The following is a 72,089-nucleotide window of genomic DNA, read 5'->3' as shown; positions in this document are numbered from 1 at the left end:
TGTTGGAGTGACGCTGATCCCGACTCGGCAATCTATTTAGATGGTCTGCTGCAGACCATTATAATAGAGCACTGATCAGATGGATTGGTGCTCTATTATATACACAGCATTGGTCTCAATTGGAGATCAGTGCTGTGTACATAGAAGTCCCCCAGGGGGCTTCTAATTACTGTATGTGAAAAAAAAGTGTTTTTAATCATAAAAAATCCCCTCCCCTAATAAAAGTTTAAATGACCCCCTTTTCCCATTTTATAAATAAAAATAAATAAATAAACAAACATATTTGACATAGCCGCGTGTAAACGGCGTAAGCGTAAAAAATCCCTAAGCGCAGTTTTGGTCGCATCAAATTCAGAAAAAGCGATCAAAAAGTTGCATATACGTAAGTAAGGTACCGATAGAAAGAACACATCATGGTGCAAAAAGTTACACCTCACACAGCCCCATAGACCAAAGGATAAAAGCGCTATAAGCCTGGGAATAGAGCGATTTTAAAGAACATTTAGTTTTTTTGAAAGGTTTTGATTTTTTACAAGCCATCAAATAATATAAAAGTTATACAAGTTACATATTGTTGTAATCGTAACAACCTGAGGAACATGCCTAACAAGTCAGTTTTACCATATGGCGCATGGCGTAAACACAAAACCACCCCAAATAAAAAATATTGCGTTTTATTTTCAATTTTACTGTGCATAAAATTTTGTTCTGGTTTATATATATATTTTATGCAAAATATAAGTCTGCCATTGCAAAGTGCAATTAGTTGCACAAAAAAATAAGGGCTCATGTAGGTCTGTAGGTGAAAAAATACAAGTGCTATGGCCTTTTAAACCCGAGAAGGAAAAAGCGAAAACGCAAAATCGAAAATATGCCCAGGAGGGAAGGGGTTAATACTCAACTTACGTTGTGTGAACCTAGCCTTATACTGCATTGAAGTGTCTAGGAGGCATAGCCTATTTGACACTTCAATGCATTGAAGACCCCAGGCCACACCTTTTTGACACTTCAATGCAGAATAAAAGAGCATTTTTGACAAGATTAAAGACACAGACAGCAAAAGAGACGGTAGTAGTATTATGGATTAGTAGTATCTTTTTATAAAGACCTCTGTGACACTGTTGGCAGTTTGGTAATGTTTTTTCAGGTAACAGATGCCCTTTAACCCCTAGACGACCCTGGACGCACAGTTACGTCATGGAAGTCTGTCACCAGATGACCCTGGACGTAACTGTATGTCCTGGATGTTTCTCCTGCTATGAAGCACGCTCCGTTAATGACAGGCTGCTGCGATTGCGCTGCAGCGTGTCATTAACTCCTTAAGCGCTGCGGTCGCAGCCTTTAAGTGTAAGTAAGTGTGAGTTCCCTGATACTTACCGATCGGGACCCCCGCAGTGCACAGGCAGGCTCAATGAGCAGATCGCCTATCACACTGATCAATGCTATGCCTATGGCATAGCAGTGATCAGTGTGAATAATCACACTAATGTATGTAGAAGTCCCGGACTTCAAATGTGTAAAAAAAAAAAAGTTAAAAACACCAATACACTACCCAAAAGCCCCTCCCCCAATAAATGTTTAAATCACCCCCCTTTCCCATTATATAAATAAAACATATAAAAATAAATAAATAAACAAACATATTATATACCGTAGCGTGCGTAATTGTCCAATCTATTAAAATATAACAAGCGTCACTGCGAACGGCTTACACAAAAAGAGGGGAAAAAGTGCACGGATTACTGATTTGATACATTATAAATAAAAAAAATTAATAAAAAGTGATCAAAACGTCCGATCTTCACAAATATGGTATTAATAAAAACTAGAGATCATGGAGGAAAAAATGCCACCCCATACAGCTCCGTAGGTGAAAAAATAAAAGCGCTATAAGCGTCACAATAGGCCCATTTTATTAATAACTAATTGCCAAAAAAAAGGATTTCATAAAAAAAAAATATATATATATATAACATTAGAGAATCTGTGTAACCTGCATATGGTTGTGTTCGAGCTGAGCTATAGAATAGTGGTATCATGTCGCTTTTACCATATAGTGCATTACGTAGACACAGGAACCCCCCAAACGTTACCATATTGCATTTTTTTTTACGATTTCACCTATTTATATCTTCATAAATAATAATTTTAGAATTCCGTCATACAGGTTATAGTACAACTATTCCTGTAAAAAACAAGCCCTTACATGGCTCTGTAGATAGAAAACTGAAAGTGATAGAGCTCTTAGAAGGGAAAAACGAAAACACTAAGATCAAAATTTGCGCGGTCCACTGGGTCATTTTGGGCCTGGTCCTCAAAGGGTTAAAGAAGCAGGCCAGAAAATGTTTGTTTGTATATATTGCACAGCATAGGTTATTGTTAGATAAAAGAATTTATCACAGTATTGCTGTGGTAAGCATGGATTGCCTGCTTTCATCTTGATTCCTCTCCGATAGAGTTTACTACTATAGCTATTATACTACTATATTTCTCTCTGATATACTGTAATTTACTGCCTATTTTTCATGTGATACATTTGGCTTGGCAGAGGCAAAAAGGGCAAAGTCTCCTTACTGCACTTGCTCTGTGCCCTAAATGCAGCAAATGATAGATCAGTGACACAGAACTTCTCTCCCTTAACTGACTCTTAGGCTATGTTTCTACTTCATAATAATATTGAGGAAGGCGGCCGTCTTGTAAGATAGATGGTGATCATGATAATCATCTTCAGCAGCATCTGTTCATGGTAAGGCATACAGAGAGCTGGGTTAGAATTGGAACGGTCTGAGAGATGCCAGGATAATAATAATAAATAATAATGTAATCATGTAGTTCACAGGTCACAGGAGAGACCATGTCCTGTTACATAGTAGCATTTCATTTCCTGATGGTCTGAATAGTGGTCAGGCGACCCAGCTGCAGTGATAAAATGTATAGATGCAGCTGAGCTGGGATGAAACAGATGACACTGCAGGATTACTGGGAGTGAGTGCTTTTATAATCATAAAGATCTCTTTGACTTTATGCCATTTGTGACTTTTGGTGTCATTGGCTTTTTTCCTTTGACATTTTTGAGACGAACAGAAGAAATTCCATTAAACTCTATGGGTGAGAAATGCAGACAAAAAAAAAATCCTCACTATGCAGCGTTTTGGAAAAATCTGCCACAGAGGGAAGGGAAAGGACCCCCCCCCCCCACACACACACACACACTAATAAGTATGGCATTTCATACAATTCAATTTGCCCACAGCTAACATCTGGCCATGGCGTTTTTCATTTATTTATTTATTTATTTTTAAAGTGTAGCCAGTGTGAAATCAGCCTTACCAAATAGTACAGCAAACATCTAGGAAATTTAGCTAAAGCAGCACCTGCTGATAATGACCAGTTGAAATCCTCAATCAAGAGTCTCCACTGATGCCCCCAAAAATGTAAATATGCAAAACAAGAGTCCGTGGAGTCTCGGTTGCGAGTCTCAAAACACTGGATAGCCACATATCTCTAGCCTGTTGCCACGGGGTGCCTCCATGATGGGGAGAGCACCACACCACCCTGATAGATAGCCCCTTAAGTCCCACTCGGTTGTGAATACATAAATGGAACATAAATATTTTTAACATATTTTACATGTAAAAACTGCACGGTCAATAACCACTGAAAAACTGCAACAATTCACAATGCAATGAGTGCGTCTTGATATTATGGCCGTGCAGCTTTGCCATGTGTGACCCAGCTAACAAAAACTCAAGCTTTCAAACACTTGTTATTTTAGTTTCTGGGGTGCCAGCTGCGGCCTCCTAGTTAAACGTAACCCAATGGCAGATCTGTACAGATTACGCTAAGTGGCTAATTAAACAGATTAAATAGATTGTTTATGTGAAGTGAACAACTCGTGACATTGTTGGCATTCAGCTCGTAATGAATTTTGCTCATTGCTTCCATGTAGTCTTTTATGATCCAAAGTTCATCTATCCCCCATGACCTGAGCGTTCTGCTCTCAGAACAAATGCTGTGTCGGAGCAGGCAGAATGCTGGGAAAGTACATCTTCTTCTCTCAGCTAACAGTTCATCACTATAATATCAAAGTGCATGTACTACAGTTTATAGCCAGTTAATTCCAAGGCAGCACACAGTGAGTTCGCTTTGAAATATCGCCTCAAGCGGATTATTTGAACTTTTACCGTTAGCTTCCCTTTGACAAAAAGACTAAACTTCTTATATAAGGCATTTGTAGGAATGTTCATACTGTGCTATTCTTAACCCTTTACAGGGTATTATATTTCATCTCCTTCCTCTGCTGTAATTTAACTCTTACTTGAAGTCAGTAATATAGAAAATCGATAAGGTGATGGAACAATGAGGCTCGCGGTTTGCATAAAATTGAATGCACATTTGTATGAATGGAATACATTTCCGTCTCAAAGATTACTGGGACGTAAAACAACCCTTAACAGCTGCGTATCTCAGAGTCTGTGACTAGAACTTATAATAGAGAGCACATTAGAATAAAGAAAGACTCTGAAATTGGTGTAGAGCAGATAGATGCCAGCAGTACATATAGCAGGGAGGTTATAGGAAGCTAGTGCGGCATATCATCACATTAAGGCACATAAGGCACATATCATCACATTAAGGCACATTAATGCACATTAATATGCATAATACCGATAATATACAACACCTCTCTATTCAGAGCCAAACCTCTTGTACCATACATGCAGAGCTAGCCATGAATATTAGCCAGGGAGTGACACTATATCACAAAGCCTGCAGATGTGTAGTACTATGAATGTTTGAGCACAGGATGTGAAGAAAAAAATAATCCTTTTACCTGGTGTACCAAAATCCAACATATTTTCAGTATTAGGCTACATTTACACTATGTATTTCAGAAATAATGTTTGCACAACAATGGTGTTGTTATAAAATACGGCCGTTGTTTTTTCCATAGTGTGAACATAGCCTTAAAGGGGTTGTCCAGCGAATATCTTTTTCTTTCAAATCAACTGGTTTCAGAAAGTTATATAAATTTGTATTTTACTTTTATTTAAAAATCTCAAGTTTTCCTATACTTATCAGCTGCTGTATGTCCTACAGGAAGTGATGTTTTCTTTCCAGTCTAAGGGCCCCTGTACACTGAGTAAAAGACATGTTCATTCTTTGAGCGGATAGGAGAGGCGCAAGAGAAATCTCAGTGAAGAAATAGGACAGGCAATTCGCCGCACAGACTCCACTCGAGTTCAGCCTCTTTTACTCAGTGTGCCAGGGCCCTAACACAGGGCTCTCATCTACCACCTTTGTCAGAGACAGGAACTGTGCAGAGCAGGAAAGGTTTTCTGTAGGGATTTGCTACTGCTCTGGACAGTTCCTGTCTTGGACAGAGATGGCAGCAGAGAGGACTGTGTTAGACTGAAAAGAAAATGCCACTTCCTGCAGGATATACAGCAGCTGGTAAGTGTGGGAAGATCTCAGATTTTTAAATAGAAGTAAATTACAAATCTATATAACTTTTTGAAACCAGTTGACTTTGAAGAAAAAGATTTTCCCCAGAGTACACCTTTAGGCTATGTTCACACCACGTAAAAGTACGCCTGTGAACACTGCCTATTGATCTATGGGATCCCGGCCGGAGCGTATACACATCGTATAACTGACATGTCGTAGGCCGTAGGAAACCCTGTCAGTTCACACAATGAGGCGAGCGGCTCCGGACGCTTGCTTCATTATGTGCTGTGGGAGGGTCTGATGCGGGCCGGAAACATCATCCGGCCGGTACTTAAGTACCATCCGGGATGATCTGGGCAGAGACCAGCAGAACTGTGACCTGGCTGGGCTCACGGAACGGCCAGTCGTTCACGTAATGTGAACATAGCCTTAAACTGTACATGCAGCATATCTCCTTACACTGCACCCTCACAGGCAGATTGACATACAACATGTCCGTCACTTTGTGAAGGGCCGCAGAAAATCTTACAGATGTAAGGTGGTGTAACCTCTTATCGTGTTAACCTATTACATACCATATTGATGTTTTACATCTATTTAAGCCAAGTTTTATTTGTCTATTTGTGGGTTCAGTCCACATTTTTAGCCTGTGCTCTTTAGGGACGCAGGATTTGGTGTTGCTGTTGTTCCCTATTTTGCAATGGTGAAAGGGATAGAGCAGTGAAAACCCTATTCACAATACTGATGGCATTGTGGTGTTTTAGCTGTGTGCTACAAAAGGTACTGTAGGGGAAAGGAGAGCCCTATATATTGGGTAATGTGAGAAGAGTGCAGGAGCAGGTACATCTCTGAGCTGCAGTGCCATACAGCAAAAAGCAGGTCAGGGGGATTGTTAAAGGGGAACTCCGGATAAGAAAAACCTGTTTTCTATTAAAAGTACATTAAAAGTTAAATATATGTGTCTATACAATGTATTACCGTATCTGTGCGGTTCTGCCACACTGGTAGCTGATCCAGGAAGTGAAAAAAAATGGCCCCTGTGGAAAACCACATTGTCTCCTGCTCCCACTGCTCTCCCACCTTAGGAGACAAATCTTCCATGTCTCTGTCTCACATTGTGTGTGTTTGCTGAGATCAGGCTGATGATGCAGACAGAGTGATTCACCATCTCTGACCGGCCAGAAGCAGGTGTTGCACTGATTTCTCTAATTGTGCAGAAGTGTGCAGTGAAATTAGGGCTGTGTTCACACATGTTGGAGTGTCATTGCAGTACTGCATCGTATTCACAAAAATGATGCAGTAACACAAGTAAATGATGCTAAACGGCAGAGAGGATCAGAGCTTTATTGTGGGGCTCAACTTCAAAGATAAAATATGCTTCATCATAGTATGTGTGTGGAAAAAAAAGAGCCTAAAGTTCTTTACTTTATTCCAATATCAGCGTTACAGGTAGAGAATACAGCTTGCTGTGTGGTGTTACAGATAGAGAATACAGCGTGCTGTGTGGTGTTACAGGTAAAGAATAAAGCTTGCTGTGTGGTGTTACAGATAGAGAATACAGCGTGCTGTGTGGTGTTACAGGTAGAGAATACAGTGTGCTGTGTGGTGTTACAGATAGAGAATACAGCGTGCTGTGTGGTGTTACAGGTAAAGAATAAAGCTTGCTGTGTGGTGTTACAGATAGAGAATACAGCGTGCTGTGTGGTGCTACAGGTAGAGAATACAGTGTGCTGTGTGGTGTTACAGGTAGAGAATACAGTGTGCTGTGTGGGGTTACAGGTAGAGAATACAGTGCTGTGTGGAGTTACAGGTAGAGAATACAGTGTGCTGTGTGGTGTTACAGGTAGAGAGTACAGTGTGCTGTGTGTTGTTACAGGTAGAGAATACAGCGTGCTGTGTAGTGTTACAGGTAGAGAATACTGCGTGCTGTGTGGTGTTACAGGTAGAGAATACAGCGTGCTGTGTGGTGTCACAAGTAGAGAATACAGTGTGCTGTGTGGTGTTACAGGTAGAGAATACAGCGTGCTGTGTGGTGTTACAGGTAGAGAATACAGCGTGCTGTGTGGTGTTACAGGTAGAGAATACAGCGTGCTGTGTGGTGTTACAGGTAGAGAATACAGCGTGCTGTGTGGTGTTACAGGTAGAGAATACAGCGTGCTGTGTGGTGTTACAGGTAGAGAATACAGCACTGTGTGATGTTACAGGTAGAGAATACAGCGTGCTGTGTGGTGTTACAGGTAGTGAATACAGCGTGCTGTGTGGTGTTACAGGTAGAGAATACAGCGTGCTGCGTGGTGTTACAGGTAGAGAATACAGCGCGCTGTGTGGTGTTACAGGTAGAGAATACAGTGTGCTGTGTGGTGTTACAGGTAGAGGATACAGTGTGCTGTGTGGTGTTACAGTTAGAGAATACAGCTTGCTGTGTGGTGTTACAGGTAGAGAATACAGTGCTGTGTGGTGTTACAGATAGAGAATACAGTGCGCTGTGTGGTGTTACAGATATAGAATACAGCGTGCTGTGTGGTGTTACAGGTAGAGAATACAGCGTGCTGTGTGGTGTTACAGGTAGAGAATACAGCGTGCTGTGTGGGGTTACAGGTAGAGAATACAGCGTGCTGTGTGGTGTTACAGGTAGAGAATACAGCGTGCTGTGTGGTGTTACAGGTAGAGAATACAGCGTGCTGTGTGGTGTTACAGGTAAAGAATACAGCGTTCTGTGTGGTGTTACAGGTAGAGAATACAGTGCTGTGTGGTGTTACAGGTAGAGAATACAGCATGCTGTGTGGTTTTACAGGTAGAGAATACAGCACTGTGTGATGTTACAGGTAGAGAATACAGCGTGCTGTGTGGTGTTACAGGTAGTGAATACAGCGTGCTGTGTGGTGTTACAGGTAGAGAATACAGCGTGCTGCGTGGTGTTACAGGTAGAGAATACAGCGCGCTGTGTGGTGTTACAGGTAGAGAATACAGTGTGCTGTGTGGTGTTACAGGTAGAGGATACAGTGTGCTGTGTGGTGTTAGAGTTAGAGAATACAGCTTGCTGTGTGGTGTTACAGGTAGAGAATACAGTGCTGTGTGGTGTTACAGATAGAGAATACAGTGCGCTGTGTGGTTTTACAGATAGAGAATACAGTGTGCTGTGTGGTGTTACAGGTAGAGAATACAGCGTGCTGTGTAGTGTTACAGGTAGAGAATACAGTGCTGTGTGGTGTTACAGGTAGAGAATACAGCATGCTGTGTGGTGTTACAGGAATAGAATACAGCGTGCTGTGTGGTGTTACAGGTAGATAATACAGTGTGCTGTGTGGTGTTACAGGTAGAGAATACAGTGTGCTGTGTGGTGTTACAGGTAGGTGCAGGTACAGGTGCAATGTGTGAACACAGCCTAGATGTTCTGCAACAGCTTTGGGCAGGCAATGTCATGAATGTTTGAAAGCTGAGCTGTGATTGGTTGCTATGACCCCCCCCCCCCCCCATGTTCATAACCAGGACTACAGTATTTACTTCCTGTCCCCACTGTATACCCACCCAGTATGGCCCTGTATATAGGAGACTATAGCTTTGAATACTACTTCCTGCACATGATACTGACTCGCTGACTGATACTGACTCATTTACATGGCCAAGGGGCTGTCTTATATAGAAAACACATTTTCATATACCCTCTTCAGGTTTCTCATTTCTTAGTCAGAATATAGAGCAAGTTAAAAAAAGCATCTCCATCCTGGAGCACCTGACTTGTCCTGCATTACATAGAAAACCCATTCATTTTAATAGATGCTATGTAATTTCCCTTGTGGTAGTGCTGCAGAGAAACTGAGCAAATACTGCTAGGTACCTCGACATGCAGGCGCTCCTGCCACCAGAAGATTAGGTAACTATGGATATGTCCACGCCGGGTGTTTTCCGTTTACAAGCATGGTCGTATCCATAGTTACCCGATCTTTCAGTGTCAGAAGCGCCTGCAGGCCAGTCGGTTCAGATTCATTATTATAGAATAATAATAATAGGCTACACAGGCATCAGAATTCTGTCGTACATTTCACTACTAAATCATACTAGAGGACACGGCACGACACGGTGATGTCATCTAAGCCCTGCATGTTATTCATTATGCAAGGGGGCGGACATTCAGCACAGTGAGGCGTAACAATTCACAGGGAACCCTAGGCCCCACCTCCATGACACTAACCCTGCCACAGTAAACACACTTTTCTATGAATATAACAACACAGACACAGGCTTCACTGGTTTTGCCAGCTCAGTATGTATTTAGGGGGTGACAGATTAGCATTAAAATAAATTTTATAAAATTGGATTGTATTTGCTAATATCAATTTGCTCACATTGCTGTAAATGAGATATCATGATTTCACTGGTCTTTAGTTGATCAACCATCAAGCTTGTCATATAAAACTCGCCAAAAGATGGCAGCATTGAGTCTGTGTTCTGCATTGTGGAACTACAGTATTTCTCTTGGATTTATCAATGAATATCTATACATTCCAGTGTAGTACAAACCTGATAAAACAGTGCAAAGATTATTCTTGAATTAGTCATTGTGGAGACAGTCACAGATAAGTAACACTTATTCTTCGCCTGTTGTTAAGCCAACAAACGAAAGGCTTGTTTACCCCGTCCTATTTGATGTCAGTGTTTCTTCTGTACTAACAAGCCCAAACAAGGTCTTAAATATTAGCCATGTTAATGTGAACATGTGCCTGTTAGAATTCCCAATAAATATTATTTTTGTTGTACAGATGTTATCTTGTTATCCAGCATACAAATGCTATAGGTTCAGCACACACCCATAGGCACTCACTATGTGCCCTATGGCATAGGTATTGTACTTTTATCTCATGACACGGGCAGGTACACTGTAGTACAGTACAGGGCTCTAGGGTGCCGTATGACGAATCTGCAGAACATATGTGCAAAAAGACATACCTAGATCTGAAGCCTAAAAAGGCATGATTTAAGAGGAAATCGAGGAGCAAAAAGTGCAAGAAGTCAAATGGAAAGAAAGAAAAGAGAAGTGCCTAGCTTCATTCTAGTGACTGGTGGGCATCTCAGCACACAGATCCCGACCAATCAAAACTTTAAAAAAATTTTTAAATCATTGTAATGCTTTATAGGGGTTGTTCAGACTTAAGCTGCGTTTATACAGAGAGATAATTCGCCCGAACGTATGATTAACGATTTTGAAGTAACAATTTTTTTCATCAGCGTTTAGACGGAACGATATATCATACGGAAAAATGGTTTTGCAATCGTTTTGCAAACGCTTAAGCCTATCTCGCACATAGGTTAAATCAATGAACGACTGTTTACACGGAACGATCTTTGAATTTTTTGCGAACGACGATTTAAGAACATTCAAAATGAACGTTTTCTAGCTTGTCGTTTGATCATTTGCTGCGTTTACACGGACGATTATCATTCGAATTCGATCGTCATCGTGCAAATTCGAACGATAATTGTTCCGTGTAAACGCAGCATTAGAGAAAACATGTTTTCTTTCTTCCAGAAACAGCACCTCACCTGTCCTCAGTTTGCGTGTGGTTTTTGCAATCCAGTCATTGAAATAAATGGAGCTGAATTGTTGTACCACACACAACTTGAGGAGAGTGGTAGTGATGTTTTTGCATGAAAGTAGCTGTGCTGGATAACCAACCCCTTTAAATCTTGTCCTAAGAAACAGTGAACAAGCTTGTCGCCAGGCACATAACATGGCTATACTGCTTTAAGACAGTGGGACCATTTGTTCTTCCTACATAAATTGCCGTAGAGAGATAAAGCTCTGAATCTTGCTGAATTGTGAATGCAGCTGTGGAGTATTGCACAAGCTGTAGCTCGGGTTTAGTACAAGATAAGCAATGCAGCATACTTACAATAACTTACTCAATTCTATTGAGATGGCAGCTAGAGATAGATGTCAATAGTAAGATAGCTTTGCAGGGTGGATATACACTTCATTCTGCATTTATGTTGTTTGTCTCTTGGCCTTGTGCTGAACATTTATGTAAGCAATCCTTTGTAAGATTATGTAATGTACTGTGTATAATGACTGTACAGCACAGATGCAGTTAGCTGTACTGAAGGACGGATCACAAGTTCTGCCTATGATTTACAAGCTTACGATACGTATACATTCTATACTTCAGATGCTTGAAAAGACTCACTGTTGACTGCTTAAAATTCCTGCCCTACAATACTGTAACCATTTACGTGAAACTGGTTTGCCGTAATAAAAAGACAACGTAACATGGGGAAGTCATGCAAATTACTTAAGTTTCACTAATGTTCTGAATAACACAGATTGCAGCCACGTGCACATTTCTCCCTAGGACTGGGTGTAAATATGCTATCGAAAGCAGTCTGAGAAACAGGTTAGTGTTATACAGTATAACAATATAGAAGGTAAAGGGTGGTGGCCCCATCTTGGGTCATGGAAACACCACAGGGGTTCTCGTCCATATTCACACCTGGCAGGTTTCTTGCATACATTTCTGAAACTGAAAAAAATATATATTTTACTTATATGCTGCAAGCCTTAGTCACAGGAATCTCTGCAGTAAACCTCATACACAGCGACTGGCTCCACCACTAGGGTGCGCTCTCACTTTCACTTTTTTTAAAATGTGGTTTTTAAAGCCAAAGCGAGGAATTGATCATGTATAGGAGACAGGAATGAGGAAAAGACTATCAATTCGACACTCCTGATTTTAACTATGAAACGGCAACAATAAAGCTGAACACTGAACAAAAAAATTTAAGAAAAAAAAGCAACACACATTTGTACCATTTTTTTTTTGGGGGGGGGGGGGAGGGGGGGGCAATAAGGAATATTATGGAAAAAAACATAAAGTGGTTGAAAAATGCCAGATATATGCTACTTTTTGGAAAATATCATATACAAAAACAGAACAGCGCATGTTTGCTTTTTTTTCTTTATGGCATTTTTTCCCCCTGGTTTGGGAAAGCGCCGAGGCTCTGTTTATACATAATATTTCCATCAGTCTTTTGATCAGTCGTTTTTCAAACAAAAACAGGAGTGGATTGAAAACACAAGAGTTGTGCGAATCTTTTCATTCTAATTTTGCCCTGTCAGTTCCACTCCTGATTTGGGGTGAAAAAAATGACTAAAATACTATGTGTGAACATTGCCTTAGATCGATCCTAACGTAGATGTAATAGAGCCACAATTTTGCCTCTGTATTACAGCCGTATTTAGCACTAGGCACCCGTGGTCTGATGCCTAGGGCAGCACCTTGCAGGGGGGCAACTCCAGGAAGCAGGGGGGGGGGGGGATTGTATGGTGGAAATGTTCTGGTCTGGAGCTATAACCTACCAATCTACCAATCCTATGGTGAGAATTCCCTCAGACAATATGCAGACAGATCTAATCATTCATTTAATGTGGAAATTTATGTTTTATGCTGCTAAAAACCATGAAAAACGCGATTCAGACAATGTTTCTCCATGTAGACAAATACATGTGGCCAAAACCACTGTCCCCCACGCTCCCCAAGATGGGGCGTCTACAGGTTTAGTGCCTAGGGCAGCAGCAGTTGTGATACGGCCCTGATTACGGCCACAAGTCCTGGCCTGGCGCAGGTTTGATGACGCCTGTGTGACAATGGTCTTATGTCAGTAATTTTTGCAAATCATAGAGAAAGGTGGAATCCTTTCCATTATAGTCCATCTCTGCTGTCAATTCTCTTGGTTTGGGCTGAAAAATGCCAGTCAACCCAACCAAACATTTTTCCCTTCCCATTTTCCTGGGTTTCTGAAGGCGGATCAGCTGACTGACAGCTTTTCTTCATTGTAGGTATAACTGTCTTCATGCTTTACTGTGGCGGTCTACAACCTGTGGCTTCCCAGCTGTTGCAAAACCACAACTCCCAGCATGCCCTGGGAGCCACAGGTCATAGCCATACTGAGATTTTATGCAAAGCATACAGGCCGGCCTTTTGGTAGCATCCATTACTCTTTATAGACATCGCTCATATCTACAGCAACCAGCATGCCAATGAGCGGCCATAGATCAGTGCTGGAGGAGACGATTTGGGACACTGTACACAGAATGGACCGCTCTATATGTATTTGGGTATAGGAATACAATATAAGCATTGCAGCAGCTGGTTCCTATGCATTACAATGCCGTCAGGCTGATTTGGATACATATATATATATATATATATATATATTTACACACACACAAATATATATATATATATATATATATATACACACACAATATATAAGCAGTTATATAACATCACAGCTCGGTGTCTAAATCACATGACGCGGTATACCAGAGCACGTTCGTCGTGTTTATCACAGAAACCACCATGTTTACTATAGGTAGAGCGCCGCGTCCTCAGTGACCTGTGCATTATATAACAGATACACAGCACCTCGTTCACTGCACCTCGTTCACACCGCACGTCAAGGACACGCGCAATGCATTCACGTTTAGTAAATATCAGCTAACTGAATGGCGTCTACGCCTTTTTACTACGCTGCGCCTCAACCAAGCCCCCTACTAGGATTAGAGGCGTGGCGCTGTGGTATAGATTGACAGATGGTAACAGCCAATGAAAGGGCAGCATGGCGCCCCAACGCCTCCTCGCCACTCCATAGTAGTAATGCAAACAGGGGCGTGGTTTGAGCGTAGCAGGCTAGGTTGAGGCTGGCCGCCGCTTGTGCTCCACGCAGTGTGTGTGTGGTGGTGGTGGTGCTGCTGCTGCTGCTGCTAGAGCGGTCACGTGTTGCTGAGAGGGAGACGGAGGCGGCGGGAGCTGCGCGAGGGGGGCGGGGGCTGCTGCGCTCCCGGGAACTCAGACACAGACACAGCTTGTTTTGGTTTATTTCGCAAGGAGAGGTGGGGGGAGAGAGGAAGCCTGGCAGAAACTCCGGCAACTCCTGGACACAGCTCTCCCCCTGAGTAGTCATCTCTCAGCAGCGCCCTCCTCCCTGCAGCAGCCACGGTCCGGCCGTGCACCCCGGAGTGAGGGAGGGGGACAACAAGTCTACAGTTGGCAGCCGGGGTTGTCGGATCCGGCGGGGGTGGGAGTGCGGCTACCTGCCCTCCTCTTCCCATCAGATGCCACTCTCTGCAACGCGATGGGACTGAATGGGGACACACACAGACAGTGATCCCCTCCCAGCAGTCACATTGGAGGGGTGTCTGCTCGCTGCCGCCCGCTGGGAGGATTAAGCCGAGTTCACAGTGATCGCCCAGATACCGCAGTAACGCTCCCATCCATCCAGAGCTGCAGGCAAACTTACAGCCGGCTGTGCGGTCCCCATGCAGCCAGGATGAAGCTGCCCGGGTGTGGACAGGGCTCTATGCACACCATTACATTGCTGCTGCTGCCCGCCTCTGCTGCTAATGCTGCCCGCCTCTGCTGCTAATGCTGCCCGGTGGCTTTCTTGATCCAAGGAAAATACAACAACTCTGCAAAGTGGAGGCGATCATCGTGGTACTGCGGCTCTGCCCTCCGCACTGGTGCTGAATGAGCTGTGAATCTGCCCAGTGACTTTCTCTACAAGGACTACGCTCTTGTTTTTTTTTTTTTTTTTCCCTGTGTGTTTTTGTACTATTATTTATACTCTGGTACCATGGCCAGCCCCACAGATCCTCCACCTCATGAGAACTTCTCCGATGTCAAGAAGGTAGGCTACCTTAGGAAGCCTAAGAGCATGCACAAAAGATTCTTCGTGCTCCGAGCTGCCAGCGAGTCGGGTCTAGCCCGTCTGGAGTATTACGAGAATGAGAAAAAGTGGAGGCACAAATCTGGGGCCCCAAAAAGGTCCATTCCACTGGAAAGCTGCTTTAATATCAACAAGAGAGCGGATTCAAAGAACAAACATTTAGTCGCCCTGTACACGAAAGATGAGTGTTTTGCCATTGCTGCTGACTCTGAACAGGAACAGGAGGGATGGTACCAAGCTTTAGTGGACCTGCATAATCGGGGTAAAATGCATCACCATCATCACTACAGTGAAGGAGCTGCCAATGGTGTGCATGATGGAGTAAATGGAGAGGATGTGTATGGGGAAGTCAACCCCCCTGGACTGGCCTTCAAGGAAGTGTGGCAAGTGATTATGAAGCCCAAGGGTTTAGGGCAGCTTAAAAATCTTGTTGGAATCTACCGCCTGTGCCTGACCCACCGAACAATCAGCCTGGTGAAACTCAACTCTGACGCGGCAGCCGTAGTGTTGCAGCTCATGAACATCCGGCGATGCGGCCATTCGGAAAATTTCTTCTTCATCGAAGTTGGCCGCTCTGCGGTTACGGGTGCTGGTGAGTTCTGGATGCAGGTGGATGACTCTGTGGTGGCGCAGAACATGCATGAGACTATCCTCGAAGCGATGAAAGCATTGAGCGATGAATTTCGACCTCGTAGTAAGAGTCAATCCTCTTCTAATTGCTCCAACCCAATTTCTGTGCCTCTCAGGAGGCATCACCTTAACCATCCTCCTCCAAGCCAAGTGGGGCTGAACCGCAGAGCCCGTACAGAAAGCGTTACTGCCACGTCTCCAGCTGGAGGAACCAGTAAACATGGATCTTCATCCTCATTCAGGGTTCGAGCTTCAAGTGATGGAGAGGGTACAATGTCAAGGCCTGCCTCCATGGATGGCAGCCCGGTTAGCCCCAGTGCCAGCAGGGCCCAGTCGCATCGGCATAGGGGCAGCTCCAGGCTTCACCCACCCCTTAACCATAGCCGTTCCATTCCCATGCCAACAAGTCGTTGCTCACCTTCTGCTACAAGTCCCGTTAGTTTGTCCTCTAGCAGCACCAGTGGACATGGCTCCACATCCGACTGCTTGTGTCCTCGAAGATCCAGTGCCTCAGTTTCAGGTTCTCCTAGTGATGGCGGTTTTATTTCTTCTGATGAGTACGGCTCCAGTCCGTGTGATTTTAGAAGCTCCTTCCGGAGTGTGACGCCTGATTCTTTAGGGCACACGCCTCCAGCTCGAGAAGAGGACTTGAACAATTACATTAGCATGGGTAAAACCAACAATCTGATCCAGAGAAGCACACCGCAGAGGTACCAGTTAAGTAGGGCGGAGGAAAACTCCGACCTTGACAAAGTGTTCAGAAAGAGGACTCATTCCTCAGGTACTTCCCCACCCACTGTCTCCCATCAGAAGACCCCTTCGCAGTCATCAATAGAGGAATACACTGAGATGATGCCTTCCTATCCTCTGCGCCTCTCATCCTTTAGGCACTCTGCCTTTGTGCCCACGTACTCATATCCAGAAGAGTGCCTAGATCTCCACCTGGAAAATAACAGACCAAACCACAGTGATGATGGCTATATGCCTATGTCACCAGGTGTTGCTCCTGTGCCTACTAAAAATGGTGACTACATGCCCATGAGTCCGAAGAGTGTGTCAGCCCCCCAGCAGATTATTAACCCAAGACGACATACCCAAGTGGACTCCAATGGCTATATGATGATGTCTCCGAGTGGCAGCTGCTCCCCAGACAGCTGTAATTATAGCAAAATCTGGACAAATGGTACCAACCCAAAGTTGTCTATAGAAAGCAATGATGGCAAACTGGCTTGCAGTGACTATATAAATATGTCACCCGCTAGTGGGTCAACTACTAGCACTCCACCTGACTGCTATCTGAATTCTGTTGAAGAGCCATCCAAGCCTGTCTATTCTTACTTTTCTTTGCCAAGGTCCTTTAAGCATGCACACAGGAAGACTGATGATGGCCATCGCACCTCTGTAAGCTCAGCTCATCCCCTATTCACAGAGGAATCCTCTTCTTCTTCCACAAGTAGTGATAGTCTTGGGGGACAAGAAACGCAGCAGAGTCGGAAAAGTGAAATTTGCCTACAAGGAAGGAGCAGCAGATTGACCAGGCCCACACGATTGTCTTTGGAAAGCAGTAGTAAGGCCAGCACGTTGCCTAGGGCTCGGGAACCTGCTTTACCACCAGAGCCAAAGAGCCCTGGGGAGTACGTAAACATAGAGTTCAATGAAAAGCTATTCCCTGGGGGATTAATATCTTCGGTACATTCACCATCCTACGTGCAGAGTAGAGTGGTTCCTCAGAGAGAGAATTTATCTGAATATATGAACATGGACCTCAAGCATTGGAGGGCAAAAAATGCTTACACGTCATGTAAACCTGTCAGTACGGACATCTGTAGTAGTCGTCCCCCTGCTCGAGGCAAGCCCATTCAGAGGGACTATATGACCATGCAACTTGGTACCCTTTGTTCAGACTACACTCAATTGCCACCAGCTAGGACCACTCCCAAACCAATTTCTCCATCTTGTAATGGTAATTATGCAGAAATGACAATTGGTGGAGTCCCTGATAACCTGCCTGCTCCACCACCATCTGGTACTACAAGCCTAGCAGAAACCTCCTGCTCTCTCCTGGGCCAGGGCTCTGGCCCCAGCGCATTTACCCGTGTTAGCCTAAGCCCAAATCGCAACCAGAGTGCCAAAGTTGTCAGGGCAGGTGACCCACAGGGCAGGAGGCGACACAGCTCGGAGACCTTCTCTTCTACTCCTACCACAGCCCGAGTCAGTGCTGGACCTGTTTCTGGAGATGATGTAAAGAGACATAGTTCTGCTTCATTTGAGAATGTCTGGCTCAGGCCTGGAGAGTCTGCAAGGAGAGAGTCTCAGCAACCCTCAGAGCACCATCATAATGGCCTCAATTACATTGATTTGGATCTAGTTAAAGATTTGAGTGGCCTGGAACATTGCAACCCCCATCAGACTGGGATCACCCACCCCTCAGATGATCTGAGTGCTTATGCTAGCATCACTTTCCACAAGTTGGATGAACGCAGGAGCCGGGCAGAGACAGAAGGTAGGTTACACAATACCTCCCATAAAACTTCCAAAGCGTATTGAATATATTTGTATTCTATATACCATTTGCTAACACTCCAGGTGTCCATAGCTCTCATGTCACAAGTAGCAGTGAACCTGTAGTGAGTGTAAGTATATAGGTAAACCAAGCTGTCTCCTATAAATAGTTGCTTATCTGGTTTAGCTTATAGGGGTTGTTTTTGTTATCAGAGGTTGCACAATCCTGTATTTTTTGTGTCATTCTCACAGGTAGAACTTTGTAATGTGATCAGGAATGGGACATGTTATGCAAGCTTCACTGCTGTACATGCGGTGACAGAGGTCAATAAAGGTGGGGCACCATTGTCCAGTTCCTGCATTGACTGGTTTCTTTGATCTGCTAAATCTTTGTACCTGACTTTTTTTTTTTTTCTTCTTTATTTACTTGTTTACCCTTTGTTTGGTGTTTACCTTTCTAGTTCTCTTTGTAGCAGCGATAAAGTTGTGACTTTGTTGCATTATCTACGTGTTCTTGTGTCCTGTTGGTGAAACTTATCTGGTCTATAACGTGATGCTGTACAAAGTTACTTTACTGAAGCCACGTGTTGTATTGTGCCAGGGTGAGGCATGTGCAGCGCTGTGGGGTTGTCTTGTATGCTCTCTTGTAGCTTCTGCTTAGAGGTCAGGAATCTTGTTTACCTGTTGGAGCTATGTCACCCTCATGCCCTGGTATCTATAGGGTGTCAGAATGCTGTTGCAGATTGTAAATGTCAGTGTTGTGCCATGTGCTTCAACTTTGTAGCTTGTCAGGAAGTGGAGTGGATTGATGTAGTCAGGAGCAGGCATTTGAGCCTTCAGTGCTCCCTTTGTTATATGTCTTTGTGTCTGACGGAGACCACCATACGTGTGAGAAGTCAATACTAAAATATGAGTGTTCCCCTGGTTCTACATGAACCGCCACGTTTCGCTGTTTGATAACATGAAGTCTAGACTGCTCACTCTTGTGCACTTGAGACGTCCCTGAAGATCGTGCTTATTGATGCTTCAGGAGTTTATTAAAACCGAAATCCTGTTGGGCTTAGCCTGACATGATATCAGTCCTCATGGTGAAAACCCAATTAGAGGCAATCCCCACTCCTAATGTGATTGTTTTATTCTCTGCAGTCTTCAATTATTCGCTGTAATTAATTGACACTTTTTACACCATAGGATTAGAATATCCGCATATTGTAAAACGTCAAACTATGAACTGTGTGTCATCCACCAGAGCAGGGCATGGTTGTTGCTCAACTTTTAAAGTGACAGTGTGTGTGTGACTGGGGGTAGTATTAGTGTCCCTGAAGATACATGTAATGGGGAGGATGATGATGGTGATGTAATCCTGCACTTTTCTTTAGTGGACCAGCAGAGCTTCATGAATGAACAAATTAGAGCGTGGGAATCTGTCATTTCATGGGCTCATTGCTTCCATTCCGCCCTCTCTTCCTTCTTATTAGCACACATCCGCTTAACCCCCAAGCCTCTCCATAACCATTTGGCAGCAGCATGCTCTTCTGTGTGTCAACTTGTTTACTCTTCCTTCTCCTGAATCTGCTCACAGTGTGCTCCTTGTTTTTGTATGTCTTAAGTCATTACATTGTCTTGAGTGGCCATCATTTGCCATGACTTTCTTCACCCATTGTAAGCCTTTTTGGCTCCATCAAATTTATCTGACAAGACCCCCTCCCCTTCCCAATTGGATAAACAACACTCCACATCTGTTTCCATCTTATTGTGGCTCCTTGAGATGATCTTTTTTGCAGAATGCCAGAGACTGTGGCTATAAAGCCTCCTCTTTTAACTCTTTCACTGCCTTGTCCATGGGTAGCCTGATACCATTTGCTCCTATTAGTCCTCTGTCTATCATACACTATTTGTCACATAACAACAACTAAGCCCCCCCCACTGTTCACGTAGGACAGCATGGAAAAAACAGGCGTCCCATATAGCTGCATGTGCTGCGGCTGCCGGCAGGTGTGGGCTTTTACAGCGTGCACGCAGGAGACACCCTGTCTGCTTTTTGTGTCTGATATGGAGGGAATTGATGTTTACTGGTGTACGGTCTGGGCTGAAGTCCTGCATCAGCAAAGCATGGTAGACTGCTTTGAACTGTGCCTCTTGTTTCTATTATGATGGCTTTTTCTTGCTTTGTTGTATTATTTTTTTTTTTTTACCTAAGGATGATTTTACATTAAAATGTAAAGACTTTGTGACGTGTTTGTCGTCTGTGTCCTTAGCGGTTACACAGACTCGTGTTTGTGCTCACTTTAAACAAAGAGAGGCACGTTCTGGTCGCACTAGATAGGACCTGGCTTTGAACATTGTCATCCAGCAAACATCGCTCTTAGAGTTTGGACTTGCTGTTAATGTGTCAATATTTTTCGCAAGTGAAATGCCCTTTATAACTATCGATAACTTATCTTGGCAAATTCTACTCACGTTGCATTCTTTGTTGGGTAAACAAATCTACTGCGGCATAAAATAATGTTTAGCGTGGCATCAGATTCTTCCTATCAGTAGAAGTAACAGGGCTCAATGAGCTAAGGTCATGTAAGGTAATATGATCTGATGGAGTACATTGCTAGGAGAGTACAGTAAGTGCTGCATTAAGTTTGAAAATTGATCTCTCCCCTTTAAGTGAAAACTTTAGACAGAAGCAGTGTTCAGAGAGAGAGTCCCTTTAATAATTTAGAATCGGAAGTTAATGTGATGTAAAAGAGTATATTATATACATTGGTGTTGGCTAGGTTTGAGCCAAGTGATTGATGTGATGAAGTGCAGACGCTTGTCTGTGTATTACAGTAATGGCTAATATAAAAACGTCTAATTATTAGACAGTGTGAACTAAGACTAGACAGCCAATGACTGCACCAGACATAACAGTGACCTGGTGTTTGAAAATTTGGTGCATTTATGACCTGTCTAGTCGTAAGTCTAGCCCATATTTTCGTTGGTTTATTTGAAGGCCACACACATTTATGTCATTGTGGGAGAGAATATTAGGGCATGTCGGGTTTCAACCTAACTGGCCCCTTTGTTTTCTGGGTCATAAGTGATCTCTGACAGAGCCTTTCTACCCATTATCAGGCTACATGGATGCTCAACTGAAAAGTGTGTGTGTTGTGGGGGTGGGGGCTATCTTATGTATGGTCATCTTTCACAGTAATGAATAGTGAGAGCTACACACGTGCATGGTTATTTTCTAATTCTTCTCCACCTAGTTGCAGCTGTGGCTGGCACCAGGCAGGTTGTGGGACCCCAAGTCCCACCCCAGCGGTGGGATCCCATCTTCTAGGGATTAATGGTATATCCTGCGGATTTACCATGAATGTTCAGGTTCTAAAGATAACTTTCTAACAGCACTATCAGAACTCTTTTGTCCAGGGTGGCACTCTTTTCCACACCATCTTACACCATAAAGAATCATAAAAACATTAAATCAATAGTAGCTCCAGGACAGATTATCTATATCTAGTGTTTTACAATGAGTGGCGTGTATACAAGCTTCTGGTAAAAATGAGTTAAAGGGTCATAGTTCTTGGACACAATTTTAGTTAATGGAGAGCTGAAAAGAGTGAATATTATCTAGAAATGGTGGATATTGGTCATTATGGCCAATGTATGTGACTTCATTCCTGCTAGAAAGAGGGTTGGTAGTTGTGCTCGAATGGATTCGATCACTGTGATCGCTCACACCTGGAGGTTATTACAGATGTCCTCGGTCAGATCATGGCATTCATTGTGATAAGTTAGTCCATATGTTCAGCTTTTGTTGCTTTTTTTGTTTGCTGCTTGCTGCATTTTTTTTTGTCCTCGTAAATTGACGGATAGCAGTGGGATGAGATATGCGTGCAGTACGCGGCCATGGTATTTGCTCAGTTGTTTGTGGCTTTTGACATGGAAGTGGCTGCAAAGATGCTGATCTGTTGTTTTCTCTCCACTGGTGAATGTTGGATTGATCAAAACCTGTCACATGCTGTTTTTCTTCTTGTTTTTTGTAGTTTGCTATCATCTTTTTTTTTTTTTTTAAGCCTCTGTTCACAGGCCAGGCTCTCTTCTCTTTCCAAACCAGCAAAAGGCTAAAGAAGTGATTGACTGCTGAGAATGGTATATCAGTTTCCCATGTTCAGGCCAATCTACCAGAGTATTTTTTTACTTAATTAAACCACAGGAATGCCATTCCATTCCCAGACCTCTGTTATATTGTTAAAGCAACAGTGCTATGAATTTGTTCACATCTTCTTCAGACGAAGGACTTTTGCTTTTAATTGTAGATGTCATTGATATGTGATTTTGTTTAATAACTTCATTCAGCGCAATCCCCTAAAGGTCTGTTTAAAAAGGGTATTCTAAACATAAAAAATGATTACCTAGCAATGGGATAGCGAGTCAGACCCCACTGATCATTTTGTTATCCCCCAACCGATAACTTTGGAATGTTAATGTTGGGAATACCCATTTTAAAGGAATAATCTCTTGTACACAACCACTTTCCATATGCTTTGCTATTAGGGTCTTATAGAAGTAGGTCTTCCTCTTGGGCAAGCACAAGTTTCACAGACTTTATCAGAACTAGTTATTAATTTACATCTTTTTCTAGTCTGGGTTTAGAAGTTCATTGGGCGGTCCCAAGCAGTGATGTGCAGTTGTCAATCACGGAGTAGGACCACCCCTTCTAATTGTAATAAATTATTTCGTCTTTTGTATGACCTTTTTGTGCTGCTTTGTGCATCTGTAATACCTCTCATACACACAATGCATATTGTGAGGAGGGATATGGCCGCTGAGGTCATAAAGGAATACAATCCTCACTGGAAACCCAGTTTGCTACTGTTTATCTAGTTGAGCTTCGTTACTACATAACCTTTTATAGGTTGTGCCAGACTGTGTGTATCCTCTGAATTATTAATGCTTTTCTGCTGTCTGGAATCATGAATGGATTAACTTCATACTATTATGGAGAAAAAAAAATCCCTCTTAGGAGCCTAAAAAAAAAGCTAGCGTATGTCTCTACATTGACAGGTGTGAAAGCAGACAATGAGGTCACTGGTTGTGCCCCCATACATCACAGATGGGAAAAAAGCATCACAGCAAATGTTTTCTTTTTTTTTAGTTAGTAAGAGGTTAATACAAACATCAACAAAAAACAATCCAATGATTACATGGAGGGAGGATTAAACAACAATACTATACATGCACACTGTTCTGTAGGATTGTATGCACGGACCTATATGTGTTTTTAGTCACTGTTTAGTCTAGGCATATTGCAGGAGAGAAATAAAGACTTTTTAAATTTTGGACAGTATAAGCCTAGACTAGACAATCTATAAATGCACCAGATTTATAGCAGAGGCTCAGGTTCTATCGGGCACATCCTTACGGCACGTGCACACAGAGCAAAAGAGGTGAAATTTCAAACTGAGTCTGCGCCAAAGACGTCGCTTGAAATTCTGCCTGTCTCATTGCTTCAGTGGAATTTCTTATGTGCCTATGCTGTCTGCTCAAAGAGCCTTTTTTGCTCTGTGTGAACGGGACCTAAGGGTGTGTTCCCACTAAAGACTAGGGGAGGAATTTGATGCGGAGTCCGTGCTTACTTTCCTGCGGATTCCGCTTAAAATTCTATGCATAAAATATGAACAGAGTGATGTCCCATTGCCTTCAATGGCATTTTCACTCTGTTGTTCACACTGCAGAATTTACCACTGTGGATTCGTTTTCCGCCCACAGAATTGACATATCAATTCTTCTGGTGCATTACGCAAGAGAAATCTTATAGAAGTCAATGGGGCTTGAATTCTGCTTGAATTTGGCTCAAATTCTGCTCAATTCTGCTCAATTTCTGCCAGAGCTGAATAGGTAAGGAATTTCAAGCAGAAAACTTTTATCACCTATTCTTGCTCTATTCCTTACTGGGAACATACCCTTAGACTATCTAAAGACCTTTTCTGTGACCCAGCAGAAGCAGCATGTCGCCGCCGGTCAGTGAGATGTGACTAGCCACGAATTAGCAATTTATTGTTTATCGACTGATCGCTGACTTCTACGTGCACTGATTATCAGCAGTGAATGTTCCTTCCATATAATCGGCCTGTGTAAAAGGATTTGAAGTTTGCACCATCTATTAGTTGGCTTCAGTTTTACACATAAATGCACTACCTTTTTATTGAGTGAACGTATGTAAAACACATTGAAAATGTGACATGAATGAGACCCGCCAGATAGCTGGCACTAGCGGTTTCATTTACTTCCCGTTATATTTTAACCATAGAAGTCGATAATTGTTACACTACTGTTATGCAGAAATAAAAGTTTCCCTTGACATCTTTGGGGTCTAAACACAGCACAATGTTGCGGCCATTTTCTTGTTGAAGAGCTGCATTATCTCCTATACTCTTATATGCTATGTCTCCCATACTCTTTTATATCCTATGTCTCCCATACTCTTATATCCTATGTCTCCCATACTCTTATATCCTATGTCTCCCATACTCTTATATCCTATGTCTCCCATACTCTTGCTTTATAGCCTGCACAGAAACCTTATAGAATCCTCTGATCTTTATAAGACGCAGTTGTCTTTGCTGTGCACCTATGTGTTATCCTGACATTTCAGCAGCGAAGTAACTGCAAATTAAAAATAGAGGGACACTCGAACCTTGGTTCCAAATAGACATGCTTGTAGGTGACATTTTGGAAAGTTATCTGCATGCTCCGGAGGGTTTAGGAAGTGTGTCAGAATAATGTGTGTTACCAGTGTGGAGGATGTGCTGCCTCATTATTGGAGGGAAATCCGGTGATGCATGCAGAGATGTCAGTGTGAAATGGGAAGACCTGGGGGTGTGGAGGAGTTCTCTCTCTGCTCTGATCAATACGGTGTTCCCTAGATCAAACGCCTCTGCTATTGTTATATGTGGGAATATACTGTTAGATCTGAGAGGTGCAGACTGACTCCCCTGACTCCACTACTCTCTGCTTACTTGTTTGATCTTTATCCGGCTCCTTTATAATCACTATAACATATAACCTCAAAAATTACAAAATAATAAATATGTATAATGTATGTTATTTATTGTTACTATTTTTTGTAATCTTTTTTTGTTCTGTGCATGATTTCGGATTATAGGAAACAATAGCCTGGACATGACCTACTTACAATTTGTATTAAAGCATTTTCTGGGTATACTCTGTACGGGAGTATGGGAGAGAGAATGGGAGTAGGAGAATGGGAGCTGTGACTAGCACCTATTGTGAAGGGTGGATCCTGTGCTACCTGTATATTAGTCCTGCCTGTGATGATAGTGACATGACTATTGAAAAGTGATTGCTATATAATGGGAGCCCTTTATCCTGGGATAGGTAGGACCCCCATCTATCAGACATTTATGGCATGTGCTGTTAAGCTGTAAATGTAAAGATGGAAATATGTGTTTAATACATATGGTTGAAACGAAAATTAGAAAAAAAAAATCCCTGAAGTTGTTTGTGAGTATGTTAAATGTAAAAACATCAGTGAACAGTAGGTTATTTTCTGATAATACATTCCCTTTAAATAACACTTCACACTTGCAGCAAATCTTCTCGTCCCTTTCCCATGGGAACCTCCTGTAACCCGACCCCCTGAGCCAGCTTGTAATGTAGCTCATGCTGTTGGAGGACTGAAGAGGCTGCATGAAGTGACCTTTGGCGAAAGCGAGCAATCTGCTGCACAGTTGGCATTTGGAATCCGGCCTCCTCTAGACCCTTGCTACATGCGGAGAGGTGGGCATCTCCATTATCCTTCAGCAACGCAACCGAGTGATAGTGACAGGATTTGTTACTATGTGCGGGGAGGATGCCCAGCTCCGGTCCCCCGATGCTCTGTTGCATTGGGCCTAATGCTCTGTCTTACAGGCTTATAAGTAATCTTCTGCCTTGGGCAGGCTATTCCCTCCCTGATAAAGCATTGTTAATGTCTTTTGTAAGAGATTACGGTCTTTACCACACAGGAGAAGAGGGCATTTTCTCTGCTTGTGGAGTGGGATTGAATTTTCAGTGGAACGGAGGCAACACCGTTTAAATCTTGGTATAAGAAGAAATGGCAGTCTCATTTATTACAGTATATTTGCTTGCGGTATCTACATACTCCGCGATGTAAACCTGAGTAAAATATTAAAGGAGGAACATTTAGGCTAGAGCTACACGGTGATTTGCGGTTGCGCTATTTAAAAATTGATGACGTTGTACAATCAGGCAGTGTCACACAGTGGTTCCCTGTTGTGCTAACAGAAATTGTCATGTAGCCCTAGTCTTAGGCAGTACATTGCCATACATAGGGTTGTACTGCCGCTATGCCTGGTACTGCAGCTCACAACTGTTTAGTCCCAAACATGTCAACAGGACTGAGCTGTAGTACCAGGCACAGCCACATCTGTATGTATGGTGCTGTGCCACTTTATAGAAGGAAGAAGTAGTTGTTTGATGGGATCTTCTGTCTGTGCCATGGAGGGAACAAGAAGTCTTCTCTCCATACAGGATCTACATGGCCTAAAAATTTGTTAGACTCCATGGCTCTGTGTAGCTGTTTTTGGGATATTACATTTTGTGGTTCCATGTAGGCCTTTATATGCTGCACAGGTTGCATCACGTAGCTCTCCATATCCAGTAGATGGAAAATGCCTAGTGGGAAGTAAGGCCTTGGTGGTGAATGGAGCCCCGATTTGGTTGCATGTTTTTTTTTTTCTTATGACGTTACATATTGCCTACCATTTTCTTACTGAAACAGACAGGCATAGGCTGTTTTGTGTGATGCAGGCTGTAGCAGTGCCATGTTTTGCAGCATCCTTGGCTCTGTGTTTCCAGTAAATTTTAATACCCGAGTTCCAGCACATTAACAAAGGAGCCGGATGCAAATTGTTTCATTTAAAGTCATGTCTCTGGAAAATGCCCTCCGCTCCGTACATCTCTAATTTCTTGTGAGCCGGGAATGAGCGTTTCATTTGTTTACTCTATCTGCTGGGTAGCTCGGAGATGTATTGACGTGCAATTTTCTGATGAGATGTGACAGATCTAGGTCACTAACTCAGAAGATGTCTTCAGAGATTTATCCTTAAAGTAGCTGGGAGATGTTCTCTTTTTGTTATATTTTTCTCGACAGTGTTTTGCTATGATGAAAATCTGTGTTCTACCAACATTATGATTTTATGAAGGAAAAATGCAGGCAAGTGTTTTTTCTTTCAAATATCCGTACATGATGTGATTATGTAACATGAATAGCTGATGACGGCTTCTTGCCGGGTGCACTTCCATTTTCCTTCACCCTTTCTTTGCTTGCACTGCGACATGTCATGCACCTTTTACCTTATACATATCCTTTTATTAACAGGATGAAATATAAAACTGCTTATTGACTTGCACAGTGTTGAGTGTTTCTATTTTCCATTTCTGGCTGCATAAAAGATGGGAACCCTATATGGAAAACCAGAGCACTCGGAGTGAAATAACTATCCACTTATCATCTATGTCCAGATGTTTTGGCTATCTAATTCTATATGTTGGAAGGAGGCCTTTACAATTGAACTAGTCCGATTTGCTGCATGGCTGTGCATGTCTGTTCCTGCTATACATGTGCTAGGCTTCACTGGTTCACCCTGCTCTTCCCTCTGCTGACAGCTCGCTGCCAATTTGCATCCCACCTGCAGTTACCTAATTAGCACAATGTCTGTGATGCCAGAGAGAATCCCTCATCAGACGGCGGCTGCACCTACTGCCCCGCATAGGACAAGATTTCATCCGTCAATAATTCATCCACTGGGAGGATCGCTGAAGCTCTGCAGCCGTGCACCTTCACACACAACATCCCCTATGACTTGTTCCTTCTTTCCTACCATTGTGCTCCAAGTCTTAACAACAATCCAAGCCTTCCTCCTCTGGAACTCCTTATTTCACCATCCCCCAATTAGCTTTCACAATATTATGGAATAAAGAGAAGGTATCCTTACCTGCCACATGCCCTCAGGCCAAATGTGCTTAGAAGAGGCTCCAGTCTTCAAATACTGTCATCCTATTTACATGGAGCAGTACAAAACCATGTATAACACACAGCCACAAGAGTGGCTGTATATTTTGGAGTGTCCTTGTAAAATATATTTTCTTATATTAATTGTAAAAATATTGCATGCACTGTGTGTAGTGCCCTGCTGTTCAGGAAGATCATCCTTAGGTTTTTTCTCTCTTCTTTTGGGCAATATGGTGTTGCCAACAACCCATTGCTGGTTGACCCAGACATTCACTTTTTCTTTTTTTGACACTGTATTGAGCCCAAACCTACAGGGAAATGAAGATGGAGGTGCTTTTTGGGTTTACTATTAAAATACAAGTTTTGTCACACATAAAAGCATAGGTATATTCTTACCTTTTGTAGAGTTAAGCAAAGAATAAGCTCTACCTAATAGAGCACTTTATGGCCCATAAATAGTCTAAATTTACACTATTTAGTGGGGATCTTGAGCCTCAAGCCATGTTGCAGAGTTTCCTAGCATGCCTTGAGGAAATTAATCCAAAGCAAAAAAAAAAAAAAGGTGTCTTCAAAATTCAAACAACTCCAAAATTTGCAGTGCTATGTCATACACATAGTAAAAAGGACAGCCACCATTTGTACCCCACAAAGATGCGTTTTACAGTATAGATAAAAAGCTCCATAAATTTCAATCTTGGTTTGGACATTCAACCATTGAGCACTAGTTGCGCTCATCTCTTTTGAGCACTTAAATTTTTTTATTCCTTCAGATTAAATTGTCTTCCTTTTTAAGTTGTAAATTCTCAATTTGGTAATTAAACATGTCCCACACCATTTAACTTATTTTTCAGCTAAACGGATAGTAATGGCTGGTCATATAGTATATTGTCGCTAATAACATCCCTCCATCCATTTAGAGCATTGCCATACAGAATACGACATAAGCCTGTTTTGCTCTGGTTGTGCTATCTGTGTATCCTTTTACTGCACTGGGTCTCTGCAGTCAGCATTGGTTAAGCTCTAGGGCCGCTAAAGGGCGACTTAATACGCGGCCCCTAGTGCTGTCACTGTGGGCAAGATCATCGTGGTCAAGCGAGATCTGTTTGTCTCATGATGGCAGGATGACTGCAGCTGACTTTTCAGTGATGTCATCGGGAGAAAACTTTCTTTAGTTTACAGTTCTGGCTTGTAAATACCAAGTAACTTTCCGGAATGTGAGTAAAATATGATTATGGCCATAAATGTCTATTAGTTGTTATGCTCGAAATAATATGTTTGTAGTATACGAGTGCAGATAGTTATGTTGGCTTTCCGACGTCACGTAATTTCAGGTGCCATAAAGTGCAGTTGCCTGTGATATTCAGTACATTAGGTTGATGTAGTGCCGCTGCGAGCAGGTTAATCTTCCAGCAGAAAGGTGCAGCTCTGGCATGTTATCTTCAGGCCTTTGAACTTCTGGTTAGGAATGTGCTTCAATACGGAAGAGCGAGTGGCTGTTTTTGGCGCTGCTGAGCCCGCGGGGCTTGAAACTCAGCAGAGGAATGTTATTGTGTCTTCAAAGCTTGTTTCACACAGGCCTTTGTTGGGCCGGATCTCTGGGGCAGAGGCTTGCTATTATCAGGCGCACACAAAGCCCCTCCAGCCTTCCCATTCTGATCTAATTGGGTGGCAATGTCTATTCATCCTCGGGGCTTCAGGGCTTTATTCAGTGGGACATTGCATTGGAATCTGGTTTTAGTGAATCTTATCTGAATAGCTGCAAATATTTTGGAGTTTGGGTTTTAAATGGATCATACTTTATTTTACATACATGTAGACCTGTAGACCTGAAAATAAAGTGTGAGCGCCTTTCCCGCTTCACGTGGAGATTTTGTGAGAAAACCCATCAATGAGCAGGCCCAGCCAACCCCATGCTTGTATATGAGCCTATGGTACTGAAGATCTGGTGCGCTCCTAGAAGGAGAAGCGTTACTATAAAAGTTATGCAAAGGCAGCTGTGAAATGTTTTAAAAGGACGTCGCTGAAGATGTGAATATAAAACTATAAGAGCAGTAGTGAGTAACTGCACAAATGGCATCCAGCCAACTCGCCATAGATGCGTTCCAGCATCTATTGTCCTGCTGTTCTAGTATTCAGAGTATGTAGTAGCTGTGCTGGGATTTTGCCTCCTAGCAATGTGAATGCATACACAGCTTGTCTTCTCATAATTCTGGTAAAGACAACTTGGGGAATTAATTCTGGACTCCATAAGATTGAATTGCAAATAGTTAGATTACACACGCACACACATATATATATATATATATATATATATATATATATATATATATATATATTCTTCAGAGACATGGCATTACTTGCTGGAGTTTAATTCTTGTTTCTTTGGCTTCTATGTCCATTCCATGTCTGTTACTGTATCAGCTGTTCACACTCTATAATTTAGGCTTCATTAACACATCATTATATTTTAGTACTTTATAAAAGTACATTTTTAACCTAGATATAATCTCTTATTCTAATTCTTGTATTTTTCGATTGTAATTTTATTTTTTACATAATTTTTGTACATATTTTATGGAGGCTGCTATCTTGCCTGTGCTTTGCCTCTCTCTGCTGCACTTGCCACTTTTCTTTCAAGTGGATGGGGCTTAGCAGGAGGGGGCATGCGAAAAGTAAATTCCCCCTGGTGTGGTAGAAAACTGCAGTTACCAATTTTTCTGCAGTGTGAGCATACCCTAAAAATTCCGCTTTGTACAGGTAACAGTGCAGCTGAAAGGCTTTAGTTGCATAATGTGTATGTGATTTTTGGAGCAATTTGGAGATTGGATTAGTTGGTACTTGTATTACTTTATACATAGAGTGTGTCCTTGGATAAAGAGCCTTCTCAGAACCTTAGATAAACCTTGAATGCTGCATTGTTAGAATTGTATAGATGAGTGTATAGGAAGAGTACTGTTAATCGCAGAGTGGGAGAGAAGGGAGCCACCTATTTGATACCTCTCCCCACATCTACCGCTCTATCCCCTCCGTGTCCCTACTCTCACTGCCACTACCTTTTGCTGCCATCAGAACACTCAGCATGAGTGCAGCAACCGGTTCCCTTTAAGGCTTGGGTGTTTGTGTGGTCTTGTTACAGACGGGGTTAACTTTTGAAAGTTTTAGGATTCCTAAGGTTCTGGCATGACTTGTGTATCTTGTTTAAACAACCTCACTTTTTTTTTTTCTTAAATTCTCATTCAGTTCAAAAACATGAAATCTTTTACTACCCTCCACCCTTTCTAAACAGTCTGACCTTGAATTCCTAGACTGTATTACAAATTTTCTGTGATTCGTGTCCTCAATTCATCTTGACTCTAAACCTTGGCAGAAAGCAGTCTGGTCGCAGGCCAGTTTAGACACACAAGGCTGAGATTAGGTTAGGGATATTGTAATGATATTAATGGTGTATCAACCTGCCTCGTGGGCCGTGCGAGGCCCTAGGAAACAGGTCTTATATTTACAGACACCTAATCCTTCCCAGCTAAATACATTTTTTTTCTTCTAGCCAAGTAAACAGGCGTGTTGGTGATTTGTGTCCAACTTCAGTATTTTAAAACTACATATAATGTTGAGAAACTACATAACCAGTTTCTGTTACTAATCTTAGGGTATGTTGAGGAATCTCAAGCAGAATCTGCGCTTAATTTTACATGTATTCCACTTTAAAGTCTGCCTGTAAAATATGTACAGAGCAATGTCCCATTATGTTTAATGGGATTACGCATGAAATGTTCAGCCGCGGATCCGCTTACCACCCAAAGATTTTCTCTGCTGTAGAAATGGGGGCTTGGAATTTCTGCTTTCCACGCAAATTTTGCTTCAACTTTGCTTAATTTCCTTGTCTATTTTGCCAGAGCTGAAGAAGAGGAAATTTCAAGCAGAAAACTTTCCTCTTCAATTCCTCGCCTATTCCTCAGTGTGAACATACCCATATACTATTTTATTTTCAGTGTCTTATATCCCATTCACGTCCCAAAGTGGGTTTTTTTAGTAACTAATAACGTGGGACTGGAAGCGACTGACTCGTGTGGATTCGGCCGAGATTTAAGGTAAGCGCCATTTAGTATCCTGTGGATACCATTTATGCAGTTACCACAGGAGATGAGCAGATTTACAGCACAAATCATTGAATCTTAAGCCACGGTGTTCGATTCTGTTTGTCTAGAATACATGATTTTTCTTTCCAAGTGTTCAGATTCCCTGGAAAAGTCTTGCATGACTTTTTTTTCCAGGGAATTGGAGCGCTTACAAAGCGGAACTACTTTTTCTAGACAAAACGGATTCTGAGATTCGTTCTGTAAATTTGCTCATCTTTAGTTACCAATAAAGAGGCCCCAAGGCTCCGAATTATGCAATGAATGTGGAACTTGCAGTGGTATGAGCCTGTTATGAGCCAAATTCAGTCTGTATAAATAAATGGCTGGAGCTGCCCCCTTACAATGTTTTCAGCTATTTAGGAGCGCCTGCAATCCCTGACGCTTTCTCACCTACAAACTAGTTAAACAGCTGTTCATCTCTGAAGACTTTAAAAGATGTAGCTGAGGATCGCTGACCCATACGGAAGATGTAGGGACTGTACGGTGACGGTTAGTAGTGCTGCATAGGTGCCAACATCTCTGCTTTTTAGTAGTATTCAGGAGACCTAATAAGGGTTATAATAGTCACTTACATGTACTTGTAATTAGCCATCAATCCGTGCGTCTGTAGGTTAATAGTATGGGCCCTATTCCACCGAACGATTATCGTTTGCATAATCGTTAACGATTAACGATCTCAAATAACCGCTATTGCGAAAGACATGAAAACGTTCATTTATTTCCATGGAACGATAATCGTTACTTATGATCGTAATTGCGATAATTTTTTCTTCGCTATTTATTTGCTATTGCGTTCGTATCTATTGCGGACTACTGAACGATGTCTTATTCAATGCGAACGATTTGCGAACGAGCAACGATAAAAATAGGTCCAGGTCTTATAAAGCGATCGATTTCTCGTTCGGTTCTTAATCGTTAACTGCATTTCAACCGAACGATTATCGTTTAGATTCGAACGATTTAACGATAATCTGAACGATAATCGTCCGGTGGAATAGGGTCCTAACCTATAGACAGAAGCAGGCAGCCTGTGTCTTTGTGTGACGGAGACAAACAACCATAGACCGCCACATGGCTGATCTATAAAGCATAACTCCTCCAGATAATCTCCATATCCCACTCATCCACGGGAAGCTGAGATATGGAGAGTCGCATGCCACGTTTATTTTCTTCCCCAGTACTATGGAATGCAGTAGGGCAGAACTGAATGAGAAAGAATGGTAACAAATGTGAATAATAGAGATGAATAATTTTGCATTCAAATGCAAATTGGGCACAACGGCGGCGCTTCTCCGTGAAGGACGGTAAGCTTTTTGCAGAATATGTATTTAAGCGCGTCTTCAGATTGGGCAATCTTAGAACATGACTATTTTATCCCCTATTGCCTAGTAACTTGTGATCAAAATTGAGCATAATGTAATACAGTTGAACTGTACTGGAATTTAGACTGTAAACATCTTTCTGGAGAGCACATGTTTGGCTCTGTGTGTAGCCACGATGGCTGTGAGCTGGAAACCCCAAGAGGGCTTTACTTTCAAAATGTGTCCTCAAACGTGAGGTCACGCAGCTGATGGAAGCTCTGTGCGATCGGAAAACGATACGCAGGGAAAGAAGGGAGCAGCAAAGAATTTAATGGCTTTGGGCCACGGCTCACAGCTATCCGATAGCTCGCTCTCCGCCCCCACAAAGCTGGAGGTTTTAGCATAAACTGGATCTTCTGGAGAAAGGTCCTGCGAATGCCTGCTGAGGCAAACCTGCTCTGTCAATAGGGGTTCTCAGTCAGCCTTATAGCGCTTCTTGTTTATAAATAATAGAGCATAATAATAATCTCAGGGTTGTACATTGGTATACACTAATGCCTGTTTACTCCCTGTAGATGTGCTGTGTATTAGCCTTGAGAGCTGTCAATATCCCAGCAGCTGATACTTGATATTTATAGTCATATTGTGCTGCGCTACTGCATTAAACTTTTTTTTTCTTTATTCAGTCTTATTCACATAGTATATGCAAACACTCAATGTATACTCTGGTCCACCAAGCTGTAACTCTCCAGATGTTGCAAAATGAAAACTCCCATCATGCACTAACAGCCTTTGGCATGATGGAAGTTGTAGGTTGCAACGGCTGAAATTCTGCAGGTTGGGTAACACAGATGTATAGATTTGCCAGGGATCCACAAACTGTTTAGATGAAAATATCCTCATGATGGTTTTACTTACATGTAGCTCTCTCTCTCTCTCTCTCTCTATCTATCTCTCTCTATCTATCTCTATATATATATATATATATATATATATATATATATATATATATATAAGGGCTGGGCGATATTGGCCTAAATCAATATCGCGGTTTATCGCACATGTAAAAAAGAACTGAACAGCAACCCATGGTTAGTCTATTATCATTATTACTATTTGTCATTATTAGGGGTCTCAGCAGATCCCTAGATGTGTATATACAGGTATACAGCCTCTACAGGATGTGTATACACAGGGGGTCATATAGGAATACATGTGCATAACTATATGGGGGGTGGATAGGTGTATATGACTTTAAGGGGGGGGGATGGATTGGGGTGCATTACTATACAGGAGGTACATAGGGATAGAAGTGTATGACTATATGGGGGTGGATCTGGGTGTATTACTATACAGGAGGTACATAGGGATGGGGGTACAGAACTATACATGGGAGTACATAGGGATAGGGGTGTATGACTATACAGGGGGCACATAGGGATAGGGGTGTATGACTATACAGGGGGCACATAGGGGGAGGGGCAGATAGGGGTGTATGACTATACAGGGGGCACATAGGGATAGGGGTGTATGACTATACAGGGGGCGGGGCAGATAGGGGTGTATGACTATACAGGGGAGGGTGGACAGGGGTGTATGACTATACGGGGGGATAGGGGTGTATGACTATACAGGGGGGGATAGGGGTGTATGACTATACGGGGGGATAGGGGTGTATGACTATACATGGGGGATAGGGGTGTATGACTATACGAGGGGATAGGGGTGTATGACTATACAGAGGGGGATAGGGGTGTATGACTATACAGGGACGGCGGACAGGGGTGTATGACTATACCAGGGGGGGGGGCAAGATAGGGGTGTGTTACTATACAGGGGTGTATGACTATACAGGGAGCACATAGGGGTAGGGGCGGATAGGGGTGTATGACTATACAGGGGGCACATAGGGGTAGGGGCAGATAGGGGTGTATGACTATACAGGGGGGCGGACAGGGGTGTATGACTGTATGGGGAGGAGGACAGGGGTGTATGACTGTATGGGGAGGAGGACAGGGGTGTATGACTGTATGGGGAGGAGGACAGGGGTGTATGACTGTATGGGGAGGAGGACAGGGGTGTATGACTGTATGGGGAGGAGGACAGGGGTGTATGACTGTATGGGGAGGAGGACAGGGGTGTATGACTGTATGGGGAGGAGGACAGGGGTGTATAACTGTATGGGGAGGAGGACAGGGGTGTACGACTGTATAGGGGGGCGGACAGGGCTGTATGACTGTAGTCCCCTCAGTAACAGTACAGGACTGTAACATAGGAGGAATGGATGGGCTGCAGCAGGCAGGATACCACACACAGCTATAACTTCTCCTGCCTGCTGCAGACCATTATTCCTCCTATGTTACAGTGACAGGTCAGCTGCTCCTCCACCTTCAGCTCTGACATGGCCGGGTCCCTGCACACACAGGACAACGTGTGCAGCGCTCGCCGGCCGGGAGTGGGGGGGGGCGCTCGGACGGGACTGGTCCGGGAGGGGGGACCAGCACAGTTCCGTCCGAGCGCCACACCCGGCCAGCGAGCGCTGCGTTGTCCTGTGTGTGCAGGGACGCGGCCATGTCAGAGCTGGAGGAGCAGCAGCACGTGAGGGTGGCTGTCCTGTACTCCCCTCAGTGAGCAGGGACGCCGGACCGGACGGGTGGTGGGCGCATGGACGGTGCGGCAGGACGGGGCCTCGGAGAGGGCGGACAGGTGCGCGCACGGGGGGGTGGGGGGAAGGTCGCTTGGACCAGACGGGGGCGGTGCGGGCGGTCACCTGGGCCCTGCTGCTCCTTCAGCTCCCGCACAGATACCGGCGTCCCTGCACATGACGTGCAGCGTGTGTGTGTGCGCGTGTGTGCGCTCGCGGGGCTCTGACAGGACGGGCGCAGGGACATAAAAATACCGCAATTACCGTCCTGGATAAGTTGAAGTCGGTTAACCGACGCCAGTGACTGTATCGGTATTTTTGCGGTATACCGCCCAGCCCTCATATATATATATATATATAATATAATCTTTTAATGCTCTATACAACATATACACAGATGCAGCCATATAAAAATGTGAGTACTCTCGCTCCATAACATTTTCACGTTACAGAATCTATAGGAATAACTAATATATATCTCGGGTGGTTTAGGTGTAAGTGAGTGACGCACAAACTGGATCTCACCTATAATTGCTTTTCTTTTAGTTTTTTTTCTCCTACATAGAATTTTTTTTTTCACGTATGGCCATCATATGTTCAGTTTCCTGTTATTGTAAATAGGGTAAAGTTGTGACTTTATCAGATTGCAACATGTTATCAATCTAGCTGTAACATTACACAACTCTTTTACGGACGGTGTTTCGCAACAATCAAACAGTAAAAGTCAGTTTATAATCCCAGTGTAACCACTGCCTTTCGTTTACTTTGGTCAGTTGTGATGCTGCCCTCTAAGTCTGAGCTATACACTCAGCATAGAGATTTAACATGCAACAAGTTCCAGTATTGATAGACGCACAATGCACAACATAGGACTTTCTAAGGGGGCTTTTACACAGAGAGATTTATCTGACACATTATTGAAGCCAAAGCCAGGAACAGACTGTAAACAGAGAACAGATCTTAAAGAAAAGACTGAGATTTCTCCTTTACAAATCCATTCCTGGCTTTGACTTAAAAATCTGTCAGATAAATGTCAGATAAATCTCTCTGTGTAAAGGCACCCTTAGGGTGCGTTCACACCTACAGGATCTGCAGCAGATCTGCAGCAGATTTGATGCTGTGTTCAGTTATTTAAATGAAATCTGCTGCAGAAAATCAGCTGCAGATCCTGTAGGTGTGAACGCACCATTAAAGGGGTTATCCAGCACTACAAAAACATGGCCACTTTTTCCTCACTCTTGTCTCCAATTCAGGTGTGGTTTGCAATTAAGCTCGATTTACTTCAATGGAACTGAGTTTTAAACCCCATCCAATCTGGGGACAAGAGTGGGGCAAAAGTGGCTATGTTTTGTAGCACTGGATAACCCCTTTGATGTTATTCCTAGGATGATCAGCTGATCATTGCAGCTTCCATTCCCAATGTCCCCCCGTAAATTAACTGATTTTGGCAGAGGAAGTGCTGTCAGCCAGCTATTTCACCTGAAAAATGGCTAAGTATACAATTTGTTCTCAAGTTTGCCAGAATGCAAGATTCTGCTACAGAGGAGACCTGTGATACCCCCCTATGATGGCAGCATACCTCGTGCTGACCTTGACCACGCAGTGGAATATCAGTCAGGGCAGAATAGGTGTACAAATAGCCAAGTCACCATGACCGTCCCCACACCAACACTGTCCAGATGATGACGTGCAGTTTTACAGCTTTTTCCAGCACAGTGATTTTTTACAGGGCCTGTTTAGAAAGGTATTACCAAGCACTTATAACATCATGGCACTGGTCTATTCTCTGTAAAACCTAGCATCCTATTGCCTGTAACATTGGAATGGTAGCCTTTACTTCTGTGCTGCTTGGAGCTCTGTAACCCTGGGTATCTGACGCGTGGCACAAACGGTGCTGTTATGCGGTTTTGCTTATAATGTTTTTGGCACGCCTTCATGCTCTATTCTTCCCAGGGAAAATAAAGCTCTCAATGCTCTGCATACTTCTAAAGACTGTAAAACCACAAGATGATATAAAAGGAAGGCACTGAGAAAATGCAGCAATCTCATTGAAAAGAGACTAAAAATAGTCCGAAGCAGAGCGAAACAGCTTGAGAACACTATGTGACCGGCCCCGTGTTAGAGGAAATTTATCACACATATATATATATATATATATATATATATATATATATGTGTGTGTATGTGTACATATACATATATATATTGATTGCTGTTGTGCCTTAGGGGGAGCTTTTCCTTTAATAGTTAAAATTAACAGAATCATGTTCCATATGATGCATGATGGCAGATACTAATGTACACTCACCGGCCACTTTATTAGGTACACCTGTCCAACTGCACGTTACCACTTCTAATCAGCCAATCACATGGCGGCAACTCAGTGCATTTAGCAATGTAGACATGGTCAAGACAATCTCCTGCAGTTCAAACCGAGCATCAGTATGGGGAAGAAAGGTGATTTGAGTGCCTTTGAACGTGGCATGGTTGTTGGTGCCAGAAGGGCTGGTCTGAGTATTTCAGAAACTGCTGATGTACTGGGATTTTCACGCACAACCATCTCTAGGGTTTACAGAGAATGGTCCGAAAAAGAAAAAACACCCAGTGAGCGGCAGTTCTGTGGGCGGAAATGCCTTGTTGATGCCAGAGGTCAGAGGAGAATGGGCAGACTGGTTCGAGCTGATAGAAAGGCAACAGTGACTCAAATAGCCAACCGTTACAACCAAGGTAGGCAGAAGAGCATCTCTGAACGCACAGTACCTCCAACTTTGAGGCAGATGGGCTACAGCAGCAGAAGACCACACCGGGTGCCACTCCTTTCAGCTAAGAACAGGAAACTGAGGCTACAATTTGCACAAGCTCATTGAAATTGGACAGTAGAAGATTGGAAAAACGTTGCCTGGTCTGATGAGTCTCGATTTCTGCTGCGACATTCGGATGGTAGGGTCAGAATTTGGCGTCAACAACATGAAAGCATGGATCCATCCTGCCTTGTATCAACGGTTCAGGCTGGTGGTGGTGGTGTCATGGTGTGGGGAATATTATCTTTGGGCCCCTTGGTACCAATTGAACATCGTTGCAACGCCACAGCCTACCTGAGTATTGTTGCTGACCATGTCCATCCCTTTATGACCACAATGTACCCAACATCTGATGGCTACTTTCAGCAGGATAATGCGCCATGTTATAAAGCTAGAATAATCTCAGACTGGTTTCTTGAACATGAGAATGGGTTCACTGTACTCAAATGGCCTCCACAGTCACCAGATCTCAATCCAATAGAGCATCTTTGGGATGTGGTGGAACGGGAGATTCGCATCATGGATGTGCAGCCGACAAATCTGCGGCAACTGTGTGATGCCATCATGTCAATATGGACCACAATCTCTGAGAAATGCTTCCAGCACCTTGTTGAATCTATGCCTTGAAGAATTGAGGCAGTTCTGAAGGCAAAAGGGGGTCCAACCCGTTACTAGCATGGTGTACCTAATAAAGTGGCCGGTGAGTGTATGTCCCATGTATTGTACATCTGGCTTCAATGGCCATAAGACTTCCTTTTCCTGTTAAGTGTATGTAATCCTATTTTAACAAATACTTTAGAGGTTTAGACAACTTAGGCAAAAACTGGGGGATCATCTCTCCTGTTCTGCACCACTTGGGGGTACTCTGCTTCGATTATCACATGTGGGCGTGCATGAAGTGGTCATGGTGGAATAGCCTGCTGTGTCTTGGCAATATGGGGCCCCAGCATAGAGACATTACTGTACAGCACAGTATATTATCACATTGGTGTCTTCTAGACCCAATGGGGGAGATTTATCAAACATTGTGTAAAGTGAAACTAGCACAGTTGCCCCTAGCAACCAATCAGACTCCACTTTTCAATTGAAAAGTGGAATCTGGTTGCTAGGAGCAACTGAGCCAGTTTCACTTTACACCATGTGTGATAAATCTCCCCCATTAGAGATGTGTCACAGCCTCAGAGTTATGCCGGGCTAGAGTAAAAGGACCTTGTTCGGCGCTGAACGGTACTTTAGTTCAAACAGGTATATTGAAGAGATGATTTATTGTCTCAGAAACAACGCGTTTCGAGGTGTAGTACCTCTTTATCAAGTTAAAAGAGACAGATAAGAGCATACAGAGTAGTCTCAGATAAATAGGCAACTGATTGCAGTTTGGTGGGAGGGGGATAAACCAGTACCGCCCTTAACCTGATGACACCAGGATGACTACAGGTGGAGGTCATAAAGTCATAAACCGGCATGTAGTGTGTACGGATACACTAGTTTGGGCTGCAGGCAATTCACAAATCTCCCCCATTGTCACCACTCCACCACACCATAATGCACCATACGGCCCCACAGTTTATTGCTAGGCCTTCCTAATTCCCATACCCCCCCCATGTTGCACCGTCGAGTATTAACCATCCGACTAGTGTGTGCCTTGGAATGAAATATTTCACATTAGGGTATGTTTAGGAACAAGCAAGGCATTGAAGAGGAAATTTTTCTGCTTGAAATTCCTCGCCTATTCCACTCGCCTATTCCACTTCTCTAGCGGAATCCTCCCAAAGAATTGACATTATTCCCATTGAACACAATGGAACTTTGCTCTGTACATGTGTTACGGGTGGAATCCCTCGGATTCCGCTTCAAATTCTTCCCCAATGCCTCAGTGGGAACACACCGTTATAGGACTATAAAGAGGGTTTGGGGCAGCACTTACTATCCCATCATCCACCACATGTGCATATTTACCAGAATAACTATTAAATGTCAAAGACAAGTTCTACGAGGCCTAAGAACATTTCCCAGTAAGTAAACACCTCCTCTTTATTTGTTCTTTACTTAAAAGCAGACTATCTAAGGGGTCACTTGGATCTGTTTGATGAGTCGAAGACTTTGTACCAAAGTCATAGGAAAATCTTGGTGCAGCTGCAACAATATCCTATGCAGCGTGCTATGTGTCGTCATTGGATAGATGGGCTACTTTTTTTTTTTCCACTTCGCTCCTGTTTCTACTTCATGCCTCTCTTCAGAACATATCTGTATCGTATCTGTGCACAATTTTGATTTATTTTCTGCGGTGCCTGTTTCAGCTACTAACTTTAGCTCCACATAAACAACACACATTGCAGCTAGGAGGTATTGGTTTTCATGGAGGCAGCAGGCACAGGCAGCCTGAATATTCTACTATATTAGCAGGGCTGGCTTCACTTCTGTGGAGTCATATTGTGGTATGGCACCTTTTTTGGGTTGCTACTAATGTATGAAGGGTGGCATTAAGTTTTGCACAGACCCTAAAAGATTACTGCCTAAAAATTTTGGCAATACTCATAATCCCAACAAATTAACCAAAATATTCATAGGGACAGTCCGCACATTGTACACATGGCCACCAGCACAAAAACATTGACCTTTTGACATTGCTTTTCCTGTAATGGTAACCTTTTATTACTGGGTACTATAGGGTGGCTGGTTTGGGGGTCTTTCCATTATAGTTTTCTCTATGTCAATTCTATTTCTGGTTTCCACAAAAAGTCTGCACCAGCCATACTTCTTATTCTAGCTGGTGTGTCTGCTTCCTGACGAAATTATGAAATGTGCTATACCTTCAGAGTAGGTTTAGCTATTGGCTTCCCATCCCTGCAAACTACATTATTCTTGCCGTCAATATGCCGACATTTGCCATATGTTGGGATTGTCACATGTTAAGTGTCAGATCACAAAACAATTTCTTTGACCACTTGTTGGCCTAGGTTTTTCAAATGGGGATATCCAATTCTATTCATTTCAGTGCAGTCATTGTTCGTGCGGCCCACGCTGTGGTTCACCGTGCTTCAGGATACACAAACACACCATGCGCAGGAAACGATTGCTTTTACATATTGACAAGCGGTGGCGATTACGGTGACTTTACGCCTGCCATATTGCAGCCAGGGTTCCTGTAGCTAGCGTCTTAGTGCGTCTGCTTCCACCTTTCGTTCTGGTTAAAGATGAGAAAAGTGAATATTGGCCAGCTTGACAGCACAGTAAAATGGGTTGTAGCGTTGGCAGATCTCCACATCCCTCCCTGTGTGATGGCAGCTCTTTAGAGAAGGCTCCTTTTGAAGCATGCAGCACCTCTCAGCAGAGAGTTCTGGGCACGTGCCTGTCTGTTCTTGTGATCTCCCATTCATGATGGCTTTAGCTATAAACCGATCACATGCCACAACTTCATGGAAGCGGCTGGTGCTGCTGCCTGTGTTCTCGGCACAATAGGAGACATCTGTTAATTAGTGGTTAATGTCTCAGAACATGAAGCAGCTGTTGTGATTATGGGGAGAAGGATGGCGCTCTGCATACATGCTCCTCATTACGGGGCCCCGCGCCCTACCTCCTCTTATCTGCAGGCAGGTTACATTACACAGGGTTCATGTGGCACTTGTGCAGCATGTTTTCCCCATGAATGTCTGGCTTTGACAGTATGGTTACAGAGAGTCTTTCCTACATAAATAACATACCATGAAATGTAATGCACATAAGTGAACACTCCTCTCATCGGTTCACGGCTTCAGTTTCTACAATTTGCAGAATACGAATATACCAAATCTAAGTGCTCTCCTGTTCTTTTTGATCTTTATAGATGGTAGCATGGACTAACTGGATTTGGAGAGGGTAACAACCATGTAGGACCTTTTTCTATATTCCCAAATACTCTGCCAGCAAGTGTCAGTCTTCACTTTAGTTCTAGAATTCTTTTCGTAGACACTGAAGCTAGGTGAAATCATGCTGTAAGTTCTCTGACTGTTCTAGTCTTGAACTGTCATAAATTACCAATATTTAAGTGTTACTGTCATTCAAATAGGCTAGACAAAGTTGGCTAATGTTTTGGATGTTTTTCTTGATTTATTTCAGGAAGTCGTCTGTGAGAAACTTGCAGTTTGGTGTCCACTTTGGTTTGGTGCTGCCAGCTGTAATCGCTATACAGGCCTGTCCCCAGCACATTACACAATAAGTTACTGATTCGTGACCCGCTGCTCCATACGTGTTGCACATTGCTTTCTTTTTTCTTGCCCCTACGTATAATTAATGAACAGTTATAGGATATTTCCTCCTCTTCCTTTAACCATCCTTATGAGTGGTTTAAAAATAATGCATCTGTCACACATGCGAGGCCACATGCGTTGTGATGCCGGGGAGTGCGTCATGTTCCCCCAGCTGGCAGCATTCCAGGAGTAGAGTGCTTTGAAACTGTCCGGTGAGAATCCAGGGAAGCATTGGCTGGTGCACTCCTCCTTCTCTGCCTCCTGCCTTACTCTGGACATAAACTTATCCCAAGAGTACTTCATCGCCATTCAAAGGCAAACCAAGGAAAGTCCTCTCCTGATATACAAGTGCTGAACAACACTCTAAATACTGTATAACCTTAAAAATCTCCATTTCTATAGAACACAGGCATCAAGCTGTGGCCCTCCAGCTGGGGCAAAACTACATTTCCCATCATGCTTTGTTTGACACCCCTACTATTGAGGTTCTCATCTGCTCTATCTGCTGTATTTTGGCTTTTTACTACTTCTGTTAGCCCCCATAAACAACAGGGAAAAATGGCCAATTTTGGGTGAGACCGGACCCCTTTATTTATGGGGAATAGAGGGGATATTTGCATTTTAAACTTTTATTAAAGAAACTGATCAACCATTTAGTCTTGGTTAGTTTGGGGGGGATGGGTTTGCTGATGAGCAGGAGCATGTTACTTCACCTCATTTCCTTTTGGCTCTCTTTGTGCTGCTATTTCCTCCCAAGTTCTGATATGTTATCTGATCCCCGAGGCATCGTCCTGTTTCTGTATGATAGGAAGAAGACTAGATTGTAAGCTCTGCTGCATACTTTTGATAACTTTGATATGCTGGTGGCAAGCTACAAAAGTGCTAATTTTAAAGTGACTCTGTACCCACAATCTGACCCCTTCAAACTGCTTGTACCTCCAGATAGCTGCTTTTAATCCAAGATCTGTCCTGGGGTCTGTTCGGCAGGTCATGCAGTTAATGTCATAAAAAACAACTTTTAAACCGTCAGCCCTGTGCCCCTTTGGATTTAAAGCAGCTATCTGAAAGTACAAGTGGTTTGGGGGGGGGGGGGGTCAGATTGTGGGTACAGAGTCGCTTTAAGCCATGCTTTTTAAGAAGGTCCGTGATGGCTGCAACCTGAAGGATACTCTGGCATGATGCTGATTCTGAGTATGGCCATTTCCTTTGAGCATTAGATTTAGGTCTTGCACTTTATGTATGCCATCGCGAGACAACTGAAGCTTTATTAAAGAAACATTTTACAAGTGTTTTAGCCATAGCACTCTAAAAAAAATCCTGACCCAAAGTCATTAACAGTCTAGTCTTGTTTGCTAAACATTGTTTCCTGGTGGTTAACAGCTGCTCAAGTCACGGGCATGGATGACGCAGCCAACGCTAACCAGTTCTTCCCAGGTTGGAAGGAAAAGCACATGCACTCGGCAGTACACAGTTATTAACACCTGCCCCGGGGGCACTTGTTTCCTATTTGATTTAATGCTGCATTTGTAACTATCCAGAGCTGGTCTTGAATATAGATTATAGTCCTGCCACATTAACGTTTACTGCTGGAGGAGTTTTCTCTATCACATGCCTCAAGCCCCTTTAAGCGTCAGTTTTCCTTGTGTATGGAAAGTTGTTCCTTACATATTTGGGCCATGAGAAGGTTTAGCTGATGATAAATGCAGTGTTTTGCTGTAGTCGTTCGAGACCACGGAGTAATCCGAGTCTCTCATGATGTACTTTTCCTTTGCATATTTTGGGCTTGGTACAAATACTTTTCAGATGTGAGTTATGGTGCCAGATGGCATCCAGGGACACTTAACGTGGGTAACCTCTGGGATTGGCATATTATTAATGAGTCTGGGGGCTTGTTGGACTTTGGGCTGACATACACAGAGAAGTCATTGTCACCCGGTTTGCTTTTGTGTTCCAGTTATTCTGCATTCTCTTAAAGATTGATGTATAACTTTATTATCTATATTATTTAATGCTGTGAATTCATTTGGTCTAGTGTTTAGAACAGCTGCCAGGGAACAGTACGTTATGTATCTTTTATTTTGGCTGATACATTGTGACCCACATATGGGGTCCTGTTGGTGCCACTATGTCTTGCTGTGCCTTCTATTCCCATATATGTAGATGAACAAATATCACAAGATTAGTTTCTGTTCAGATTCCGCAAATCAGATTTGTTTCAGGTTTTGGTGCCTATTGGGAAGTGGCCAGATTGCCCTGCTGTTACTGACGCAATGTATGTACAGGAGCAGGGACGCCTGTTAAATGCAAGAGTCCCTGCTTCAGTACAGTGCATTAAAGGGGTTGGCCACTTTATAGTAAAATTGCTCAGTGTACAGTATTAGTAAGTGTACTCCCTGTTTATACTGACAGCAGCTCCCTGTGTACCTCATAGAGCTAATATCAGACTCCCCTCCTCCAGGCTGGGCCACCCTGCTCTGTGGTGTTTTGGTCCATAAGATTGCTTACATGGAGGAGCATGTGACCAGGCCGCGCCCCCCAGTGTCCACCACTGAGTCTGTATATGTCTATGGAGGACACAGGGGACAGGGCATGGTCACATGCTCCTCCATGTCGGCCATTTAATGGACTGAAACAAAACAGAGCAGGGTGGCCCAGCCTGGTGAATGGGAGTCTGATTTTAGCTCTATGAGGTACACAGGGAGCTGCTGTCAGTATATACAGTGAGCACACTTACTAATACTTTGTACTGACCTATTTTACTATAAAGTGGCCAACCCCTTTAAGTAGCTGAGCCATTGCCCAGTCCAGTCAATGCATTGAGTGGAAGCTGTGATTTGTACAGCCTCATCACTTTCTTCAGGGCCACCTGAGGACTAGAGGAACTAGAATTCACCTGCAGATGTCTTCTTCAGTGTTAGGGTGGTATTACACGGAGCGATTATCATTCGAAAAATCGTTAAATCGTTCGGATTTGAACGATAATCGTTTCATGTAATAGCAGGCAACAATTTAACGACCAACGAGAAATCGTTGATCGTTTAATAGGATCCGGTCCTATTTTTATCGTTTGATCGTTCGCACATCGTTCGGTGGAATAAGAATTCGCAGCTAAAACGTACGCAATAGCGACGACTAAACGACCGCAAGAACGATCATAAGTAACAATCAACGTTCCGCGTAATTGGGCGAACGATTTCGGGTTGTTTGCCTTTTAAGTTTAAGATCGTTTATCGTTAATCGTTAGTCGTCGAAAAAAATTGCTTGGTGTAATAGTACCCTTACAGTAACTTGTTTTTTTTTTAGGATGAGTTCCTCTGAAGACTCCTCGATTCTTGTGAACCATGCTGCATGTATATGTGTGTGTATGAGAGGCATGTGCCCAGTCTGCACTGGTTTCTTGTTAGTTACATGCAGCGATCTGACAGCTGTGAATTTGCTAGTTAGCACCAAAGGGGAGGAAATGATTGATCCTTCAGGGTGATGGGTGAGAATGAAGTGTAGCTATACGGAGTCTGGATACTGGATCCTTCTTGTTTTGTGTTGTTTACCCTGCATCAGTTGGCTGGATGTTCCTCTGGGGGTTTATCCCTGGCATTTGCTGGCACTGAAGATGCTGCATGTTACAAAGCTTTGGTGCTGAGGCATCACTTCTATATATAGAGCATTTCAGCTTCTAGTTCAAACTGGCAAGACGACTTTCATCTGTGAAGTCCGTGTTAGCTTCTCACTGTGTAGTAACATATTGGGCTGAAGAGACATGAGATGTATTTTAGTATATCTGAGACTGCAAACTGACCTCCTCCCCACCCCCATCCTAATGGAGATCTTTATACACTTGACGTACAGTACCAACAAAGGTGATGAATACGAAAGTGTTCATGTAAGTGTTACGTTAAACTTGATGAAAACATCCAAATTCGACCAAAACAAATAACAATGAATCATTTTAGCCGACTGATGGCAGACCGCCCTAGTCTGGAATTAAGTCAGCCATGTTTGAGAGTGCGATCCAATTTTTGTATTTAATTTCATTGGGGAAATTCTGGTTTTATATGACGGTCATTTAAATGAGTGGCTGCCCATGTTGTGCAAAAATTACTTGAGTCCGTCAGAGTAGAAGCTCCAGTTCAGGGTTATAGATGGGATTCTAAGTAGGGGACCCATCTCCTATGCAAAAGCGCATCTCACAATTTTTTTTCTTTTAACCTGTAAACACGAGGTGCATGGCTTAGCTTGCTAAGCTTGTATTGTCTGGCAGATGTTGTAACCAAAATTCTAATTGTGCACATTAGAAGTCTGCAGGTCTGTGCTGTAATGGCTGAGTTATTAGGCAATGCCCAGAACAAGGCTTCCACATATGGAAACGGAACTTTAATGATCACTTTTGCAAGACTTTCAAAGATGGCTAGATGAAACCAGACATGACGTCTTTTTCTCGGCCTCATTAGTTGTTTCTCTGAATTATAGGGCATAACAGGGATCTGGATTAAACATGCAAGTATGTTCTATGCATTCCTCATAGAAACAACCGGCTACTAACCTAAACATTGCCTTCTATCAGACTTTCACATGTGTTTCTCCCTCTGCATCGGATTCCTGTAGGTTAACAACAAGGAGTGCAGTGCAGACATATTTTCTTTTAAAGGCATCTCTTATCATGACAGACCTTTTAATTTTCATGAAGTAACCAAAATAGAGATCTTAGAGCAGGCATGTCCAAACTTTTTTCGAAGAGTGCCAAATTTGCTGAAGTGAACATGTGCGGGGGCCGACCATTTTACTTGACATTCTTTGGACCATTAAAATGAATGCAAATAAACTTTTTTTTTTACAAAGTTTATTGAAAACGGCATACTTTTTATAATTAAAAAATCCCGGGGCACACCACCAACCAAAATGGCACAAAATGACACTAAAGCAGGACATATTATACATAATAATAATATTATAAATTCTAAATGTATTTATACTCACTCAGTGTGAAACCTGGGCCTGTTTCGAAAAACACAAAAGGGATATCCCCATGTTTCTCTCCCCCCTGCTTCTCCCCCATCCCCATGTTTCTCTCCCCCTGCTTCTCCCCCATCCCCATGTTTCTCTCCCCCCTGCTTCTCCCCCATCCCCATGTTTCTCTCCCCCCTGCTTCTTCCCCATCCCCATGTTTCTCTCCCCCTGCTTCTCCCCCATCCCCATGTTTCTCTCCCCCCTGCTTCTCCCCATCCCCATGTTTCTCTCCCCCCTGCTTCTCCCCCATCCCCATGTTTCTCTCCCCCCTGCTTCTCCCCCATCCCCCTGCTTCTCCCCCATCCCCCTGCTTCTCTCCCCTGTTTCTCCCCCATCCCCATGTTTCTCTCCCCCCTGCTTCTCCCCCATCCCCATGTTTCTCTCCCCCCTGCTTCTCCCCCATCCCCATGTTTCTCTCCCCCCTGCTTCTCCCCCATCCCCATGTTTCTCTCCCCCTGCTTCTCCCCCATCCCCATGTTTCTCTCCCCCTGCTTCTCCCCATCCCCATGTTTCTCTCCCCCCTGCTTCTCCCCCATCCCCATGTTTCTCTCCCCCCTGCTTCTCCCCCATCCCCATGTTTCTCTCCCCCCTGCTTCTCCCCCATCCCCCTGCTTCTCTCCCCTGTTTCTCCCCCATCCCCATGTTTCTCTCCCCCCTGCTTCTCCCCCATCCCCATGTTTCTCTCCCCCCTGCTTCTCCCCCATCCCCATGTTTCTCTCCCCCCTGCTTCTCCCCCATCCCCATGTTTCTCTCCTCCCTGCTTCTCCCCCATCCCCATGTTTCTCTCCCCCCTGCTTCTCCCCCATCCCCATGTTTCTCTCCCCCCTGCTTCTCCCCCATCCCCATGTTTCTCTCCCCCCTGCTTCTCCCCCATCCCCATGTTTCTCTCCCCCCTGCTTCTCCCCCATCCCCATGTTTCTCTCCCCCCTGCTTCTCCCCTGTTTCTCCCCCATCCCTGCTCACCTTCCTTGAGATGCTCGCCGCGAGCGCCGTCCCCCTCACCTACTGGCCCGGACGTGCTCCTCCAATCAGGGGAGACCGGGAGCGTGGTGCATGGCGCACCACGCTCCTGGTCTCCCCTGATTGGAGGAGCACGTCCGGGCCAGTAGGTGAGGGGGACGGCGCCTGCGGCACACTGGTTGGAAAACACTGCTCTAGTGCACGGGAAAGGAAAGCCGAAATCTCGGACATCGCGAGATTTCGGCTTTCCTTTTCTGTGCACTAGAGCAGTGTTGCTGCCGGATACCTGGGGGGGCCGCAAAACTTCGGAACGCGGGCCGCAAATGGCCCGCGGGCCGGACTTTGGACATGCCTGTCTTAGAGCATTTAGCAGTATCTATTACATAGAAGATCTACATTGAAAGGCATCACAAGCGGATTTACTTGGAAAATTTGCATGCTACCTTTGCCTTTTAACAAATCAAAATCCCTAATAAAGGGTCTTGTTGATAATAGCAATTAAACAATGGGCTTCTGTTCCTTATAGTCTTAGTAGTGAAACTTCAATACATGTTAAGGAGCAAGAGAATCTGGGTAGATTAATATATAGTTTTGCGGTAGTACGTTCGGTATCACTTACAACAATTTTATTCATTTAATACTGGGCGAAGAAGTTTAGGGGCGGTCCTGCTCCGTGATTGACAGCAGTCTCTAAAAAGGACCGCCCACTGGACACCTAAGTGTAGCAATAGCTGAGATAAAAACAAGTACATTAAGAGTTCTTCTGAATATTTTCCTGCTCCATCAGCTTTATAACATGCTGCTCATGGATTACATTTTTAGTAAGGCTTTATTTGAAGGGACTCGCTGGAGGACTCTCTTTAGCTTTCCTGTTGTCTCATAGAGGGAGCTAACTGAGTCACATCAGTATCTGCAATATAAAATAGGAATAATAAAAAATATCAATATATAGGATAACCATAGTAATACTGCGATTTATCCACAGAGGGCAGCCATGTTTAAATGCTCAATGTCCGCCTTTACTTTTTGAAACCTTTAGGTTTTGTTTTCATGTTTGCATGTCGTCACAGGATATGGTAAATCATTTAAACTCTGGCAAGTTTTTCTTGTGATTTTTCCAGAAATGCATACCGATAGCATTACATAGGATTTCTGATCCGTCTGGGAACCAGCAATGTTAAAGGAAAACAAATTTATTGAAAGCTTTGCCATATATTGGACTGTGCAAATGTTGTGAATGAACCCAGCAGGTTTTCTTTTTTTGTTGTGTACATGGCTGGCATCTAGGGCTCCTGGTCTGCTAGAGTTCTTGCAAGATAAATGTTCTCCTCTCAGAAGTGGTTATTGAGTTCGTTCACCTATTAGACTTACTTTAGCATTTGAACTGCAAGCTAAGCATTGGCAACCTTGTTTAGCGTGTGAGAAGCTTAAAAGATTTAGTAGATTCCTCCTTTGATGCCACAGGTTTGTCTGCAGCCGTACACAGAGACCACCTAGGGTGGCCAATTGGTGCAGGAGCCTGTAGCTCTTCCTGGTAACTAGCCTAGTCCCATGGCTCTGCTATGAAGGCTCCGAATAAGCTGCAGGCATCCTGTGAAATTAGCATTGATAAAGTGAGCTGGGTTTGTATTACAGACATAGTAGACTTATCTGTTTCCAGCATATGTCGTCTCTGGTCACTAGCATGATGATGAATTGTATAACGTACTGAATAGTCAGTTCTCATTTGGCAATGGCAAAATGTTAGCATTCAGCTTAAGTAAGGTTTAGTCTCCTTAAAACGCACCTTAGAGCAGATGTGAAACATAAGACGAATGCAAAAATGCGCCCCTTTGTAGCCTTCAGTTACGCGTTCCTCTTGCCAGGAAGGCTTGAGTAAGCCAGAAAAAATGTCCAGCCCAACCACAAAGCTGTATTATCGGGGACTCCAGCTATTGCTGGCGGTAAGTAGGAAATAGATTAAACACAGGTTTCCCCTGGTCCTAAGCTGCCAGCAGTGATGTCAGTGACATTAAATGATCCTTCGCTGAGCTCACTGTAGCCCGAGATCCCCTGCTCTAAGCCATTTGTGGTGAGCGTTGTTTTATAGGTTGTTAAGGAAATACTGACTGTTGTTGATGAGAAACAATGGTGAGTCCAGACACTGATCTAAGCCCAGAGTTTAGCACCCCCCGTCTCTTCAGCTATTGTTGCCGAACACTTGATAAGTCTATAATGAGCAGCGCCGGCTGCATTGGATATTGTAGAAAACTCGAGTTTACTTTCGATTGAAACACTTGTAGATGTTTATGAAGGCGTAGGTGGGTTTTTATTTTACTGACGTGTGCAGATCAAAGCAGCAGAGCACAGTATGATAGATGTTCTCCCGATTTTCTACCATGTTGAGATACAAACTCACAACTAACGCCAATCTGTTGCAGAATCCTGCACCGCAATGAGTTCTCTTTATTTCTTTATCACACCAAACTAAGTGCATACATTCACGTAAAGGCCTTATTAGATGACCCGACTGGTGGGGTAAGCCAGCACCTAGCTGCTAGATCGGCGCTTGCTTACAAAACCTGTTACACAGATGATTTGTAAACATGTTCAAAGAGCACAATCGGCAAAAAGCTAACAATTGCTCATCGCCTGATTGTCTTTATTACACAGGGGTTTGTATTTGTATTTTATGTTGTTGCTCCCAATGGTTGTCAGACAGCCCCGTCCATAGAGGCTGATACCTCTTTAACACATTAAAGGAGTTTTATTTAGACCCTAAACTAATCTTCCGTATTGAGGCATCACAAGTCCCTGTTCTTGGCAAAACATAGTAACCCTATATCCTGCTAAATCGGAGATGCGTAAGCCGACAAGTGCATAATGTATAATCCGGGTTGCTTGTCATTCACTTTGTACCTTTCATTTTATTAAAGCTGAAGATCTGTGTAGTAGTTTTGTTTTCGTAGGATATTGATCCCGTGACACCACCATGGTTGTAGGCGTGCAGTGTTTCATTTTTTGTGATATATTAATGGTGTTATATTAATATATTCACGCTTGTGTTTTTTGTTTCCTTTCCAGAATAACAACCTCTACAACCTCAGCAAAATACCCGTTCAATCTCAAGGGATTATGGACACTCAGTAGCCTCCACACATCACAACAAGGACCTCACATCCTCCTCTTCAATAGATGGTACGCTGCATCCACTTCACTTTGTTTACTACACATGCAAACCTCAGGAGTTAGCTGACTAAACTGCACCTTCTCTGTTGTGCCAAGCAAAAAGCACTGTGACGTCTGGACAGAAGCAATCTGCTCCTTCTACATCCTTGGAGACAACCTCAGTGATCCGATCCTCCCTGCACCTACTCATGGTGCGCTTAGACTTTACATCCTCGCACATTGTTCTCAATTCATTCAATTTAAGTTGCTGCTGAAAATTTCAAGAAAGAAAAAAAAACTGTATTACAAATCATTGGTGTAAATTATTAAGTACGAAAAAAAACTGTTAATAATGATTGATGAGAATTAAATATTTAACATAGGTTTTGATTTATACATGTTTGTTTTTTTTCTTTTGTTAGAGCCCATTTTTTATATGGGAATTTGAGGTATTCTGTTATAAACAGACTCTGGATAATTGCTAAAATATGGCTAATAAAAAAAGTAGGGTACTATCCTTTCTAAGAAACACAGCAGGTCCTAGGTTGCTAGGACTCTCTTTATTTTGGGTCCTATTTAGAGACACTTGTAATATAAGCATATGTAAGAATACATTGCACTCCTGGCAGTGATGTGCTTTAACTCCTTCTGTGCCAGATAGGGCTGAAGTTCTCTTAAAACGTTGTCAGAACTGATGACCCTACACACGCTACTCACAGGTTAAAAAGAGTAAAAAAAAAATACACACAGACCTTTTCATTGCACAGGTACAAGTAAAATAAAAAATACGAAATCGAGAGTCTTCCATTGTATATAATGTAAAACAAAGAAATAAAAAATAAAATTAAAAAAATAAAAAAAAAAAATTAAAAGGGAAAAAAGTGAAACTTGGCTGAACTCTTTAAATGAAACTCCCTGGAATGAGCAATGTGGTTGTTTGTAAATTCTGGAAAATCTTTCTATATGTAATAAACTAGATACTGTTTAATTTTATTTCTGGTAAACATGTTGTATTATTTTTTTTGTCATTTATAAAATTATATGTGCAAGTTGGGAATTGTGGGTGCAGGAAGACTTAAAGGGGTCATCCAGCGTTAGAAAAACATGGCCACTTTCAGCCACAGAGTCAGAGCAACACTCTTGTCTCCAGTTCAGGTGTGGTTTGCAATTAAGCTCCATTCACTTCAATGGAACAGAGTTATAAAACTGCACCCAAACTGGCGACAAGAGTCTTGTTGTCTCTGAAAGAAAGTGGCAATGTTTATCTAACGCTGGATAACCCCTTTTAAAGAAGTTTTATGGCCGCAACAGAAACCTTGGGGCATAGGTGTGAATTAGGATAGGAGTTTTTGCACTCAGTTGTAATGCCCTCTGTTTTTTTTATGCCTGAAAGAAAGATGCGTTTTATTGAGCTCTTCTCTTGTTAACCAAGTTTTATCACATTGTATACATCACAGTAAAACAGACCATACACAATAGATCTGTTTGTTGAACCCAACAATCTTAGCAGGAACAGATGACTAATGTTTATTGCATCCTCCTGACTTTTCCCTGTTGGCAATTGTTGGGGAGAGAATGACTGGGTATGTTGGCATGTTCAGCTGCCCAATCTATTTATTCTAAGAGAGAAGTCCCTGACAGAGGTGTCCAGCAACGGCTCTCTCTCCATGTAATAATCAAGTTTTTGGGTTTTTTTTTACTTTTTTTAAATAATTTTTTTCAATACTTTCCATTTTACCATCTGTATCAGGCATGGGGAACCTTCGGCCAAAGCTTTAGCTTCGACTGTCCAGGCATGATGGGAATTGTAGTTTTGCAACAGTTGGAGGGCCGAAAGGTTCACCATGCCTGATCTAAAATATAAAATATTCTTGAAATCTTGATATTTTTATTCTGGCCATTAAAGTGTCACTGTTGTTTAGTTTTTTTTGCAGAAATGAATCGTACAGACGATTTTAAGAGACTTTGTAATTGGGTTTATTAGACAAATATGCCATTATCTGCATTCAAAAAGCCTTTTCCCAGGCCCTCCCCTCCTCTCTCTCATTATCAGGAAATCTCGACTCTTTTACATCAGTCAGGCCCTGTCTATGCTATGGAGAGGGGAGGGGGGAGATTAGTGGCAGCAGAGAGCAGAGAACAAAGGATTACATAACAGGAGATGCGTGAAGCCGGTATTCAGAAGTCAGAGAGGTCAGTGCTGATGGCAGAGGAGATGGAGCCTGGTGATGTAGCTGTAAATGAACTCCTTTGTAGTCCAGTTTTGGTGCCTCATCTCCCTCCACCCTCCCCTCTCCATAGACAATCAAGATGACAGGGGGGAGAGCAAACTGCTTTTTCATTATAAAAATGCATTTTAAACCCAATTACAAAGTTTCTTAAAATTGCCTGTACTATTGTTTTTTGCATAAAAAATTTAAACAACAGTGACACTTTAAGGCTGGGTTCACACTATGAAAAAAGACGGCCGTATTTCATGACAACGGCCGTAGTTGTGACACCAGTATATAGATAAGGCCATTCACATGGCTGTAAATTTTGTGGACCTTACGGACGGTGAATGCCTGTCCCTGATTGTTTCCCTGGAGAGGGGAAAATGGTTGAATCTCCGCAGCACTGTAGTGACAGAGCTGCACGACTGTAGTCGTTACAGTGCCTCGGAGATCCAAACAGTTTCCCTGCTGTCAGCATGATGTTGAGGTGGGGAGACAACCCAGGACAGGCATTCTCTGTCCATAAAATTGCAGACATGTGAATGCAGCCTAAGTGGCAGTAACAGTTCCTTTCTTCCTCCTCACTACACAGTGACCTCTGCACAGGTCAGTAAGTATGCCTACAATACTTTCCCATAGAAGTCAATATGGTCACCCAGAGTTTACGGTCCCCTATGGTTTATGGGCATTTTTGTAAGGCATATCATTAAATGCTGTGAAATTAGTGCCGTTTTTAAACTTTTTTTTTCATGCTGAAAAATCAGTAACTGCATGCAGGAGAGAGGATTTCTAATAGATATACCCATAGTCATAGAATTTAATCTCAAATTTGGAATCATGGCGATATATTAGGGGTTTTACAATCTGGTGTTACAATTCCAGATTGATTTATTTTTTTTTGTTATGTGCAGGCACCGGGCACAGTACAGTGTACAGGCGCAGATTAAGGACACACCTGACTTCTATTACCCTAATGTCTTAATATATACAATAGGACATGCACCTAGAGAGGGTGGATCAATGCCACTGAATAGATATAAGCACTAGTCATATAGATCTTTAATGATCTTAATTATAGACTATGCTAATAACCCTTTAAAGTGTTACGTTTTCTTCATCCCACATGCAGGAGGCCTATTTGTTACCTCACAGAAATGAGCTTGGTGCCCCTTTAGGTAGTCATTAACCCCTAGACGACCCTGGACGTAGGGTTACGTCATGGAAGTCTGTCCCCAGACGACCAATGACGTAACCTTACGTCACGGGTGTTATTCCCGCTATGAAGCGCGCTCCGGAGCGGAGCGCGCTTCATAGGAGGTGGGGGCCGGCTGCAGTGAGCAGCCGGGACCTCACCGGCAATGACACGCTGCAGCGATCGCGCTGCCGCGTGTCATTAACCCCTTAAACGCCGCGATCGCGGCGCGACCGCGGCGTTTAAGTGTAAGTGAAAGGGGGAGTCCCCTGTCACTTACCGATCGGGACCCCCGCAGTGTGACTGCGGGAGTCCCGATCGGTAAAACGGACTGCCGGAGGTCTCTCACCTGCCTCCGTGCGGTCCGATCGGCGATCTGCTACACTGAGCCTGCACAGGCAGGCTCAATGAGCAGATCGCCGATAACACTGATCAATGCTATGCCTATGGCATAGCATTCATCAGTGTATAAATCAGACTAATCTATGTACAAGTCCCCCAAAGGGACTTCAAAAGTGTAAAAAAAAAAAAGTTCAAAACACTAACACACTACCCCAAAACCCCTCCCCCAATAAAAGTCTAAATCACCCCCCTTTCCCATTATATAAATAAAACATATAAAAATGAATAAATAGATAAACATATAATATACCGTAGCGTGCGTAATTGTCAGATCTATTAAAATATAACAAGCGTCATTGCGACCGGTAAACGGCGTACACGAAAAGAGGGGAAAAAGTGCGCAGATTACCGATTTTATGTTACATTATATATTAAAAAAAATCAATAAAAAGTGATCAAAACGTCCGATCTTCACAAATATGGTATTAATAAAAACTAGAGATCATGGCGGAAAAAATGACACCCCATACAGCCCCGTAGGTGAAAAAATAAAACCGTTATAAGCGTCACAATAGGCCCATTTTATTAATATTTAATTGCCAAAAAAAAGGATTTCATAAAAAAAAATATATATAACATTAGAGAATCTGTGTAACCTGCATATGGTTGTGTTCGTACTGACCTATAGAATAATAGTGTCATGTCGCTGTTACCATATAGTACATTACGTAGACACAGGAACCCCCCAAACATTACCATATTGCATTCTTTCTTACGATTTCACCTATTTATATCTTCATAAATAATATATTTGGAATTCCATCATACATGTTATGGTAAAATGAATGACGCCATTACACAGTACAACTATTCCTGTAAAAAAACAAGCACTTACATGGCTTGTAGATAGAAAACTGAGAGTGCTAGAGCTCGTAGAAGGGGAGGAGGGAAAAACGAAAGCACTAAGATCAAAATTTGCGCGGTCCACTGGGTCATTTTGGGCCTGGTCCTCAAAGGGTTAAGTAACGGCAGTGATCTGTAAACATGAGTAATTGTGTCCAGTCTCCTTTTTCTCCCCGTTTGGTGTTGAGAGCTGTTTGCAGAGAGAAAAGCATGCTGTACGTGATCAACTGCAAGACTAGATATTCAAGAGAGGCCCATGCGTGGGGAGCCACATCCGTCAGACCAGGCTGAAAACATGCCTGCTGTAACTAGTGAAATTGTTCCATGTTGTTTTTCCTGCTCCTCAAACCTCGTCCTGATGAATACTGACCATATTATAGTAACAAAGTGCTCATTCATTAAATTCTTCATGAAGTCGATTCTTTCTTTCCTTTACACACTTCCCATGATAAAATAATGTAAACCATTAAAGCCACGTATATCTTTTACCCAAAGTATACTTTGATACTATTTCCTACAACATACTCTTTATTGTTATTTAGACAGTTGATGCAGTTATAAAAAAAGGCTCTAAAAACTTTGTCGCAGCCTGTTATGCATCTGTAAAGGATGTGACTCTCTAAATCTGGAAGTATGTGGGTGCGTCATTTTATAACCTCTGCTTCTGTTAAGTAGCCTGTCATGACTAGTTATGAATCCATAAATCACCAGCTGGATCATTGAAAAGTTGTCATTTAGGAGTCTAGGGAAGTTGGGGGGAAATGTCTATGGACTTTGGTAATGGTATCAATTAGTAATCACTATATTTAATAAAACATTGTAAATATTTTGTTTACAAAAACTAATTTACATAAGAGGAGAACTCAAGGGCTTCTAGGTATATACTGAGTCATAGTATTAAACTTGTGCAAGTTCCCCTTGTGTCACTGTAAGTGCTCTGACCCACCAAGACTAAAGGTGTCCATTGATATTTGGCACCAAGATGTTTACAGATGATTTTTTATAGAGTCATTGTTATTAAAAATAACATATCATCAGTTATTATAAGTTATTGATCGCAGCAGGTCTCACTGTTGAAACCCGCTGTGATCAGGAAATATAGCTGTGCAGAGAGCTTGGTGGCTGTGCCATCTGCTCCCTAGCCGCTTGCTAACTTTGGGTATGTGCACACTGAGGAAAAGGTGAGGAATTGAAGAGGAATCCGCTCTTGTTTCAGCTTGAAATCCCTCATGTAAAATATGAACAGAGCAATGTCACATTGTGTTCAATGGGATTTCTACTCTATTGTTCACACTGCAGAATTTCAGAGCAGAATTTTCTGCCACTGGTTCGCTTTCTGCCCAAAGAATTGACATGTCAATTCTTTGGGCGGATTCTGCTAGAGAAATCCTATAGAAGTCAATGGGGGCTTAAATCCCACTTGCATTCTGCTCGAATTCTGCCAGAGCTGAACAGGCGAGGAATTTTAGGGTGCGTTCTGCAACTTCAAATCTGCACCTTCAAATCTGCTGCAGATCCTGTATGTGTGAATGCACCAAAACTTTCCTCTACAATTCCTCAAGAATTCCTCAGTGTGCACATACCCTTAGACAGTATAGCCTCATAGACCTTAATGGTGCTAAACCTTTGTGTGCATCTATGGAACAATTTCTTATTGACTATGTCATCTCAGTTATTAAAAGGGATGTTCCTTCTGAATTAAAGAAGTAGTCCTGGGGGGGGGGGGAGGGGTTTACGTAAACATAATAAACAAAGTATGCTTACCTTTGCTCTTACTCCACAGTGCCGCTCCTGGGTCCAGCTGACAGCCGCTGGCCTCCTACAGCTTCTCCAGCTGCAACGTCCCATACCCAGTTAGGTTGTGCTGTACGAGGCACAATTCTCTGGAATCACTCTTGATAACAGTTGAAACTTTTTTTCCAATGAACCTGCCGTATATCCCTCCAGAGGCAATCATCTCACCAGGAAGAATAGGCTTTCTTACTGGGCCTGTCCCTCTACATGCAGAATAAAGGCTTTTAACTACACCAAATTGGCAAAGCTGTGTAAAGTGCTGCGGAATCAGTTGCCGCTGTATAAATAAAGAATATAATTACATCTTGATGAGCAAGCCTTCAGATTATTTAGGACATGTCTGGATAGGAGTGCATTCTTGTAGGTGATGTATACCAGACTGTCACTACCCATGCCCCCCCTGCTGTGGTCAACTCTCAGATTAGGGGTTCAGCACTATAACGGACTTATACCTGGAAAACTGTGCAATAAAATATATTGCTTTCTATTTGGTGCATATTTAACAAGAATTTCCGCATTGGCAGATAAGTACATTCCCCAGAACTTATTAAAGTTAGTATTTTTATGGTGTTGGTTTGAGACATCTGCATGGCAAAGCTGGAGCTTAGGGAGATGTCAGTGTGTTATTCCAACAGCTCAGCTGTTAATATCATCATTGATCTCATTATAAGTGAGCCAACCAAACCATTGGTCTAATTTTACACAGTGGTTTAGCAATCTGTGTAAAATGACGACTAAGACACACCATGTGCATTGAGGACAGCTGGGCTGTCAAGATAATACATGTGCTCTCCAAGCTCCCACTACCACCCTTTAGCAATGTTCCATCCTGTGCCTATGCAGAGGGTTCAGATTCGCTGGCGTTGGCACACTGGCACAACTATATAGACGGTAGAGCGTAGAATCTTGCTTGTCACATATATGTCATATCACATAATGGAATTCTCTGATCTGATATTATCTGCAGTATCTTCAGGATCTGACTCAAACGAGACCTTCTGTTATACATAATTTACGGCTACAGGAAACAATCCTTTGAAAGTGTAAATGTAGCCAAGGGCTGAGATATTTTACTGTATCTATCTTAGCAGCTGCTGTCTTCACAGCCTGGGAACAGTTGCAAAAAATTGTAAAGACCAGCGCATTCTTGGTATCGGAAGTGCCTTTGTATTAATAATCCTTCCCATCAGCAAGCGAACTGCTTTTTACTGCTACCATAAGGCCAGGTTCACACACTGTATTTTAGCATTAAACAATGGCCGTTACATTACATTATATTGTTACACTGTTACATTGAAAAGAATGGTTCTCTGTGGCCGCACAAAATAATTGACAGGTCAATTTTGTACGTCCGCTATTCAGTGAACAGCGGCAGGACAAAGTAGCCTGTACTCTCAGTGTAAAGTACGGCTTCTAATTAAAATAAAGCAATGTTCATCTGGCCAATACTGAAGTATAGGTCCCAGCCTCCCCTCTCACTTCTTATCTGTACATTATCGGGCAAGGCCGTCTTCATTACAGAGGAGCAAAGTGAAGCAGAGTCCATTATATCCTATGCAAGGGGGATGAGTAAGCAGGAAGAGTACAGAGCCAGCTCCTGCAGTTTGCAGACTGTCTGGGCACCTAAAACGCTGGATTCACAGGTCAGAAAAGTCAGTACTTATCTGTAAGCTTGGTGAGAGAAGATTGCAGTATGTAGTGTTTTGCATGGCTGCCTTTTCTCCTCTCTGTGCTCACTCATCCCTTCTCACCCCCTCCTCCCTCCATAAAGCATAATGGACACAGAAATCCTGCTTCGCCTGAAGTGATGGGGGAGGTAGGAAAAGAGCTTTCTGAGAACTCTTTTGCTTAATAAAACCTATTACAGAGTTTCTTCAAATTGCTTGTGTTATGCTTTAAGAAGAACCTTTAGAGCAGGGGTAGGAAACCTTGGCTCTCCAGCTTATGCAACTACAACTCCCATCATGCCTGGGTAGCCAAAGATTTAGTTTTAGCTGTCCATGCATGATGGGAGTTGTAGTTTTGCAACAGCTGAAGAGCCAAGGTTCCCCATCCCTGCTTTAGAACAAGGTGTCTTCCCTTTTCTGGATTATAGCATTTTGAACTGAAGAAGATTTTCTCCTTAATTCTCCATTGTTGTATATTAAAAAAATGAAGACACTACCTGGGACTAAGTCCTGGAGACTTCCTCATGTGTGAAGTTATTTCATAATATCCTACAGCTGCTATAGACGCAACCTTTATAGAGCCTGTACAGATTTTCACCAAGATTTCCACAGATCCTGAATAGAATAAATTTGCATTGTTCGGAAATATAAGGCGGCGTATCAAAGTAGATGTGTACACCTTTAGGGTCTGTGGAAAATGCACGCATAGATCGATTAGTCATCTTCCCCGCCTGTGTTTTCTTTGGACATGGTTGACAATTGACTAAAAGACTAATGACTATTGTCACCAGCTGCATTGGTTATTCCATCTGTAGTCCTTTTTACTATAATAGATGGAAAGACTTCTGTTATTTCACTATTGAGGTCAATGGGAAATTGCTAGTTTTTCCATGTCATATTCTTACTTTGTCATTAATGGACCAATGGATGGAAACAACTGATATTACCCATGTCCATTGTTCAAAGGAAAAATCGAAACAAAAAAAATCAAATTGATCAGATTTGAACTCTTCTGTGCAGCGCCGTCTAAACATGTTCAGATATTCCTCTTTATATGCAGAGCCTGACCATGCCATGATTTTCTATTCTTTTTAGGGAAGGGGGAGAAAAAAACTTCTGTGTGACATCATAGGCATATTGAAGTACACTGGATGGTTCATGCACCTTTAAATGGTCACTGTTGTCTCAAACAACCTCCCTCCAGATAGCTGAAGTAATTCCTAACATACATACCAGAAATTACTTCTTACCCAAGAAGGTAACATCTAACGTCTTGGCCACTAGGTTTCCTATTTCTGTGCAATGTGCTAGCCACTGGTTGTTGTCAGGGGAGTTCATCATCCCAGCACAGTGCCAGCAAGTTTGGCACAGTATACTTTCTCCAGCACTAAGTCATTACACAGCAAAGAGGAGTGTGTGCTGTGCTGTGATTGGCCAGAGAAGTCAAGGAAATGAAGCCCTATGTGTGTATTACTGGCAAACTGCCCAACTCTGGTCCTGTTCCCTAAAATGGAGAGAATGAACAATAGCTGTGTGCCATAGAGGGGACTCTCACAGGCTCATTAACAACAGTAGGAGTGCTAAAACCATCATGTGACCACTCTGAAGGTTTAAGCTAACAAAACCAGGCAGATTTTATTTTTTTAATACAACAGGTATGCTTTAAGGTTGTCCAACTGTGGTGTCGTACAAAACAGCTGTAATACAGCTATGTTCACATTAGAATGCAATTAGAATGTTGTGTCAAAGATTTCCAGAAAAGCTAATTGGATTTGGTGTTTTTGTGGCACTTGCATTTGCACTTCCTATTCCATTTACTTAAATAGCCAGTTTGAAATCACATAGGCTATGTGATTCCTAACATTTTTGACATGTGTATAATTTACCAACAATGACTCCTTACCCCCAGAAAAATAGCCCTAAAGCCTTGTGTCTCCCTTCCCTGCATTCTCCTGTCCACTAACTGTTCATAGTGGACATCTGTCTGTAGTAACAGCTAGATCAGGACAGAACACATGAAATGGGGGCAGAGCTTAGAATGTACTATGTGCAACAGAGAAAATGCCTGGACTGTGTATCTGCAAGTTCAGCAAGTCTGCTAAAGATAGTTTAGACTGTTGACTGTTCCTGAAAGGTAAATAAAGGCTTCCCTCCCATCTCTCACAATAAAGTTCTGGGCATCTATTCCTTGTATAAACAACATTCTCACCATCTTGAATGATTAATTCATGTTTTTAAAAAAACTTTATGTTTTTAAGTTTTAATTGATAGAAGATGGAATGGATTGGATGATGGTCGGTCACACATTCTAACACACAACATTATCAGTTCCATACAATTTATAAAGCAAATAATTTGTGCAATAACCTCCTATGTGTCCATCCTGTCTCCTCAGCAATATGCATCTAGCATGGAAATAGCACTGCTTGCTTTACCTCTGCTAAGTGTTTTGTAAGACTCAAGTTCGAATGTATCCTATTACTTTAAAGAATTGTTAACACATGTAGTCATTACTTCAGAGTCCACAGAGCTGTCAGGTTGGATTTCATACATTATTGATGGGGAACACTGCTCTGAGATAATGAAAACTGATTATATAGTGCCTATTGTTACATGTCATTATCATGGTGGGATTTGTACCAGTTTTTATTGCAGTGAATTGTCAGCGTCCTTGCCTCATTGCTTCTCACGTTCCCACCTGTGGTTAAATTATCATAAAATAAAATAGACATATATCACACATGATTTCTTAAATGAGCAGGTTCTGAAATATTCCTGGTGTTATGTCTGTTATACTCCACATGTAGTTGTAATAGAATGGTAAATGTTACCTAGTTTCTGATGTAGCAGAACTTTATCTCTATCTATCTATCTATCTATCTATCTATCTATCTATCTATCTATCTATCTATCTATCTATCTTTCCAATGTCCATCTATCTATTCATTTAAAGAAGTCTGGCAAAATGTTTTATTAAAGTATTGTATTGCCCCCCCAGAAGTTCTACAAATCCCCAATATACACTTATTACAGGAAATGCTTATGAAGTGTTTTTCCCTGCACTTACTACTGCATCAAGGCCTTACTTCCTGGATAACATGGTGATGTCACGACCCGACTCCCAGAGCTGTGCGAGCTGTGGCTGCTGGAGAGGATGATGACAGAGGGATGCTCAGTGTCCCTCCAGTGCTCTGTGTCCCTCAGTGTCCCCCTGCCATCATCCTCTCCAGCAGCCACAGCCCGCACAGCTCTGGGAGTCGGGTCGTGACATCACCATTTTATCCAGGAAGTGAAGCCTTGATGCAGTAGTAAGTGCAGGGAAAAAAACACTTTATAAGCATTTTCTGTAATAAGTGTATATTGGTGATTTGTATAACTTTTGGGAGGGCAATACAATACTTTAATAAAAATTTTCGCTGGACTTTTTCTTTAGTTTTACACATATTTTATATGTGCCATTGATTTGTGCGGTTACCTTACTGGTTTCCAGGTCACATGACACAATGCACCAAATCTATTATTGTATCTATGTTGATCTATACATATACAGGTAAACACATAGATAAATATACATCTACCTATACGTCCGTGCTTCTGCCTTTTATTTACTTATTACCTAGAACATTACACAGAACCTGGAATGAGTCATTTTCTTAGAAATGTTACATGGTTTAAACCTAGACAGTTTTACGATAGTTGTGGGGCTAATTTGGTAGACAGTATATATTTTTTTCAAAGCACTTATGAAACATTGCTTCCTGGAAGAATTCCAGTCTTGTCATTACTTGTATCATTGATGAAAACGTTACTCACTTTAGAGCTGCCTAATGTTTGTGGAATCAAAGGGCAAAGCCATTGACGCACCAAAGTAGAGACTTTACACCTTATATTACATGAGGAGAAAATAAAGCAGATAGGTGTTATAAAATTGTAATTCATTGTATCTGGATGATATCAATTGCTATAAAAATTTGTATCCAATGGCAACCTTATCAAAATATTAATGAGATGACCCTTTATCTTAGACTAATAAATTGTTCAGCAGACATTTACAGCTCATGAAAAAATAAAAGACCCCGTCCATTGTTTCTTAAAGTTCTGAGTTTATAAGAAGAAGGTCAAGCAGCAAACATTGGGGACAACAAAGCTACAGACTGACAAGGAGAGGAAACAACTCTTTACTGACTGTGATGGGCACCATGTCAATCAAATCTCACTTAACATCCAAGTGACCTTAAAAAGAATGGTAAGTCGTAAGTTGGGTGAAATGCACAGCTAGGATGGGCTTAAAGTGCAGACCAGGTAGTGACATTTTCACTACCTGTAGACACAGTCCTGGAGATCCCAGTGGTGTAGTCCATTTTTCTGCCCAATACTGCGCAATTTCCACGATCCTTGCCGGTTTCTTCGTATGCACTGGCCTGCTCTATGCAGTGGAGGTGGGCCCGGTGCACCGAGTGCTCGAACTGGTATTTTGCTTTAAAGTATCACTGTCGTTTAAAAAAACTTCATAGAACATGTCAAAAGTTTTGATCAGTCCATGTCTGAGTGTTGAGACCCATACTGGTCATGAGAACAAGCCGGGAGAAGACTGTGCTAAGCTCGGTGCTCTCCCAGGTCTGTGTCACATGATGTGTCGGGCTACTAATGTAAGTCTATGGAGGCTGACTCACTGGCACAGAGCGGGGAGCAGACCGTACTGCAGCGTGGTCCTCTCCCTGCTCATTCTTACGATCGGTATAGTTCTGAACACTCAAGAAAAGAAAGACCAGGCTAAAGCTTGCAAAAGACCATACAGATTGGGCCATAGAGGACTGGAGTAGAGTTATCTTCTCTGCTTATTTAAATTAAACATATACCCATAAATTGAAAAACTAGAGAAATTGATAATTTTGCACTAGTCTCTTGAATTTTTCCAGAAATGTATATTAGTCCAGAGGAATTAATAATAAAGGGTTAAACAGACAAAAGAGTTATCTAACAGATTACATTTATAAGAAAAAACAATTTGTGCATCCCATCCATAGACTAGACATAGACTAGACACTAGACTAGTCCCATCCATAGACTAGACATAGACTAGACACTAGACTAGTCCCATCCATAGACTAGACACTAGACTAGTCCCATCCATAGACTAGACATGTGCATGTGCATGTTGCCAAGAACTTTTTTTTAAAGTAAAAAAGTCTCTATTATTCCATCAAAAAGTTAAAAGTAGCAACATACAACCAAAGACGATGAGATGAGCATGTGCAAACCTATGGTAGGGCTATTTCTTATTGTTTTTCTACAATCGTGGAGTCTTGTAAAGGAGTCTTATTGTGAGTGTTGGGAGCATTGATCTATTACTTCCATCTTGAAGAGGAGACAAGTAAATTATGCACTTATGTATCACAGTGACGCATTCTGTGTGGCAGATTTGGCACATCTTGCTAAATATATAGGATCATTTTACTAACACACCTCTTGGTTGGCTTAAAGTGTACCTGTCATTTGTCATTGTCAAAACTTTTGACATTTTATAGAGACTTGTCAAAGTTTTTCATCAGTTTGGGTCTGAGTGTTTAGAACAGGAGAACGAGCAGGAGAGGCTGCAGAGCCTCCTCTCCCCACTCTGTGTAATAAAAAAAATAGAGTTGGGCACCATAGGCTTACATAATGACCCCGACTCTTTCTTTCTAACACAGAGCAAGAGTGGACCTTGCTACAGTGCATCCTCTCCCGCTCGTTTGCCCAATTGGTACGGGTCTAAACACTCAGACCCGAACCGATCAAAACTTTTAATATTTCTCTATGACATGTCAAAACTTTTTACAAACGACAGGTACACTTTAATTTACTGTATAACTGTACAAAGTTACTTTTCAATAAAACCATCACATTTGTACTCATTTACATTATAGGGGAAAACATCTGATTTATCCAATTTTTGGGGGTAAATACCTGCAAATTTACTCTTACTAGCAGGTAGTGTGGTGTTACATAAAGGCATAAAATGGTAAAACACAGAAGGAGAGATTTATAAACACCACGCCCCGCGTACGTCCGAAAAAGTCGTAAATAATCTGTGACTTTTGGTGGACATGTCTTATTTATCATGATTTACACCTGCTTTCAAATCCTATCTTCAACACCTAACAAAGCAACAATGTACGTTTTCTCCATCTTATTGAATGGATTATTCTCCATCAATATATCATTTAGAGTTAAACTAAGTTTTAATGCAGTTTAACATTGTTCTTCTTTATTATCATCAGTTGGACATGTCTCCTGAAAGGCTACCCACTTGCTCAACAGTCTATAGATCTTAAAAATATAAAACATTACAACAATAACAGAACAACAATATAAACAACATATAACTACAATAAAGTCCAAGAGTCCATAAAGTCCATCAAGTCCATAAACATATTGGCTTGCCCAGCGTCATATTCATCAAACATGCCACTATATTAACCCCTACACGTGAAAACTAGATTTTTTGTTTAAATAAATAAACACAAATGTTAAACACTAGCAAAACTCATAACAACTATATTCTACAGTAAACACCTGGTCCGATTGCGTTTTGCGTCCAGCATAAAATAAATAAAAACACAAATAAATACAAAAATAAATCCCCACATCAAACACTTAAACTTTTTTTTGTGGACCCTGAGCTGATCCCGCATCCCATGCCATCAGTACATGATAAAAGACGTCCATGAACCAGCCAAGGATTTTTTGTATATACCACAGTCCCAAAGAAACCCCTCCCCGTATGACCCACCACCCAACCTAACACTAAACCCCAACCCCAGCAGCCTGTATTCACCCTCGCCTTCTTGTTCCATGCACAACCTTTTTTCTGCATGTCGTGTTGTTTACCCCCTCCCCCCCCCCCCCCATTGTTTTGAAAAAAACGCAAAGGAAAACAATACAAATCACATCATGTAAAGAAACAGATGCAAAGTTATTAATCTGTCCTAGAAGTAATGTTCAAGCATGGGGTGGAAATGGAACCTCAGTTGTTTACATCAGAAGAGTGAGATTGTTTCCCAGATGTGATTGAGGTACATAGGTTTATACCATGGTGTAAGGTAAATATTTGCCTTGTACAGCTGTATCCAAAAGCAGGTATTTGTTTAGGTGGGATTAACTGTTCTTGCAGCTGATGTCATTTCAGGTAGTGCCAAAGGCTAGTTGCTGGGGCCCTAGCAGTTGTTGCCTGGTAATATCTATTTTTGTGGGAATACGTCAGCAGTGTTATGTCACACACAATTGCAAGCAAATTATATACAAGGTCCCTATGTACTGGAGATAGCCACATCACATGAACTGCTTCTGCATCCAAACTGCAAATTAAGCATGTTCGGATAATGCGTCATCTATTGGATGTTCTACCTCGTGGTAAACAAGTTTCAGCATTGTTTGCCAGGGTTGTTTTAGTAGGCATGTGGACATCTCTAATCCAATAAATTCATGAATATATGCTGCTCCATAAGACCAAGACTATTGTCTAGAAGTTTATTCTTTACCAATAAAATGCATTTCATTATTTTAGCTGCTAATTCTGAATATCAAGGAAAATATGGCCACTATAGTCCAATATGGTAGAGTATGACCAAGAAGGATTGAATAATGTCAAATGAACTGCTTAGTTGGGCTACAGCAGAATTTGGTGTCTTCTTATGGTCCTTCTGCACTTAAGACAACTGTCAGTCTAATTCTTGCAGGTTTGGGTAATTTGCTTACAAGATTACAGGCTACTGGCTTTCATTTCCAGTCCACTACTTAAGTAATCACTATAAGTATTCTAAAATTTTCTTAGATTAACCCTTCAGAAGTGCTCTCATTGCTTTTATTGAGCCCCTGAGTGTCCCCTCCATGCTGCACAGCTATTTCTTATTATCTACATTACAGAGGGTAGGAGCAGAGCTGAGCTGGTCGCCAGTAGGATATGCACAGGACTTCCTTTCTCCTACATCTGCAGCCAATCACAACACAGTGCATACTCCTCTTTACGACACCATAACATAGTGCCAATGAATGTGCTCTGGACTGAACAGACCATCTGGGGAATGATTTATAATACACTACTATAGATGGCAAGTTGAAGTAGAGGGGGTTACTGATGCACTGATGGGTTTTTAAGGTGCTATGTGAGCGGAGAGGGAAGAGACTGCAGCATGGAGGGGTTACCTTAAGGATTGAACTACTGCTGTTGAGATTATAAGGAAGTCTTTCGTGTACAGCACAGCAGCAGCAAGGCAAATAATAGGCTACACTAAGCACTGACCTGCAGCTACTGCTGAGATTCATCTACCTTTCATGGATGGTGCAGATCCTTTGGAAGGATGAAGAAAGCCTCAGTTTGCATGGACACAGCAAAGAACCACTATCTTACTCTCTTCTGCACTGCCGTAGCACATGCTAAGTAGAATCCAACTTCCTGTGTTCCATCTTGCTATCTCTTTTACTAGAGACAGAATTAAGTGTCAAAGAAGTGTCAAGTGCGTTAGGAAAGTCACCTTTTTGACTTTTTGTTGTAACTAAAAAAAAATTAAAAATTCAAGTTTCCCCCATCATTCCGTACTCAGTTCCTCAGTGAAACCAGAATGTTACAAACCAATTGAAAAGAAAAAAAAATGCATTGATATAAGGTGTAGAAATGATCTCATAGATGATCAAGAGAATGGGAGGCCTCCACAGCTAAATTTCAGATGTCATAGCAAAGGGTCTAAATACTGTTTATACAAAACTTTCATCTTTCCTTTTTAGTAAATTTGCAAAAAAAATCTAAAATTTTCCCTATGGGCATTATAGGGTACAGAGTGCATTATGGAGTGCAGATTTAGGCTGGGTTCACACTACGTATACTTCAGTCAGTATTGTGGTCCTCATATTGCAACCAAAACCAGGAGTGGATTAAAAACACAGAAAGGCTCTGTTTACACAATGGTGAAATTGAGTGGATGGCCGCCATATATAAGTAAATAACTGCCATTATTTCAATATAACAGCCGTTGTTTTAAAATAACAGCAAATATTTACCATTAAATGGCGGGCGGCTCTGTTTACACAATGTTGAAATTGAGTGGATGGCCGCCATTTTATGGCAAATATTTGCTGTTATTTTAAAACAACGGCTGTTATATTCAAATAATGGCTGTTATTTACTGTTATATGGCGGCCATCCACTCAATTTCACCATTGTGTGAACAGAGCCTTTCTGTGTTTTTAATCCACTCCTGGTTTTGGTTGCAATATGAGGACCACAATATTGACTGAAATATAAGTAGTGTGAACCCAGCCTCAAGGGGGAAGGCTTTCTTTTATTTTAGTACAAGAACACAACATAACAAAACATAAAAGAATGAAAGGGACTTTCTGAATGCATTGTAATATGCAGTAATCCCTTATAGGGTGTATTATGTGGTGAAATTAAATGCATGGTAGTGTACAATATATTAGTCACACTCCCTGTTAAGTTGTAATATAGCCATACAGTTTACATATGTCCTGGTATATTTACAGACTATATTTCTTAAGTACTTATACAGCTGTAATATTTTCTTCTGTTAATGCATGTGCTAATTGTAAATGGAAACAGATAGTCAGTAAAAATCTGACATGTTTAAATGTTTAGGAAGCAAATATAGTAGGTGTTGTAAATCATCATTTACTGTCACACCGAGCAGACGGCCTCTGTAATCCCGTAACTGACCTTTGACTTGCTTTAGAGATTCTACTGGAAATTAAAGGATTACTGACCAGACTGAAATGATCTTATACCATGTGTCTCATTGACATCAATGGTCACTACAGCCTACCATGAGCATCTAGGCTTTCACTATATGTTTCTTGTCTATATCCCGCAAACTGCTTATTATTGTATCTTTGATTTCCTTGATCGCAGCTACTGATCATTACTCGTATGCTTGTCTTTTATCAGTCATTACACTCTGTACATGATTCACTGAAATGTATAAAAAGAAAACTATTTGCTTTAATTTTAATTTTCTTTAGTTGTCGTTCCTAATGTGCAGTCCACTTATGTGTGACATTTACAGTAAGTTTTATCTCTATCAAACACTGCAAATTAAGATAATTCCTTTAAGTAACTTGAACACACAATGTCATGTGATAGGACTAAAACTATGTATGAGTCAGCATGAATATTGCTCTACATAGTCCTTGTCCAAAAATATTAATAACGGCATCGGATACTAAATACATTTAACTAAAGCCCCTTGTTTTTTACTAGATTTCAGGAGGGCAGGAGTGGAAGAAGAATATGCTGTAAGCCAGTAAGACTTCCAGTACACTGGTACAAGGAGCACTATAATAAGGGTCAAAAACCCATAACCATATCAACACGCCAATGCATTGCTTCCCCACCGTAAGACCCTACCTTAACCTCTTAAGGACGGAGCCAATTTACGTTTTTGCGTTTTCGTTTTTTCCTCCTTGTGTTTAAAAAGCCATAGCACTTGCATTTTTCCACCTAGAGACCCACATGAGCCCTTATTTTTTGTGTCACTAATTGTACTTTGCAATCATAGGCTGAATTTTTGCATAAAGTACACTGCGAAACCAGAAAAAAATTCAATGTGTGGTGAAATTGAACAAAAAAAACGCATTTTGTTTATTTGGGGGTTATTTGTTTTTACGCCATTCTCTCTGGGGTAAAACTGACTTGTTGTACATCTTCCTCAAGTCATTACAATTACAACGATATGTAACATGTATAACTTTTCTTGTATTTGATGGCCTGTAAAAAATTCAAACCATTGTTAACAAATATATGTTCCTTAAAATCCCTCTATTCCCAGGCTTATAGCGCTTTTATCCTTTGGTCTATGGGGCTGTGTCAGGTGTCATTTTTTGCGTCATGATGTGTTCTTTCTATTGGTACCTAGATCGCTCATATGTGACTTTTTGATCGCTTTTTATTGCATTTTTTCTGGATTTGATGTGACCAAAAATACACAATTTTGCACTTTGGAAATTTTTTTGCGCTTACACTGTTTACCGTGCGAGATCAGTAATATGATTAACCCTTTCCCGCACGAGGACGTAACTGTACGTCCTTGCGCGGGTGCGGGCGTTCAGAACGGGGCCGCGCGGCGACCCCGCTCTGAACTGCGGCGATCCCGGGTGCCGCTTGTAGCCCGGGACCGCCGGTATTAGCGGGCACGGTCCGATCGCCGTGCCCGCTAATACAGTAATCAGATGCAGCTGTCAAACATGACAGCTGCATCCGATTACCGGCTGCAGCACTTCCCTGGTGTCTAGTGGCGGAGATCGCACCTCCGGGACGTTGTCCCGGAGGAGCGATCTCCCTGTCTGAAGTCGGCCGGGGACCGCTCCAAGATGGTGCCGTCCCCGGCTCGGCACTCGTTTGTATTCGGCTGCAGCAGCCGAAAGCAAACGAGTGCCGATCTCATTGATCTTTGCTG

The 72,089-nt window shown here is 42.4% G+C and overlaps 1 protein-coding gene across 1 annotated transcript; it reads left to right on the top strand.

Moving 5' to 3' along the window:
• The first annotated feature begins 14,277 nt into the window (after positions 1-14,277).
• IRS1 (insulin receptor substrate 1) lies at positions 14,278-53,527 on the top strand. The gene is made up of 2 exons (XM_069975420.1): positions 14,278-18,301; positions 52,451-53,527. The coding sequence occupies exons 1-2, from the start codon at positions 15,076-15,078 to the stop codon at positions 52,453-52,455; spliced, it is 3,231 nt and encodes a 1,076-aa protein (XP_069831521.1). The 5' UTR covers positions 14,278-15,075; the 3' UTR covers positions 52,456-53,527.
• The last annotated feature ends 18,562 nt before the right edge of the window (positions 53,528-72,089 follow it).

This window comes from Dendropsophus ebraccatus, chromosome 6 (assembly GCF_027789765.1).
Source record: "Dendropsophus ebraccatus isolate aDenEbr1 chromosome 6, aDenEbr1.pat, whole genome shotgun sequence".
Classification (NCBI taxonomy): domain Eukaryota; kingdom Metazoa; phylum Chordata; class Amphibia; order Anura; family Hylidae; genus Dendropsophus; species Dendropsophus ebraccatus.
This window is presented reverse-complemented; position numbering and strand designations above follow the sequence as displayed.

Bases quoted from the DNA above. Each gene is read 5' to 3' on its own strand.
- IRS1 (XM_069975420.1), top strand. From the start codon at position 15,076: ATGGCCAGCCCCACAGATCCTCCACCTCATGAGAACTTCTCCGATGTC.